The sequence below is a fragment of the Macaca thibetana genome, chromosome 6 (assembly GCF_024542745.1).
Source record: "Macaca thibetana thibetana isolate TM-01 chromosome 6, ASM2454274v1, whole genome shotgun sequence".
NCBI lineage: Eukaryota > Metazoa > Chordata > Mammalia > Primates > Cercopithecidae > Macaca > Macaca thibetana.
The window spans coordinates 122,833,125-122,905,213 of record NC_065583.1 but is presented as its reverse complement, the minus strand read 5'-3'; the positions used below and the strand labels follow the sequence as shown (position 1 = coordinate 122,905,213).

General features: G+C 42.0%; 1 protein-coding gene and 1 pseudogene across 1 annotated transcript; one reads left to right on the top strand and one right to left on the bottom strand.

Moving 5' to 3' along the window:
- Positions 1-18,402: 18,402 nt before the first annotated feature.
- Positions 18,403-19,846, bottom strand: LOC126957155 (MORF4 family-associated protein 1-like). The gene has a single exon (XM_050794679.1). The coding sequence runs from the start codon at positions 19,831-19,833 to the stop codon at positions 19,411-19,413; it is 423 nt and encodes a 140-aa protein (XP_050650636.1). The 5' UTR covers positions 19,834-19,846; the 3' UTR covers positions 18,403-19,410.
- A 39,425-nt stretch (positions 19,847-59,271) lies between these two features.
- The window catches only part of LOC126956174 (uncharacterized protein C12orf29 homolog), a 22,236-nt pseudogene continuing 9,418 nt past the window's right edge, over positions 59,272-72,089 (top strand).

Below are 72,089 nucleotides of genomic sequence, written 5' to 3'. Positions count from 1 at the left end.
GGTTCCAGTGATTCTTCTGCTTCAGCCTCCAAAGTAGCTGGGATTACAGGTGCTTGCCACCATGCCCGGCTAATTTTTGTATTTTTAGTAGAGACAGGGTTTCACCATGTTGGCCAGGCTGGTCTCAAACTCCTGACCTCAAGTGATCCACCCACCTCAGCCTCCTAAAGTGCTGGGATTACAGGCATGAACATCGCACCTGGCCCGAGTCTTCTTCTTATAAAACCAGGAATCATTGGATTTAGGACCCACCTTAAGATGATTTTATCTTGAGACTCTCAACTAATTACATCTGCAAAGACTATTTCCAAATAAGGTTGCGTTCTGAGATTCCAAGGGGACATGAATTTTGGAGGGACAATATTCAACCCACTACAATTGCATACAGGTCTTTTATGATGTGGTACCAACTCACTTCTCCAGCCTCATCTCTTACCACTCTCCACCTCTCATCCCAAGCTAGTTGTATTAAGCCACTTGCAGTTCAGGGACCGTAAGGTGCTCTTTTTCATTTCTAGATCTTTGCATTTTCTGCCCACCTCTGTTTGAAATGTCTTCGCCATCTCCTTTTGCCTGGCTCTTACTATTTTTCGGATTCAGCTGCTCTAGGAAATTTTCCCAAATCCCACCTATCATTGCTGTATTCCTTCCCCCTCCCATCTCTCTCTTGCATCCTAGGTTTAGCTCTATCACAGCATGCATCTCACTATTTAATAATTTTGGTTGATGTCCTGCTTCTTTCCTAAGTCTCTTTCTCCAACTCTTTGCCATCCAAATAATCAATGAGGGACAAATCATTTTTTGTCTTGTTTTGATTTACTTTTGTATTCTTAGTGCTTAACATGGTTCCTAACGGGCAGTCTACAAATGATTACAGAATACACGAATAAATGAATGTCTTTGAAATGTAGTTCACATGTGGTAAGAATTTCCAGGTGTTAAAATTGATAGGCGGCAGCATCTGTGGTGGGTTTTTTATTCATATTTGTCCTTTATAGAAAAGAATAACTTTGAAGAAATTGAGGGAAGTATTCCATGAATATTGAATATTATATTAGACAGTATTAAATTACCTCATTTAGTTTTGGTGTTGCATGTGTTGAAAACTCACTTTGATCTGACCATAGCTCTATTCATTTTTATTATCCTTAGATCAAATAATGTAAGATTCTCAATACAGCCATAAATTTGAATGATGGAATTACCATATGAATGGATTTTAATTTCGTATTAATATTAACTTTAAAGAAAATGATGTGGGATTTTTTTTTGAAGAGAGAAAAGCTTCTATTGAAATCAGAAAATGTATATAGCTACAAGTGAAAGAACTAGAAATAAGAAAAGAGAAAAGTTAAGGTAGATAGTGTTGATTATCTTCAGATAACTTGCCATTCTCACCATCAATAGAATTTAAATTATGCACCTTGAATAAAATGAGGACAGAAAGCTGTTGTTAGAAAGATCACATTTCTTTTAGTGAATCATTTTTGGAATAAAAGGCTTCCAAGATTCCTGAATGTTTTCCTTTTTGTTTGACACAACATCAAGGACTATAGAAGTATGTAGCAAGCTGGCTGGGTTGACTGGAAGAAAAGGACCTGCAAGCTAATGGGTTGAAGCACATCAACAAGAAGGACATCAACTGTGGGCACAGTCATGGAGGTTCTTGGCCTCTGGAGAATCTCTGTGGCCCAGTCAGTAGAATGGATAAATAAATGGTGGTATGTAGCAATCAAGATGGATAAGCTTTCAGCTACATGGAGCAACAGGGATGAATCTTAGGCTGTTGCATGACAGAAACAGGACACAAAAGAACGTGGATAGTATAGTTGCAGCTACATAAAATTCAAAAGCAAGCAAAACTAAGCTATATTATTTAAGGGATGTATACATAGAGAGTATGTATCCATAGCCTGGGTGCGGTGGCTCACGCTTGTAATCCCAGCAACTGGGGAGGCTGAGGCGGGTGGATCGCCTGAGGTTAGGAGCTCAAGACTAGCCTGGTCAACACGGTGAAACCCTATCTCTACTAAAAATACAAAAATTAGCCAGGTGTGGTGGTGCACACCTTTGATCCTAGCTACTCAGGAGGCTGAAGCATGAGAATCCCTTAAACCTGGGAAGCGGAGATTGCAGTGAACGGTGATTGCACTGCTGCGCTCCAGCCTGGAAGACAGTGAGACTCAAACAAACAAACAAAGTATGTATCTATACTTTTTTAGATAGCAAAAGCGAAAAAGAAGTGATTATTTTAAAATCAGGAGAGAAGTTAGCTCTGGGGGAGATGAGAGGGGAATGTCATAGGGAAGGGTTACAAAGGTAGTGAGTGGATTCTTCAGGGGTGTTACCATTGTCTTATTTGTTGCTTTGGAGGATGATTACGCTACTGTTCATGTTTTTTCTTTTCCTAGTTGAATGGTTATACTTGTATTTGCTTTATAATTATGGGGTGTACATTTGTATTTCACATCACACAATATACATTTGCGTTTCTGTTATACTTCGCAGTTGTTTAAATAGCTAAGCAAACTAAATACCATTGCTGTATGCAGGGTGGCCAAGAGGGGAAGGGATCAATTTTGACAATCTTGGAGTCTCTAGCTCCTGGCACAGTATCGAGTCCTAGGCAGGGGATCTATAAATGTTGGCTGAACTAAATTGGCCCAGGCAATGTGACATGATTCAAAGGAAGAAACATCGTGCAGAGCCCACAGTCTGCATCTAAAATTCTCATATTCACTCCACGTCAGACAAGAGGCTGTTGGGGTTCTGTGGTTCTGATGATCTTACTATGTATCATTAATTTCTACCGAGAAAAAATAATTATTATTCCCTTTGGGGACATGAAGTGTTTTTAATTGGTTTGTTTATTTAACTTAGTATTGACTTTTAATTTCTTTTTTATTTTTTCATAAAAATTATATATATTTAAGGTATACAACATGAGGTTTTGATATACATGTATATAGTGAGTGGTTATTACAGTCAGGCAAATTACATATCTGATATGGTTTGGATCTGTGTCCCCACCAAATCTCATGCTGAATTGTAATCCTCAGTGTTGGAGGTGGGGCCTGGTGGGAGGTGGTTGGATCATGAGGGTGGATTCTCATGAATGGATTAGCACCACCCCCTTGGTGCCATTCTCATGATAGTGAACGAGTTCTCAAGAGAGCTGGTCGTTTAAGTGTGCAGCCCTCTCTCTGTCTTGCTCCTGCTCCCACCATGTGTGATGTCTTGCTTCCCACTTGTCTTCTGCCATGATTGGAAGCTTCCTGAGGCCTATCCATAAACAGAAACCGCTGTGCTTCCCATACAGCCTGCAGAGCTGTGAGCCAATTAAACCTCTTTTCTTTATAAATTACCCAGTTTCAGCTATTTCTTTATAGCAGAGCAAGAACAAACTAATACAGTAACCATCTCCTCACGTAGTTACCTTCTGTGTGTGTGTGGTAAGAGCACCTGAAACCTACTTTTAGCAAATTCCCAATATAGTATTACTAACTATACAGAATGATTACGATACAACATTATTAACTGTACTCATCATGCTGTTTATTAGATCTCTAAACTGATTCATCCTAACTGAAACCTTGTACCCTTTGACCAACATCTCCGCATTCCACATTCCACATTCCATTCTACTTTGTTTCCATGTATTCAACCTTTTTAGAGTTCACATATAAGTGAGATCATACAGTATTTTTCTTTCTGTGTTTGGCTTATTTCACTTTGCATAGTGTCCTCTAGGTTCATCCATGTTGTCAAAAATGGCAGGATCTGGCCAGGCGCAATGGCTCACGCCCATAATCCCAGCACTTTGAGAGGCCGAGGTTGGTGGATCACCTGAGGTACGGAGTTCAAGACCAGCTTGGCCAACATGGTGAAACCCCCTCTCTACTAAAAATACAAAAATTACCCAGGCGTGGTGGCACATGCCTGTAGTCCCATCTACTTGGGATGCTAAGACAGGAGAATCGCTTGAACCCAGGAGGTGGAGGCTGTAGTGAGCCGAGATCATGCCACTGCACTCCAGCCTGGGTGACAGAGCAAGACTCCATCTCAAAAAAACAAACAAAAAAAGACAGGATCTCCTCCTCTTTTAAGGCTGAATAATATGCCATTGTGTACATACACCACAATTTCTTTTTCCATTCATCTGTCAATGGACACTTAGGTTGATTCCACATCTTGGCTATCATGATCAATGTTGCCATGAATATGAGAGCACAGATACCTCCTTTAGGTACTAATTTTGTTTCCTTCGAGTACAGACTCGGAAGAAGAATTGTTAAATCACACGGTAGTTCTATTTTTAATTTTTTTGAGGAACTTCTGCACTGTTTTCTATAATGGCCATACCAGTTTAAATGTCCACCAACTGTACAAGGGTTTCCCTTCCTTCCTCCCTCCTCCTCTTCCTTCTTTTCTCTTTCTTTCTTTACTTCTTTCTTTTCTTTTCTTTTCTTTTTCCTTCCTTCCTTCCTTCCTTTCCTTCCTTTCTTTCTTCTTCCTTCCTTCCTTCTTTCTTTCTTTCTTTCTTTCTTTCTTTCTTTCTTTCTTTCTTTCTTTCTTTCTTTCTTTCTTTCTTTCTTTCTTTTCTCTCTCTCTCTCTCTCTCTCTTTCTCTTCTTTCTTTCTTTCTTTCTTTCTTTCTTTTCTTTCTCTTTCTTTCTTTCTCTTTCTTTCTTTCTTTCTTTTTCTTTCTTTTCCTTCTTTCTTTCATCTCTCTTTCTTGACAAGGTCTAGCTCTCTCATCCAGGTTAGAGTACAGTGGTGCAATCACAGCTCACTGCGGCCTCAATCTCCCAGCCCCAACAATCCTCCCACCGCAGCCTCCTGCAGAGCTGGAACTACAGGCACACACCACCACACCCAGCTATTTTTTAATTATTATTTGTTGTAGAGACAAGGTCTCACTATGTTGTCCAGACTGGTCTCAAGCTCAAGTGATCCTCCTGCCTTGACCTCCCAAAGTGCTGAGATTACAGGGTGAACCACCATGCCCAGCCAAGGGTTCCCTGTTCTTCACACCTTCACCAACACTTTTATTTTTTTTTTGTCTCTTTGATAATAGCTATTCTTTTTTTTTTTTTTTTTTTTTTTTTTTTTTTGAGACTGAGTTTCACTGTTGTTGCCCAGGTTGGACACAATGACCTGATCTCAGCTCACTGCAACCTCTGCCTCCCAGGTTCAAGCAATTCTCCTGCCTCAGCCTCCCTAGTAGCTGAGATTACAGTCACCTGCCACCTTGCCTGGCTAATTTTTGTATTTTTAGTAGAGATGGGGTTTCTCCATGTTGGTCAGGCTGATCTTGAACTCCCAACCTCAGGTTATGTGCCCGCCTCAGCCTCCCAAAGTGCTGGGATTGCAGGTGTGAGCCACTGCACCTGGCCTGATAATAGCTATTCCAACAGGTATGAGGTGATAGCTCATTGTGGTTTCGATTTGCATTTTCCTGATGATTGTTGACAGTGAGTACCTCTTCATATACTTGTTGTTCATTTGTATGTCTTCTTTGGAAAAATGTCTATTCATTTCTTTTGCCAAAAAACAAAAACAAAAACAAATCAGGTTTTTTTTTTTTTTTGTGGTTAAGTTGTAGGAGTTTTGTATGTGTTTTGGTCATTAACACCTTATCCAAAATATTTTTAGTTTGCAAATATTTTTTCCCAATCCATAGGTTACCTTTTCATTTTGTTGATTGTTTTCTTTGCTGTGCAGAGACTTTTTAGTTTGATGTAATCCCACTTCTTTATTTTTACTTTTGTTACCAGAGCCCTTGGTGTTAAAGTAGTCCCTCTTTATCTGTGGTTTCTCTTTTCATTCAGTTACCCATGGTTAACCGGGGTCCAAACATATTAAACAGAAAATTCCAGAGATGCACAATTCATAAGTTTTAAATTGTATACCATTCTGAGTAGCATAATGAAATCTTGTGTTGTCCCACCCAGGCCATAAATCATCCCTTTGTCCAGCCGATTCACACTGACTGTGTGACCCACCCAAAAGTCATTTAGTGGCCTTCTCAGTTATCAGATCTACTGTGGTATCATAGGGCTTGTGTTCAAGTCACCCTTATTTTACTTAAAAATGGACCAAAGCACAACAGGAGTGATGCTGCCAATTCAGATACGCCAAAGAGCAAAAACAAAGTATTTCCTTAAGTGAAAAGGTGAAAGTTCTCAACCTAATAAGGAAAGCAAAAAAAATTGTATGCTGAGGTTGCTAAAATCTATAGTTGGAACAAAGAGCAGCTTGGCAGGAATCACATCTCAAACTCTAAAAGTTACATCCAATGTGTGACAAGTACTTAACTAAGATAGAAAAGGCATTAAATTTATCCATGAAATACATAAACAGAAATGTGTTCCTGTTTATGGCAATTGGGTTTGGTACTATCCATGGTTTCAGGAATCCACTGGTGAAAGGAGTTAGCCAGCTTACTTTAGGAAGATAGTGAGGGAAGGGCTCCCAGAGAATCTCCAATCTGCCCCACAAGTGTTTATACCAGATGTTTTAGGCAGATAAGGGAAGCTGTACAAGGGGCTTGCCTAAACATGTCCGCAGTGGAAAATTCAATTCCTCAGCACACATACAGTAAGGAGAAATGCATCAATATGGAGTGGCTCAGATTAAAACCCCCCATGCACACTGGAAGGACAAGGTGAAGTCACCAGGAATTCACACCTCATACAAATAGGGAACCCAGCCCCATGAGCTTGGACACAAAAAGCTCTTGTATTCAACTGTGAAGGGGGACAACTAGAAACCTGCTTTCAGGACCCTGTTCTTTACTGAGAACTTTCCTTTTGGTTAATAAATTCTACTCTACTCACTCTTCAATGTCCACATGCCCAATTTTTCCTGGTCATGAGACAAGAACCTGGATCTAGCTGAGCTAAGTAGAAAAATCCTGCATTACTAGGAGTCTTGGAGCATCTTCCACAGATGAGTGGGGACTACTTTATATCCAAGAAATCATTGCCAATGACAATGTCAAGGAGCTTTCCCTCTGTGTTTTCTTCTAGGAGTTTAACAGTTTCAGTATTGACCTTTAATTTCAATCCTCATAGAAAATTTTCTAGATCAAGATAGAATAATGGACATGAATCTCTAGCAGAGTTAAACACTGAAAGTTGGGGAATAGAGACACATGGTATATGTATGTTATTGATTTTTCCTCTTTCTCCCAAAAGAGATCAACCAAAGAAAATTCTATCTGTAGATTTATTTTCCTCTAACCAAGAATTTACTATTAATGTATTCTGTGGCATGCAACTATATTAAAATGTTTATTTTTCACTTTAAATAATAACTATATCTTTCTCATAGTCAACAACCAATAAGATTTTTACCTGCTTTAATTCTATGTTAATAACCAATCCTCTGAAAATTATAGCCTCAGATGCAATTACAAAAATGTTGAGACATTATACTAGTTTTCAATGCTTTTAAACATGGAACTAATTGAAGAAAACCTTTTAATTTACATATACATTATAATGTAGTTTTTTTAATAGCTCAATTTTATTCATTTATTGTACATGATAGCTAAAACAGCCTTAACATAAATTGAAATAAAAGATAATTTTACCCATAATTTTAATATCACCATAAATCAAACTGTTCTCCATTTTAATTATACTGTAGACGAAATTCAATTTTCTACTTTTTAAATTAATGTTATTTTAGCCTGTGCTCTTTTATAAACTACAAAAAAAAGTTTCATGTTTTTCGTTTTCCTGTTTAGTTCAAGTTACGTGTGTTATAAATAAATTTTTGGTGCCACCAAAGAAATAGCACTCAAACATAAATTTAATTTTCTCAGCAAGGTAATTTTTACTTCTATAGAAGGATGCAACTTGCAGATGGAGCAATGGCGACAGTCCACGTGAACAAGGGAGGGGAAGGGGTTCTTATTCCTGACGCAGGTAGCCCCTGCTGCTGTGTCATTTCCCTATTGGCTAGGGTTGGACTGCACAGACTAGGCTAATTCCGACTGGCTGTTTTAAAGAGAGCAGAGGTATGAGCCAGAGTGGTGGGGTGAGCAGTTTGGCAGGAAAGACGGTTACGGAACAGGTAACTAAAGGTGGCTTAAGTCAGAGCAGGTGACCAGGGGTGACTCATGTCAAAGCAGTTGACCAGGATGAATCAGGACAGAGCACGTGACCAGGGGAACAGATGTGAACTGCTGATTAAAACTGGTGGAATAGAAATACCTTTTGACCCAGCCATCCCACTACTGGGTATATACCCAAAGGATTATAAGTCATGCTGCTGTAAAGACACATGCACATGTATGTTTATTGTGGCACTGTTCACCATAGCAAAGACTTGGAATCAACCCAAATGTCCATCAGTGACAGACTGGATTAAGAAAATGTGGCACATATACACCATGGAATACTATGCAGCCATAAAAAAGGATGAGTTTGTGTCCTTTGTAGGGACATGGATGCAGCTGGAAACCATCATTCTCAGCAAACTATCGCAAGAACAGAAAACCAAACATGGCATGTTCTCACTCATAGGTGGGAATTGAACAATGAGATCACTTGGACACAGGAATGGCAACATCACACACCGGGTCCTATTGTGGGGAGGGGGGAGGGGGGAGGGATAGCATTAGGAGATATACCTAATGTAAATGACAAGTTGATGGGTGAAGCACACCAACGTGGCACATGTATACATATGTAACAAACCTGCATGTTGTGCACGTGTACCCTAGAACTTAAAGTACAATTGAAAAAAAACAATGGTGGAAAAGGTTGTTTACTGAAACTATGAGGAAGTTAAACTTTAAAATGGAGGACGAAGAACTGAACATAGTGACATGCTGATTCTTTGAAGAGAAATTTAGAACTCACAGTACCCAACACCTGAAGGATTCACAACAAACGCTAAAAACTATGTATTCTCTTTTACCTCAGCGTATAAATTGTTCTAAGTGCATTCACCTATATGGAAAAGATATGAAATAAACATATCAAATATGAACTAAAATGAATAAGTGACTACATTTATCTCATGTAAACTCTAGAAACAATATGTATATTCTAAGTTGTAGTGTGCTCTCATAATGTATCCTTCTATCTTCTATTCAATTATTGAATATAAATAACATTAATTTAACATTATAGAAGACTCTCGGATTTGAACCCTGGCAATCTAACTCCAGAGCTTATTTTCTTAATATCTTGGGTAACTGAGTGTCAGTCACCTATTTCTAAGAACTGGATTCTTAGAAGGGGCCTGGAGGATCATAATCTCCTTTAATCAGATAGCTCTGTAGACAAGAAGGAAGGATCAGAACTTTGGGGAGTGTGAGTATGGGTCAAGTCTAAAAAACCAAGGTGACCAAGATGACTAAAAAGCTTCCTTACTGAATCTTGGACAATGCAATCCTTTTCTTTATAAGGTGTCCTAAACTGGTTTTCCTACAGAGTGAGAAGGACAAATGTGAGTGAGAAGCCACCCAATCAGAAAGTCTTTGGGGAGGGCAATGGATTAATGCATCAGAGTAAGGAGTGAAGGGACCATTCTCAAATGCAAGCTCTGATTGATCAGTGAAGACAAAATCAGCCCCTCCACAATAAAAGAGAACAAATGGCGGTATTGAAAAAATGAGAGTTAAAGTCTCAATCAAATGGTGAATCATTTTTTTTCCATTCACTATGTTATATTTTTTCTAAAGACAAGGCCTCACTATGTTGCCCAGGCTAGTCTCAAACTCCTGACCTCAAGTGATCTTCCCACCTCAGCCTCCCAAGGCGCTGAGATTAGAGGTATGAGCTACTGTACCTGACCTAGACAAAGGAGTTTCTAAATCATTTTAACAAAGGATGATAAATTGTAGAGAAGTGACTAGATAAAGGAAAGGAAGTTTTGGCTTCTAGGGGTGGAAAATTGTGGGGAAGTGACTAGAAAATATATGGGGGAAACTAATGAAAGATAAGAGTTATTTGAGTAAGGTTTGTTTCTGCAAACTTAGTGCTAGTTCTCCGTTTGATGATAAGGATTTTGCTCTTCATCTTGGTACAGGAGTGGTGGGGGAGATTTATGCTACCTTCGCAAAAGAAATTGTATGCCCTACTTTTAGGCAGATGGAGGAAGGGCAGAGTCTCTTCCTGCATCTGTTATTTCTCAATTGCTTTCAGCTCAAAATAATACCTATGCCAAAGTAGTATATTTGGGGGTGGTATATTCTGGACCCCTTCATCTACAAAATAGATGTTATCCCAGACTACGTTGTAGGGTTATTTTCAAGGTTAAATGAGTTAGTGCATGTAAAATACTTGGAATAGTGCCTACTAAGTGTTAGCTATTATTATTTCTTCTCAAATATTGTCACTAATTGTTTGGTCATTCTTAACTATTGTCATAATCCCTCCCCAGGGGTTTACCTTGTGATAATGAAGTATCTGCAGCCTCTTGCACATTATCAGAGGTTGCTCTTAACCCCCAGCTTTGGGTCGTGCTGACCAGTGGATCAAGGTCTCAGTCTTCAGCTGGTCAGTCAAATCCAGTTTCATTTTGTCTCCTCCTTTCTCTCTAGCTTTGTTGTTTTCCAAAGTTTTCCCCTTGTTGAGTAGTTTGTTATCTTCATAGATAACCCAACTCCCATCCCCAGACATTTATCTTTATGCTTGATTTCTTTGATACTTAAAACCATACTTTCACCAGTCTTTTTTTTTTTTTTTTTTTTTTTATGGAATCTCAATCTGTCACCCAGGCTGGAGGGCAGTGGTGCAATCTCGGCTCACTGCAACCTCCACCTCCCTGTTTCAAGCAATTCTCCTGCTTCAGCCTCCTGAGTAGCTGGGATTACAGGCGTGTGCCACCACGACTGGCTAATTTTGGCATTTTTAATAGAGATGGGGCTTCACCATGTTGGTCAGGCTGGTCTTGAACTCCTGACCTCATGATCCACCCATGTTGGCCTCCCAAAGTTCTGGGATTTCAGGTGTGAGCCACCACACCTGACCACCACCAGTCTTTTTATATTTGTTATCTGTCTTGTTTTTCCTAACTTCTTTTTGATGCCATCTTAGGCATTATAATAGTGTTTTCTAAAGGCTCCTCAAGTGTAGCCAGGATTGACAGCCTGTGAAAGAAACTGACTCTTACACATGCATAAATTGGAATGCAGATTTAAGTGATTCATGAAAATAATTATCTCTGATGAAAATAGAAGAATCATTAAGAACCATTAAGCTCTGACATTGGTTGTTGATGAAAGTAATCAACTTTCTTTCCTAGAAAATACTTAAAGAAGAATTAGATTTACAACTATTTAGGAATCTAAGTAATAAAGATACAGTTAGTTCTAAAGCTAGGAGGAAGGTCTAAATGGTCAGTGGTCTTTAATGAATCTAACATATTTTTAAACTTTTTGTTGAGGTGTAACACTGATGTAGCTTCATGCATTTGTTTGTTTGCTTTTGAGATGGGTGTTTCACTATGTCGTTCAGGCTGAGGCAAACTCCTGGGCTCAAGCAGTTCTTTCACCTCAGCCTCCCAAGTAACTGGGACTACAGTCATGCACCACCACGTCCAGTCTGATTTTAAAAACTGATGTCAGTCTGGATGAGAAATATCTGCATCCAATGTAATGTTTCTGTATGCATTCCCACCTGCTTATTCCTATCAGGAAATAAAGGAACATTTTCTCTGGACTTTATTTCTCTCGGCCTTGACCTTGCCTGGGATGGAAAGAATGGGAGGAATTTAGGGAATCTTTGTCAAAGTACAGGGAAGATGGAGAGGCAGGAAAGGAGGGGTCACTGAGGCTAGGAATGCCTAGGTCTTCCTCAATAGCAGAAGTGGAGCCATAAGGACACACAAGTTGAGGGGGACACACTGGGTGGGATCATGTAGAATTTTCCTTGAGAGGCTTCCATCAGCACACTCATATCTCAGAAGGAAGGGCTGCCCGCTTTATCTTGCAAAAAACTTAGGTCATGTACGTAAGTAGCTAGAAAATACAAATTCAAGTTATGTATGTTAAAACAATGAATACGTCTCTGAGAAGGAAATATTGGTGTAGGCCAGATGCAGTGGCTCACACCTGTAATCCCAGCACTTTGGGAGGCTGAGGTGGGAAGATCACGAGGTCAGGGGATTGAAACCATCCTGGCTAACACGGTGAAACCCCATCTCTACTAAAAATACAAAAAAAATTAGCCAGGCGTGGTGGCAGGCGCTTGTAGTCCCAGCTACTTGGGAGGCTGAGGCAGGAGAATGGCGTGAACCCGGGAGGTGGAGCTTTCGGTGAGCCGAGATGGCACCACTGCACTCCAGCCTGGGCGACAGAGCGAGACTCCGTCTCAAAAAATAATAAATAAATAAATAGTGTGTGAGAGATGTGGGGAAGAGAGGAGGGAGAGAGAAGGAAGGAGAGAGAGAGAGAGAAAAGAAGGAGGAGGAGGAGGAGGAGGAGGAGGAGGAGGAGGAATCCTTTAGAAACTCTACCAGAAAAAAATACTAATGAAATGAAAGACCAGATTCAGTGTCATCTATACTACAACATATTGGAGCATAAAATACATCATTATCAGTCCCTGGATATTTTTACACAATGATTAACTCACCTAAGGCCATGCATATTAAATAGAAAAGGCTTAAGTTGAAGCACTTAAGTAATTTAGAATGAGCATAAACAGCTTCTGATACTAGGTGCACTGAGTGTGACGTGCTTGGGGAACACAGCACTGTTTGTTTTTGACAAGTACTACATCAGAGATGACATCTGAATAATTAATATGCTTAGCCGGATGATATATTTTCAAAAGTAATGTGCTACTCTGGATACAGATTTTCAAACTGCAATCAGCACTTATTGCCACCTCCCGTTATGTGTCTTTCATCACCTGTTTAGCCAGCTGTGCTGCTATGTGGGCAAAATCAAACATGTAACAGATGTTCCTTGAACTTAAAGTCAGAGGTATTTTCAAACATGGCTAGCTACATTCATTAGGGATGAAATACATCAACTGGAAAGCAGATTAATTTGCCTATTAAGAATAACAGACTGGGCCGGGTGCAGTGGCTCACACCTATAATCCCAGCACTTTGGGAGGCTGAGGCAGGCGGATCACCTGAGGTCAGGAGTTCAAGACCAGCCTGGCCAACATGGTGAAATCTCGTCTTTACTAAAAATACGAAAATTAGCCGTGCATGGTGGCGGGCGCCTGTAATCCCAGCTACTTGGGAGACTGAGGCAGGAGAATCACTTGAACCAGGGAGACTGAGGTTGCAGTGAGTTGAGATCCCAGCATTGCACTCCAGCCTGGTCAAAATGAGTGAAATTCTGTCTCCAATAAATAAATAAATAAATAAATAAATAAATAAAGGCCAGGCACAGTGGTTCACATCTGTAATCCTAGCACTTTGGGAGGCAGAGGCGGGCAGATCACTTGAGTCCAGGAGTTCGAGATGATACTGGCTAACATAGTGAAACTCTGTCTCTACTAAAAATACAAAATGTACAGGTGGTGCGCACCTGTACCCCAGCTACTTGGGAGGCTGAGGCATGAGACTCACCTGAACTCAGGAGGCGGAGGTTGTAGTGAGCCAAGATGGTACCATTGAACTCCAGCCTGCGTGACAGAGCAAGATTTTGTCTCAAAAGAAAAAAAAAAATGAGCTGGGTATGGTAACATACCTGCAGTCTCAGCTACTGAGGAGACCAAGGCAGGAGGCTCACTCAAGCCCAGGAGGTCAAGGCAGCAGACAGTTAAGATAGTGCCACTGCACATCAACCTAGATGATAGAGTGAGACCCTGCCTAAAAGCAAACAAATGAACAAAAAGTATTACTATTTTTAAAATAAATTAAAATAATTGACAGCAAGTAGAGCATCTGATTACAAATGTGTACACTACATGATAAAACTCTTTAAAAGCTAGGGATAATAGAAAACTTACATAATATGATAAATAGCACCTACAAAAGATCTACAGTAACCATATACTTAACAGTGAAATGTTGAGATTTTCCCTGAATAATAAAAGGATATCTGCTTTTCATTCAATATGGTACTAGCCAGTGCAATAAAGCAAAAAATCAAAACTTGATTAAAGATTGGAAACAAAACAATGAAAGTGTCATTAACTTCAGGTAATATGATTTTAAACCTAAAAATCCAAAATAAGCTATGGATAAATCATTAGATTTAATGAGTTATTTAAATTTGATGGATTGCAAAGTCAATTTTAGTTCTTTATACCAGCAACAAATAGAAAATAAGCATTTAAAAAGACACCATTTTTGATAATTTCAAAAACATCAAATACATGTTATAAATCCAATAAATATATATTATTGAAATAAATTAAAGACAACCTAAATAAATAGAGGGATATAACATGTTCTTTGTTTGGAAGACTCAATTGGCTGGGCATTGTTGCCCACGCCTGTAATCCCAGCACTTTAGGAGGTCAAGTAGGGTGGATCACTTGAGGCCAAGAGTTGGAGACCAGCCTGGCCAACATGGCAAAATCTGTCTCTACTGAAAATACAAAAAGCTTGTGTGGCGACCCACACCCATAATCCCAGCTACTCGGGAGGCTGAGGCACGAGAATCACTTGAGCCCAGGACGCAGACGTTATAGTGAGCCAAGATCATGCCATTGCATTCCAGCCTGGACCCTGCCTCAAAAAAGAAAAAAGAAAAGAAAAGAAAAAAAGCTGTACAACTTTTCAATTTTATTGATTTCGTCTTTAATTCTTATTATTTTTTTTTACTGTTATTTACTTTTGGATTTAATTTACTCTATTTTTCTGGTTTCCTAAGGTGAAAACTTAGGTTATTGATTTTAGAGCTCTCTTCTTATCTAATAAGACATTCAATGCTATACATTTCCCTCTAAGCACTGCTTTCTCTGCCTCTTACCAATTTTGATAAGTGGTATTTTCATTTTCATTCAGTTCAAAACATTTTTTCATTTAGTCTTTGACCCATTTATTATTTGGAAGTCTGTCAATTAATCTCCACAGATTTTGGGATTTCTCCAGTTATCTTTGTGTTATTGATTTCTCATTTAATTCTACTGTGATCTAAAATCAGAAACTGTATGATTTGTATTCTTTTAAATATGTTAAGGTGTATTTTATGGCCCAGAATGTGGTCTTAGTGAATGTTCTATGAGAGTGTGATGGTAGTGTTTTTTGGGGGTTGTTTGTTTGATTTCTTTTTGTTGTTGTTGTTGTGTGTGTGTGTGTGTGTGTGTGTTGTTTTGTTTTGGAGACAGCATCTCTCTCTGTCTCCCAGGCTGGAGTGCAGTGGCGCGATCTCGGCTCACTGCAACCTTCACCTCCCGGGTTCTCATGTCTCAGCCTCCCAAGTAGCTAAGATTATAGGTGCACGACACCAGCTAATTTTTGTAATTTTAGAAGGGACAGGGTTTCACCATGTTGGCCAAGCTGGTCACAAGCTCCTGACCTCGAGTGATCCACCCACCTCGGCCTCCCAAAATGCTGGGATTACAGGCATGAGCCACTGTGCCCAGCCTTGGTAGTGTTTTTGAGTTCAACTATGTCCATAATGATTTTCTGCCTACTGGATCTGTCCATTTCTGATAGAGGAGTGTTGAAATCTCCACTGATGGTGGGATTCATTGATTTCTCCTTGCAATTCTGTTTATCTCACATATATTGACACTCTGTTGTTAGATGCTACATGTTAAGAATTGTCTTCTTTGAGAATTGACTGCTTTATGTGATGTCCTTCTTTATTTTTGGTAACTCTTTTTGTTTGAAGTCTGTTCTGTCTGAAATGAATATATAGTGAACGACATAGGGGTTGAACAAATAGAGGTTAAGAACTTTGACCCCCTGCATTGTTGAAAATCCATATAAAACTTATATTTTATTTATTTTACATTTTGTTTTTATTTTATTTTTTAGAGACAGAGTCTCGTTATATTACCCAGGCTGGTCTCCTGGCCTCAAGCGCTTCTCCCACCGCAGGCCCCGAGTTGCTGGGATTATAGGTACACTCCACTGTGCCTGGCAAACTGTGCGTAACGTTTGACTCCCCAAAAACTTAACTACTAATAGTCTGCTATTGGCCAGAAGCCTTACTGATAACATAGTTGATTAACACGTCTTTGGTGTTATATGTATTACATCCTGTTTTATTATAATAAAGTAAGCTAGAGAAAAAAATGTTATTAAGAAAATCATAACTCACCACTAAAGAACTTATTCATGTAACCAAATACCACCTGTTAACCAAAAACCTATTGATATAATAAATAAATAAATAAAAGAGAAAAAAGGAAAATCATAAGTAAGAGAAAATATATTTACTATTCATTAAGTGGAGTGGATCATCATAAAGTTCTTTATCCTCATCATCTTCATGGTAAGTAGGCTGAGGAGAAGGAGGAAGAGGAGGGGTTGGTCTTGCTGTCTTGTGGGTGGCGAAGGCAGAAGAAAATCTATGTCTAAGTGGACCCCACCATTCAAGCCCATGTTTTTTAGGGGTTAGCTGTAGTTATTCCTGCTTTCTTTTAATTACTGGTTAGTATAGTATATTTTTCTACATAAATTTACTTTTTCTGCTTTTTTTTTTTTTAGACAGTCTTGCTCTGTCCCCCAGGCTGAAGTGCAGTGGCGCGATCTCAGCTTACTGTGACCTCCGCCTCCCAGGTTCAAGTGAGTCTCCTGCCTCAGCCTCCCGAGTAGCTGGAGTTACAAGCGCCCGCCACCACATCTGGCTAATTTTTGTATTTTTATTAGAGACAGAGTTTCACCATGTTGGCCAGGCTGGTCTTTAACTCCTGACCTCAGGTGATCCACCTGCCTCGGCCTCCCAAAATGCTGGGATTACAGGCGTGAGCCATCGTGCCCGGCCTACTTTTTGTTTTTAAGAGACAAGGTCTTGCTGTGTAGCCCAGGCTAGACTCAAACTCCTGGGCTCAAGTGACCCTCCTGCCAGCCTCCCAAGTAGCTGGGACTATAGGTGTGAGTCACCAAGTCCAGCTCATCCATTTATTTGTAATCTATATGCGTCTTCCAGCTCATCTATTTATTTGTAATCTATATGCGTCTTTATATTTAAAGTGGATTTATTTTGTTGTTGTTCTGATTTAATTGGAATCAAAGTGGGTTTCTTATAGACTATAATTAGTTGTGTCTTGTTTTTTGATCCACTCTGACAATCTCTGTCTTTTAATGGGTGCATTCTGACCATTGATATTCAAAGTGATTGTTGATATAGTTGGATTAATATCTACCATATATATTACTATTGTTTTATTTGTAGACCTTGTTCTTTGTTCCTATTTTTGTCTTATATCTTTTTCTGTGTTTTGTGGGTTTAATTGAGCATTTCATATGATTCCATGTTCTCTCTTAGAATATCAATTATACTTCTTTTTTTTTTTTTTACGTTTTTTAGTCATTGCCCTAGACTTTGCAAAATACATTTACAACTAATCCAGTCCACTTTCAGATAACACTATACCACTTCACTGATAGTATGAATACTTTATAATAACAAAATAATACTAGGCCGGGCACAGTGGTTCATGTCTGTAATCCCAGCACTTTGGCAGGCCAAGGTGGGCAGATCACAAGGTCAGGAGTTCAAGGCCAGCCTGGCCAACATGATGAAACCCCTGTCTCTACTAAAACATACAAAAATTAGCTGGGCATGGTGGCATGCACCTGTAATCCTGTAATCCCAGCTACTTGGGAGGCTGAGGCAGGAGAATTGCTTGAACCCGGGAGGTGGAGGTTGCAGTGAGCCGAGATTGTGCCACCACACTCCAGCCTGGGGGACAGAGCAAGGCTCTGTCTCAAATAATAATAATAATAAATAAATTTCTCCCTCCTGTTCCTTGTACCATTGCTGTCATTTGTTTCATTTACATATAAGCATACAGAAATTTAGATGCATATATAACTGAATACGTTATTGTTACTAACAAACTGATATCTGTTACATCAAATAAGAAAAAGGTTTTATCTTCACTTACTCCTTCTTAAATGCTCTTCCTTTCTTTATACAGAGCCAAGTATCTGACCTACATTATTTTCCTTCTCTCTAAAGAACTTACTTTAATATTTTTTGCAAGGCCAAGTTTACTGATAACAAATTCCCTCAATTTCTGTTCATCTGAGAAAACCTTTATTTATCCTTCACTTTGGAAAAATAATTTTTCAGGGTACATAATTCTAAGATGGTAGCGCTTTTTTTCACTCAACACTTTACATATTTCACTCCATTCTCTTCTTGCTTGCATGATTTCTGAGGAAAAATGGGATATAATTCTTATCTTTGCTCCTCTGCAGCTAAGGAGCTTTTTCCTGTGGCTTCTTCCAAGACTTTTTCTTTATCTTTGGTTTTCTTTCTTTTTTTTCTTCTTTTTTTCCTTTTTTTTTTTTTTTCTTTTCAAGCAAATGAATACTTTTATTAACATGGTAAGTTTTTTTTTTTTTTTGTTTTTAACATGGTAGGGTTTTGACCTCAAATATTTGTTAGGTCTGCTACTCAAATGAACTTATAGCTGGACAATGTATGAACCTTGAAGATGCCTCTTCCAGTCCAGTTTAGGGTCCAATGCAGACAATTCCATACTCTCATCCCCGAGCCCCTCAAGGGCCTCTGCAAAACTTTCATTTTATGCCAAGTCCCCTAAAACGCATCAGGGTATTACATCAACTTGTACAGAATATCAAGATCTTATCTTCTATTTTAGGTTCCATGTCAAGTAAAGCTGAGTTAGGTTGTCCAAACAAACTCACTGGACAGGTTACATAAGATAGTGTACCACATAAAATTTAAACTTTGAACAAAATATATCTCTCCTCCTTTGGTCTCACACAGAAATTAAGTCTCCAAACACAGACAATACTATCCATTCTCCAGCTCTTCTCCAGATTCACGAGTCCCAGCCAGGTGGGCCCATCCGCACTCCCCGTTGAAGTCAGTAGTTGCTGCATGGAGTCGTCTCCCAGAATTAACGCAGCTCCTTCAGCACCTCCAGAGCTGGAGAACTCCGACTGTGAGTCTCATGTGTCACACACAGACCCAAAGTTCCAGGGAGCTATCAGGTCACACAAGAAAGAGCAAAGCACCTCAAAAATTTAGAAATAACCACCAAAGCCCGGGAACAAATGTGACTGCTGCAAGAGCTTACAATCTAGGCCCTAATTCCTGTATGTGAGAGCATTTTCAAACAAAATCCCTTTCCAAACAAAAACACGTAACAATCGAAACTCATATTGAGGTCATCAACCACAGACCATAGCAGAAAACGTAGTGTTAAGTGAGACAGAGCAATAGACAAGAGGAAAAAAGAGAAAACAAAAGGCTCTCTGGTTTCGGTTTCTCCAGGGTGTCAGCCAATCTCCACCAGTTGACCAGAATCCATTGGCTGTAAACCGCCGACCGCGCTCACGACGACTCGCTCTTCTCTATCCGCCGGACCAGCTCCACCAGCATCTCTGCCATCTTCGCGATCTCCTTGGCCTTCTCCTCGGCCTTCTCGCACCTCTTGGCCGCCCGGCCCTCGGCCGCGTCGCCCGGGTTCTGGAGGTGGTTGAGCGCGCTCTCCTCCGAGGCCTCCACCTGCGTTTTGATCTGGATGAGCATATTGTCCATCTCCCACAGCTTGCTCCGGTTCCGCAGGTACGCCCGCCCGTGCTCGCGCGTCAGCGACGCGATGTCCTCGCGCATCTCGTTGATGACCGGGAGCAGAAACTGCTCGAAATCCTCCTCCGGCTCCAGCACTTCCACTTCCTCCGGTTCCGCCAGCTCGACGATGTCCAGGGGCCGCAATTCTTCCCACTGCCTCGGAACCGCAGTAGCGATGTGCATGGAGTAACGGCGAACAAAAAATCCTTTTTTTCCTTTTTTTTAAGGACGAGTTCTCACTATGCTGCCTTGGCTGGTCTTGAACTCTTTAGCTAAGGCAATCCTCCTGCCTTGGCTTCCCAAAGTGCTAGGATTACAGGTGTGAGCCACCATGCCTGGCTTGATTTTCTGTAATTTAAAAATTTTATGCTTAGGTGTAGTTTTGTGGAATTTGGTTTTGCTTTTGGCATTTATCCTCCTGCATGTTCTCAGAGCTTCCCGGATCTGTGGTTTGGTGTCTGACATCACTTTGGGGAAATCTCAGTCATTATTGTTTCAAATATATCTTCTTATCCCTGCTTTTTTTCTTCTTCTTTTTGTATTCCCATTATGCATATTTACATTTTTTGTAGTTGTCGCCAAGTTCTTGGATATTCCGTTCTTTTTTTCCTTTCTTCAGTCTGTATGCTCTTTACTTTTCAGTTTTGGAGGTTTCTATTGGAATATCCCCAAACTCAGAAATTCTCTACTCTTTCTTAGGATATCCATCTCTGCTTGCGTTGCCCACCCGGCTTTGGGGAATTTTTGTTGTTGTTGTTGTTGTTTGTTTGTTTTTTTGAGATGGAGTCTCACTCTGTCTCCCAGGCTGGAGCGCAGTGGCGCAATCTCAGCTCACCGCAACCTCCGCCTCCCGGGTTCAAGCGATTTTCCTTCCTCAGCCTCCAAGTAGCTGGGATTACAGGTGCGTGCCACCACGCCCAGCTAATTTTTTGTATTTTTAGTAGAAACGGGGTTTCACCATGTTGGCCAGGCTGGTCTCAAACACCTGACCTCAGGTGATCCACCTGCCTCAGCCTCCCAAAGTGCTGGGATTACAGGTGTGAGCCACCGCACCCAGCCAACCACCCAGTCTTGCATGTTGTGTACTTTATCCATTAGAGTCCTTCGCATATTCGTCATAGTTTTTTTTTTTTTTAACTGTCCAAAGTATTTGTTAATTGTTTATTTATCAAAGGAAACCATTTCTTAGCCCACATATTCATGTTTCATAGTTCAGGAACACAGATCAATGACAAACTTCTAGGTAATTCAACACAAAGAAATTCTTTGTATTCTGAAATCACTTGCACTTTCCTCTTCTCCACAAAATCTTTAATGGGATTACAATTTTTTAAGAAATCTATAGATGCTGTCTTTCTTGGTTCAGCCACAGCAAACTCGTAAAGAGCTACAAACCCCAGGGATACAACAAATGTTCCAACAATACAAAATCACAGACACTTGGCCAGAAGGCCAAGCAACTGAGGTTCTGTCAAAGCCCTGGAAGCCCGGGTAGTTACTGTCCTTAATAGGTATGTCAGTCTCAACACCAATGCCCTTCCTGGCTGGTGGGGAAATGGATGGCCCATAGTTGTTTTAAATTCCTGGTCTGATAATTCCAATATCCCTGTTATGTCTGGCTCTGATCCTTTCTCTGTCTCTTCAATTTGTGTTTTTGCCTTTTAGTATGCCTTATAATTTTGCGTTGATAGCCAGAAATTGTGTACTGAGTAAAAGGAACTCCTGTAAATAGGCCTTTAGTGATGTGGTAGGAAGGTGTGGAGAGGAGGGGAAGCATTCTGTAGTCCTATGACCAGGTCTCAGTCTTTTTGTGATCCTGTTCCTCCGGACTGGGAACTTCACAAGTGTTTCTAAGTTTTTTATGTGTGTGTGTGTGTGTGTGTGTATGTGTGTTTCCTCCTCCCTTAGGCAGAAGAGGATGGCTACAGTGGGCTGGAATTAGGTATTTCCCTTTTCCTCAGCCAGTTAGGCTCTGATAATGCTCCAGCAGGTTAGGATCTGGTTAACTAGTTTCTACTTATTAAGAAGAACAGGCTGCTCTGGCATATTTCAAAATGCCTCCTTTCCCCCTCCTTCTACCAGAAGCATGAGAAGATTTTTCTCTGATACTTACTGTGAGAAGCTGGTCAAGCTCCTGGAAGTAAAACTCACAAAAGTTGGGGGAATGGGTTATGAGTCGGTACCCTGGGTTTTTTAAACTCTCAGACTTGTCTGCGCTGAGCCTTTAGCAATCTGTCAATTTCAGTTCAAGTTTTCTTTCCCTGGCTGGTGGTGATTTCCATTCATGAGTCTCTGCTCTGGTAAATCATGATTCCCTGGGATACCCTGTCTGTCTCTACAATCTGGGGGGAAGCAGTTTTCCCTGTGTCCCCAACTCTCTTGTAGATCCAAGAAGTGTTGCTGATTTTTCAGTCTATTCAGCTTTCTACTTGTTAGGGTGGAGTGGCAACTTCTAGGCTCATTACATATGAAACTGAAACCTGGAAGGCCTCATTAAAAAAAAATCTCAGCTGGGCGCGGTGGTTCACGCCTGTAATCCCAACACTCTGGGAGGCCAAGGCGAGCAGACCACAAGGTCAGGAGATTGAGATCATCCTGGCTAACATGGTGAAACCCTGTCTGTACTAAAAATACAAAAAATTAGCCAGGTACGGTGGCATGCGCCTGTAGTCCCAGCTACTCGGGAGGCTGAGGCAGGAAAATCACTTGAACCCAGGAGGTGGGAGGCAGAAGTCGTGGTGAGTGGAGATCGTGCCACTGCACTCCAGCCTGGGTGACAGAGCAAGACTCAGTCTCAAAAAAAAAAAAAAAAAAAAGCAAAAACAACAACAACAACAACAAAAACTCTATATATTTGAATGAAAAAATATGGATTATTTCTTCCATTATTCAATAGACACATCTTTTTAAAAAAAGAAAAAATGGGCAGGAGGCTTAAAGGGTCCCTTTATTTCGCAAAAAAAGAATATTCAAATGGCTAATAACACAAAAATACACTCAAACTCATTAATAAACAGAGAAATCCAAATTAAAGCCTTAATGAGACAGTACTACACATTTCAGTATAGCTTAAATGGAAATAATTAACAATACCAAGTGTTGATGAGGATGTGGAGCAAGGAAAGCTTACACCCACTGCTGCAGGGAGTGTAAATTGGTATGTTTGGAAGCTGGCTGGGCATAGGTGGCTCACCCCAGTAATTTCAGCACTTTGGGAGGCTGAGGCAGGAGGATTGCTTGAGCTCAGGTATTCCAGAGCAGCCTGGGCAATATAGTGAGACTCTGTCTCTACAAAAAAAAAAAAAAACACAAAAAAGTGTTTTAGTTAACCAGGCACAGTGGTGGGTGCCTGTGGTCCCAGCTACTTGGGAGGCTGGGGTAGAAGGATCACTTGAGCCCAGGAGTTTGAGGCTGCAGTGAACCATGATTGAGCCACTGCACTACTGCCTGAGAGACAGAGTGAAACTATGTCTCTAAAAAAAAAAAAAAAAAAATGGGAAACTATTTGATATTCCCTACTAAAGCTAAATATGTGAATATGCACATATCCTATGATACAGCAATTCCACTCCTAGATATATATCTAACAGACCAACAGACATGTGCCAAAGTGTTTATTGCAATATATTTGTTATATCCAAAACCGGAGAATAACAAAAATGCCCATTGACAATGGAATACATAAGTAAGTTATAGTATATACATATAGTGGAATACTATACAGAAAGAAATAGCTACATGGAGCAACATGTATGAATCTGACAAGCACAACGATGAACAAGAGAAGCCACATGCTAACTATATACTACATGATTCCACTTACATAAAGTTTGAACAGGCATAGCTAAATTCTGGTGTTAAAGTCAAGAGGTTGCCTTTGGGGATAAAGGAGGATGTAATGATTGGGAGTGGGCATGAGAGGGGTTTCTGGGGTGTTAGCAATATTTACTTTGTTCTTTGTTGCCTTGAAAGGTGATCAAGGAATGTATTTTGTGATAATCCAGTAAACCTTACTTGTATGGTTTGTATATTTTTCTGTTCCTTGTTTATATTTTAATTTTTAAGGTTGAAAATAAAAAATGAAATAGCTTGGTTGTGAAAAGCATTAGAGAGCTAGGAGTGCTGGACAGACTTAATATGTTTTATGTGGCCAGAGGCACCTGCCTTGAGCAGTGGAAAGCACCTCAGTCTCAGGCTGATGATACAGGAGAGAAAGAACAATGGGTGGACAAAACTCATCACTTATTTTCAGGAACACATTGTTCTCATATTCTCCCTTCCAGGTCCTGTATGAAAAACTGCCTCCAGTAAATGAAATGATCAATTCATTTACATTAACATGTGATGTGGTTTGGCTCTGTGTGCCCACCCAAATCTCATGTCCGATTGTAATCCTCACATGTCAGGGGAGGAGGGAGGTGGGAGGTGGGAGGTGATTGCCTCATGGGGGCGGATTTCCCCCATGCCATTCGCGTGATAGTGAGTGAGTTCTCATGAGAGCTGATGGTTTAGAAGTGTGGCACTCCCCCTCGCTCTCTCTCTCTTGTGCCACCATGTGAAGAAGGTTTTTGCTTCTCCTTCACCTTCCTCCATGATTGTAAGTTTCCTGAGGCCTCCCAGCCATGCTTCTTGTTAAGCCTGTGGAACTAAGTCAATTAAGCCTCTTTTCTTCATAAATTACCCAGTCTCAGGTAGTTCTTTATAGCAGTATGAGAACGAGCTAATACATGTAAATCCCATAATTCTAGGGTTGTATGTGCTATTAAAGATCATATATTCCAATTACTCATCCAGATGCATAAAAAGACAGACAATAGCTTAACTAGTAACATCCCCAGGCCCTTTGATTGGACTATAGACTAAATCTTCTACTACAGAAGTTAGGTGTCAGATTGCTAGGCTGGGGAGGAAATTTCAGTCCCCTGAAATCCTATGTCTAGGTTTGGGCTGTGCTTGAATTGTTTCACTTTGAAGGAGATATTTTGCTTGGATCTTTGGATCATGTAAAGGTGGAGGAACTTAAATCCTCAGAAGCTGTTCCAATTTTCTTTTGCTGAACCATCCTAAGTTCAGTGGCATCAAACAGCAACCAGTATATTATGCTCACAGATCCTGTTGGTCAGCAATCTTGAAAGGGCACAGCTTGAGCAATTGTCTCTGTTCCATGAGGTCTGGGGCCTCAGTTAGGAAGACTCCAAAGCTAGTGTGGCAGGCGCAGAGGACATAATGTGACTCAGCACCTAGGGTAGGATAATTGACTGTCTTGGTTTGCCCAGGACAGGAGGGCGTCAGGATAGTCCATCTAGACTGGGGACTGCAGTCATCTGAAGACTCACTTCTCAGATGTCTGGTAATTCATGTTGACTGTTGGCTGAGCACCTCATTGGAGTTATTGATGGGAATACCTTTCCATGAACTCTCCATGTGGCTGCTTGGGCATCCTCAGAGCATGTTGGCCAGGTTCCAAAAGTAAGTGCCTCAAGGGAACCAGGCAGAGTTCGGCATTTTCTACGGTCTGTTCTCAGAAGTCACATAGTGTCACCCAGTCACATTCAAGGGAAGGGATCATAGATACCACCTCTCTATAAGAGAAGAGTCAAAGGCACAGCAAGTTGTAAGAAGAGCATGGGGCTTGGAGATATTGTTGTGGCCATCTTTTGAAAATACAGTCTGCCACAGTGGTATACAGAACCCACTGAGACACTTCGGGGACTTGAGCATACACAGGTGGTGGGCATGGGGGAGAGGGAGCAAAAGAAATTCATTCTCTCAAACTCTTCTCCCTATATTCCACATTTGATAAGTCAGTTTCTATCCTGTGGGTTTAATTTTTTTTTTTTTTTTTTTTTTTGAGACGGAGTCTTGCTCTGTCACCCAGGCTGGAGTGCAGTGGCACAATCTTGGCTCACTACAGCCTCTGCCTTCTGGGTTCAAGTGATTCTCCTGCCTCAACCTCCTGAGTAGCTGGAGTTATAGGCACCTGCAACCATGCCCAGCTACCTTTTAGGCATTTTTAGTAGAGATGGGGTTTCACCATGTTGACCAGGCTGATCTCGAACTCCTGACCTCAAGTGATCCACCTGCCTCAACCTCCCAAAGTGGTGGGATTACAGACATGAACCACCATGCTTGGCCCTGTGGGTTTAAATTTTTAACTATGGGCTAGAATTCAACAAAACAATGGGCAAAAAGTGGGAGCAACGTGGCTAGCAAGGTCATATATTCAAATTTCAGGTGTGCTTTATACCTTTGGGTGACATTATATGAGCATCAAGTGGCATCTGCTGTTGCAAGACTATCAGCTTAGGAGTCCGAGATTCTGTCTCTGCGTCCTCAGCTAGCACCTCCATTGGTTCATCTTGTGACATTGGTCAAGTCACTTTGCATCTCAGGTGCCTCATTTTTTGACATGAGAATGATAGCAGAACTTGAACTATCCACTTCACAGTCATAGGAACAAAATTAGTTTGAAAAACTGCTGCAGAAACCTAAGGCATCACAGTATTACAGGCGTACCTCGTTTTATTGCACCTTGTGGATTTTTTTGGCAATGCTTTGTTTCCATTATAGATACTGTATTTTTCACAAATTGAAGGTATGTGCAACCCTGGATTGACCAAGTCCACTGGCACCATTTTTAACAGCATGTGCTCACTTGGTGTCACTGCATCCACATTTTGGTAACTTTCACAAGATTTCAAACCTTTTTATTATTATTGTACCTGTTATGGTCATCTGTGATCAGTGATCTTTGATGTTACCATTGTAACTGTTTTGGGCTGCTATGAACCATGCTCATATAAGACAGTGAACTTGATAAATGTGTATCCTCTGACTGCTCCTCTGACTCGGCTGTTCCCCTTGTCTCTTTCCCTCTCCTCAGCCTCCCTATTCTCTGAGACATAATATTAAAATTAGGCCACTTAGTAACCCCACCATGGTCTCCATGTGTTCAAGTGAAAGGAGGAATAACACATCTCTCACATTAAAACAAAAACTAGAAATGATTAAGCTCGTGAAGAAGGCACATCTAAACCCAAAGCAGGGCTGGTTGTGGTGGCTCACACCTGTAATACCAGCACCTTGGGAGGCCGAGGCAGGTGGATCACTTGAGGTCAGGAGTTTGAGACCAGCCTGGCTAACATGGCAAAACCCAGTCTCTACTAATAATACAAAAATTAGCCGGGTGTGGTGGCACATGCTACTCAGGAGACTGAGGCACAAGAATCCTTGAACCCAGGAAGTGGAGGTTTCAGTGAGCCAAGATCACACCACTGCGCTCCAACCTGGGTGACAGAGTGAAACTGTGTTTTTTTGTTTTTGTTTTTGTTTTAAAAAGAAAAGAAAAAACAAAAAACCTAAGGTAAGCCAAAAGCTAGGCCTCTCCAACAAACATATGAAAAAAAGCTCATCATCACTGGTCATTAGAGAAATGCAAATCAAATAAACAATGAGATAACATCTCACGCCAGTTAGAATGGCAATCATTAAAAAGTCAGTAAACAACAGATGCTGGAGAGGATGTGGAGAAATAGGAATGCTTTTACACTGTTTGTGGGAGTGTAAACTAGTTCAACCATTGTGGAAGACAGTGTGGTGATTCCTCAAGGATCTAGAACCAGAAATACTATTTGACCCAGCAATCTCATTACTGGGCATATACCCAAAGGATTATAAATCTTTCTACTATAAAGACACATGCACATGTATGTTTATTGAAGCACTATTCACAATAGTAAAGACTTGCAGCCAACCCAAATACCCATCAATGATAGACTGGGTAAAGAAAATGTGGCACATATACACCATGGAATACTATGCAGCCATAAAAAAGGATGAGTTCATGTCCTTTGCAGGGACATGGATGAAGCTGGAAACCATCATTCTCAGCAAACTTACACAGGAATAGAAAACCAAACACCACATCTTCTCACTCATAAGTGGGAATTGAACAATGAGAACACATGGACACGGGGAGGGGAACATCACACACTGGGGCCTGTCAGGGGGTGAGCGGGCTAGGGGAGGAATAACATTAGGAGAAACACCTAATGTAGATGACGGGTTGATGTGTGCAGCAAATGACCATGGCACGTGTATTCCTATGTAACAAACCTGCACACTCTGCACATGTATCCCAGAACTTAAAGGATAATTTTTTTAAAAAATTTGTTAAATAATAAAATATACAAACTTGGGAAAAAAAAAAAAAAGCTAGGCCTGTTGTGCCAAACAGCCAAGTTGTGAATGCAAAAGGAAAAGTCCTTTTTATTTTTATTTTTGAAAAGTTTTTGAAAAAAATTAAAAGCGCTACTCCGGTGAACAAATGAGTGATAAGAAAGCAAAACAAATATATTGGTGATTTGGAGAAAGTTTTAGCAGATTAAACATCAAACCAGCCAGAACATTCCTGTAAACCAAACCTAATCCAGAGCAAGGCCCTAACTCTTCAATTCTGTGAAGGCTGAGAGAAGTGAGGAAGCTGCAGAAGAAAATTTGATGCTAGCAAAAGTTTAAGGAAAGAAGCCATCTTTATAACATCAAAGGCAAAGTGAAGCAACGAGTGCTGATGTAGAAGGTGCAAGTTATTCTGAATATCTAGCTAAGACCATTGATGAAGTTGGCTATTATAAACAACACATTTTCAATGTAGATGAAACAGCCTTCTATCGGAAGAAGATGCCATCTAGGACTTTCACAGCTAGAGAGGCGAAGTCAACGCCTGACTTCAAAGTTTCAAAGGACACGCTGACTTTCTTGTTACAGACTTATGCAGCTGATGAGCTGAAGTTGAAGCTGGTGCACATTTACGATTCCAAAAATCCTGGGGTCCTTAAGAATTATGATAAATCTGCTCTGCCTATGCTCTATAAATGGAACAAAAGAACCTGGATAATAGCACACCTGTTTACAGCATGGTTCATTGAATATTTTAAGCCCACTGTTGAAACCTATTGCTTAGAAAAAATGATTCATTTCAAAATAATACTGCTCATTGACAATGTACCTGGTCACCCAAGAGCTCTGATGGAGATTGCGAGAAACAAACTTACCTATCCAAACCCAAAGAATGGACTCAGAGACACAGGGAATAGTGGAAGCAAGACTTTTAACGACAGTCTTGCAAGATCTGGTGTCTGATGGGCAGACACACCCAGCATGGTTGCAACAAGCCATTTATCCCCTAGTACGCAGACCCCTCACCCGGTTCCTCATAGGCTGAGTACTATGGGGTCACAGTTTTCCCAGACGTCGCCTATTGGTTGTTCGGTAGGGGCTTTCAGGTGTCTTATTTAGGGTTGTCTCGTTGCATTTTGTTGCAGCCTACAATGCATTGCAATCATAGTCAGCTCAGCGGCTTTTCAAGTATTTGATTTATGACCTAGGTAGTCAGGCGAGCTGATAGGAATAGAAAAAGTGTGCTATTTTGCAATCTAGTAAACTTTCGTTCTAGATTAAACTTCTTTGGTTCTGATGAGGGCAACTAAGTGGGGCCCCAACAAGTAGGTACTGGCTATCAAAGCAGGGCCCTAGTATATTCTGTCTTTCTGTAGTTTGTGGACCCAAGCCTATTCAAAGCACTTTGTCTTGGAAATGGACCCTCATATACATTATTTTCTTCACGACGTACAGGAGATTAATGTTTTAATGCCTGCCAACACAACATTCATTCTGTAACCCCTGGATCAGGAGTAATTTTGACTTTCAAGTCTTATTTCTTAAGAAGTACATTTCCAGGCCGGGCATGGTGGCTCATACCTGTAATTCTAGCACTCTAGGAGGCTGAGGCGGGTGGATCACAAGGTCAGGAGTTCGAGACAAGCCTGGCCAATATGGCGAAACCCCGTCTCTACTAAAAATACAAAAAGTAGCCATACATGGTGGCACGTGCCTGTAGTCCCAGCTACTCGGGAGGCTGAGGCAGAAGAATCGCTTGAACCTGGGAAGCGAAGGTTGCAGTGAGCCAAGATTGTACCACTGCAATCCAGTCTGGGTGACAGAGCGAGACTCCTTCTCAAAACAAAACAAAACAAAAAGTACATTTCCCAGCCTAAGCAACATGGTAAAACCCCATCTCAACCAAAAATACAAAAAATTATCTCAGTGTGGTGGCATGTGCCTGTGGTCCCAGACACTCGGGAGGCTGAGGTAGGAGGACCGCTTGAGCATGGGAGGTGAAGACTGCAGTGAGCTGAGATTGCACCACTGCACTCCAACCTGGGTGACAGAGTGAGACTCCATCTCAAAAAAAACAAATAAATGAAGTACATTTCATAACGCTATAGTTGCCACAGAGTGATGCTTCTGATGGATCTGGTCAAAGTAAATTGGAAATCTTCTGGAAAGGATTCACCACTCTAGATGCCATTAGGAACATTTCAGTCCTTCAATGTAAATAAGGTTAAAAAAATTTAAAAATAAAAATAAAAAAAGATTCTTCATTATTCATGGGAAAAGGTCAAAATATCAACATTAACGGGCATTCGGAAGGAGTTGATTCCAGTCCTCATAGATGATTTTGAAAGGTTCAAAACTGCAGCAGAGGAAGTAACTGCAGATGTGCTGGAGATAGCAAGAAAATTAGAATTAGAAATGGATCCTGAAGATGTGACCGAATTACTGTAATCTCATGATAGAACTTGAACAGATGAGGAGTTGCTTCTTATGAATGAGCAAAAAAAAAAAAAAAAAAAAAAAAAAAAAGTGGTTTCTTGAGATGAAATCCACTCCTGGTGATGATGCCATGAACGTTATTGAAATGACAACAAAAGATTTAGAATATTACATAAATGTAGTTGATAAAGCAGCAGCAGAGTTTGAAAGGACAAACTCCAATTTTGAAAGATTTACTGTGGGTAAAATGCTATCAAACAGCATTGTATGCTACAGAGAAATCTTTCACGAGAGTCAATCAATGTGGCAAACTTCATTGTCTTATTTTAAGAAATTGCAGCTGGGTACAGTGGCTCACACTTGTAATCCCAGCACTTTTGAAGGCCAAGGAGGGAGGATCATTTGAGGCCAGGAGTTTGAGATTGTAATAAACTATGACTGCACCACTGTATTCCAGCTTGGGCAACAGAGTGAGACTCTGTCTCAAAACAAAAAAAAAATTACCACAGCTATTCTGACGTTTAGCAACCACCAACCTTATCAGTCAACAACCATCAACACTGAGATAAGACCCTCCACAAGCAAAAAGATTATGACTTGTTGGAGGCTCAGACGATCATTAGTATTCTTTAGCAATAAAGTATTTTTAAATTAAAGCGTATTTTTTAACATAATGATTTGCACATTTAATAGACTACAGTATAGTGCAAACATAACTTTTATGTGCACTGGAAAACCAGAAAATTTGTGTTACTCGCTTTATTGCAATATTGGCTTTATTGCAATGGTCTGAAATCAAAGTCGCAATATCTCTGAGGTATGCCTGTATGTGGATGTGTCAAGTTTAGCATCTGCTGTCATCAGGAAAGCTAAGTATAGAAGCAAAAGCAGGAATAGCCCTGGATGGGAGTGCAGTAAAAGTGACCTTTGGGTCCCTGTAAGACCTGTAATTAAGACCTTGAGCCAAACTAATTACTTATGCTTGACTTACTAACTTAAAACATTTTTGACAAAACAAGGACCAATAATTAGATGAAAAAACTGTGTGTAACATATTAATACAATGAAGCTATACATCAACTGAAGTCTAAGTATATTCCTTATTTTGAGACAACAATATAGAAAAAGCACAGTTCCTGCAATTTTTACAAGATCCATAGCCGAACAAACTTTTAAATTTATTCCTATTTTATTTATCCAAAGATCCATTCTGCTGAAACTCATAATGCAGAAAATGGAGCACATTGCAGGAAAGATTATACTGGGAAATAATTCAGAATTGAAAGGTAATAATCACAAGAAGCTGTGGAAAGTGTTTGTAAAGAATTAAATGAAAAAAAAAAATGAGACCAGGCACAGTGCCTCATGCCCGTAATCCCAGCATTTTGGGAGGCTGAGGTGGGTGTATCACCTGAGGTCAGGAGTTTGAGACCACCCTGGCCAACATGGTGAAACACCGTCTCTATTAAAAATAAAAAAATTAGCCAGGCATGGTGATAGGCACCTGTAATCCCAGCTACTCGGGAGGCTGAGGCAGGAGAATCACTTGAACCTGGGAGGCGGAGATTGCAATGAGCTGAGATCACGCCACTGCACTCCAGCCTGGGTGACAGAGCGGGACTCTGTCTCAGAAAAAAGAAAAAAAAATGAGTAACACTAAAAAAGAAATTAAATCTCTCAAATTAATAATGAGTCTAGTAAAGAAATCACAGATTGAAGGAATGATAACAATCACCTAGATGGATAAGGAATTTTATTTCATTTCTGTTCCTAAGACAGTAAGTTTATGAACAGCTCACAGTGGTATAAAGAATAATTTAAGGCAGGGGATGGTGGCTCACTCCTGTAATCCCAGCAATTTGGGAGGCCGAGGTGGGTGGATCACCTGAGGTCAGGAGTTCGAGACCGGCCTGGCCAACATGGTGAAACCCCATCTCTACTAAAAATACAAAAATTACCCGGATGTGGTGGCATGCGCCTGTAATCCCAGCTACTTGAGAGGCTGAGGCAGGAGAATCCCTGGAACCCGGGAGGCAGAGGTTGTAGTGAGCTGAGATTGCACCATTGCACACCAGCCTGGGCAACAAAAGCAAAACTCCATCTCAATAATAATAATAATAATAATAATTGTTCTCGGCCAGGCACAGTGGCTCACGCCTGTAATCCCAGCAATTTGGGAGGCCGAGGTGGGTGGATCACCTGAGGTCAGGAGTTCGGGACCAGCCTGGCCAATATGGTGAAACCTCATCTCTACTAAAAACATAAAAATTAGCTGAGCATTTTGGCACATGCCTGTAATCCCAGCTACTCGGGAGGCTGAGGTAGGAGAATCGCTTGAACCCGGGAGGTGGATGGAGGTTGCAGTGAGCCGAGATCATGTCATTGCATTCCAGCATGGGTGACAAGAGCAAGACTCCATCTCAAAAAAAAAGAAAAAAAAAGACAGAAAAGAAAAAAACATGGTTCTTATTTTTTCACACATGAACTATTGCAAAGGCCTCCTGTTATAAAATGAAATGATATTTAAAATATTCACACCCTAGCATATGTCTCATTACTTGTATTTATGCTGTCTTTCTTTCTTTCTTTCTTTCTTTCTTTCTTTCTTTCTTTCTTTCTTTCTTTCTTTCTTTCTTTCTTTCTTTCTTTCTTTCTTAATTGAGACAGAGTCTCACTCTATTGCCCAGGCTGGAGTGCAGTGGCACCATCTCGGCTCACTGTAACCTCTGCCTCCTGGGCTCAAGTGATTCTCCCTCCTCAGCCTCCTGAGTAGCTGGGACTACAGGCACGTGCCACCATGGCCAGCTAAATTTTTGTATTTTTTAGTAGAAATGGGGTTTTGCCACGTTGGCCAGGCTGGTCTCAAACTCCTGACCTCAAGTGATCCGCCCACCTTGGCCTCCCAATGTGCTGGGATTCGGGATGAGCCACCACACCTGGCCTTGTGTTTACTGATTAATAAAAATTAATATGTCTTAGTTTCAGTGAAAGACTGAGTAAGTGTTCTAGAGTAAAGGAGACTAAAGGGAGAAAATAGAATCTTGGTTCTGGTGGGATAATGTTGCTACAAAGAATAACGTTGAGATAATCAGTGAAAACTGAGTATGGACTGTGTATCGGCTGATAGTATTTTTTTCTCTTTTTTTAAAGTAGAGGCAGCATATGAAAGCTGAGATCGTGAATTTTTGCCCCAGAACAATTGCAGGAATAAATCAGGTTCTCTCAGGAGAGGACCCACAGACCTCCTGAAGGAAGCAGATTGCTCCTGTAGGACCTGAGAGACACCCCAAAACCTCTGAGTGCCAAAACTGTAGAAGTGGGAAAGGGAGATCGTCTGCCCCAAACACACACACCCACTGGGGAAACTGAAGGCCTAGATTATGGGAGAAGATTTCGAACCTATCTGGAGCTGAGTCAATTTAGAGAGCTGAGTGAAACACAGGGGGAAAGGAAGCAGCAGGAAAACCCCTGGGAGCTCACTGGGTCCCCTAGCAACCTGTTTCTGCCTGCTCTCACGGGGGTCCTCCAGAAGAGCAGCCAGAGGTGCTGGGCCAAGGCCACAGGGAGAAGGAAATCTCCAGTTGAACTCTGTAACAATTTGAACTGATAGAGAAGCCTCCTGGCCAGAACTCAGGGGAGGGTGTGAATCCAGGGTGCAGACTCCACAGGAGGGGGTAGAAGGAAAGGCATATTTGCTTTCACAGCTGGGAGGCAGGTAGCCTGGGGCAAGTTCTCAGCTCTGCTCTCCCACTGCCTGAAAAAAGACTAGGTGCTGTTGTGGGGGTGCACAGTGGGAGTGAGATCAGCCCTTTGGATAGCATGGGAGCTGGGTGAGGCCTGTGACTGCCAGCTTTCCCCAACTTCTCTGACAACCTGCATGACACAAAAGAGGCAGCCATAATCCTCCTAGGTACACAACTCCTTTGACCTGGGAACCTCAGCCCCATCCCCTACAGCAGCCACAGCAAGACCCACCCAAGGAGAGTCTGCGCTCAGACACGCCTAGCCCTGCCCCATCTGATGGTCCTTCCCTACCCACCCTGGTAACTGAAGACAAAGGGCATATATTCTTGGGAGTTCTAGGGCCCCACCCACTACCACAGCTCTCTGGAAAGCGCCACCTCCTGGCAGGAGGCCAATCAGCATAAAAGTAGAGCATTAAACCATCAAAGCTAAGAACCCTCATAGAGTCCATTTCACTCCTCTGCTACCTCCACTAGAACAGGTGCTGGTATCCACAGCTGAGAGACCCACAGACAGTTCACATCACAGGATTCTGTGTAGACAGCCTCCAATACTGGCCCAGAGCCTGGTAGACTTGCTTGGTGGCTAGATCCAGAAGAGAGATAATAATCACTACAGCTCAGCTCTCATGAAGCCACATACATAGGAAAAGGGGGAGAGTACTACATCAAGGGAACACCCCATGGGACAAAAGAAGCTGAACAACATCCTTTATCCCTAGACCTTCCCTCTGACAGAGCCTACCCAAATGAGAGGGAACCAGAAAACCAACTCTGGTAATACGACAAAACAAGGTTGTTTAACAGCCCCCAACAAATCATATTAGCTCACCAGCAATGGACCCAAACCAAGAAGAAATCCAGATTTACCTGAAAAAGAATTCAAGAGATTAGTTATTAAGCTAATCAGGGAGGCAGCAGAGAAAGGTGAAGCCCAATGTAAGCAAATCCAAAATATGATATAAGAAGTGAAGGGAGAAATATTCAAGGAAATAGATAACATAAATAAAAAACAATCAAAACTTTTGGAAACAATGGACACACTTATAGAAATGCGAAATGCCCTGGAAAGTCTCAGCAATAGAATTGAACAAGTAGAAGAAAGAAATTCAGAGCTTGAAGACAAGGTATTTGAATTAACCCAATCCAAGAAAGACAAAGGAAAAAGAATAAGAAAATATAAACAAAGTCTCCAAGAAGTCTGGGATTATGTTAAATGACCAAATACAAGAATAATTTGCTGTTCTTGAGGAAGGAGAGAAATCTAAAAGTTTGGAAAACATATTTGGGGGAATAATTGAGAAAAACTTCCTCAACCTTGCTAGAGACCTAGACATCCAAATACGCGAAGCACAAAAACACCTGGAAAATTCATCACAAAAAGATCATCGTCTAGACACATGAAACCAAGATGAAAATTTAAAAATTCTTCGAACTGAACAACAATAGTGATACAACCTATCAAAACCTCTGGGACACAGCAAAGGCAGTGCTAAGAGGAAAGTTCATAGCCCTAAATGCCTCCATCAAAAAGTCTGAAAGAGCACAAACAGACAATCTAAGGTCACACCTCAAAGACCTAGAGAAACAAGAACAAACCAAACCCAAATCCAGCAGAAGAAAGGAAATAACCAAGATCAGAGCAGAACTAAATGAAATTGAAACAACAACAACAACAAATACAAAAGATAAATAAAGGAAAAAGCTGGTTCTTTGAAAAGATAAATAAAATTGATAGACCATTAGCAAGATCAACCAAGAAAAAAAGAAAATCCATATAAGCTCAATAAGAAAAGAAATGGGAGATATTAAAATTGACACCACAGAAATACAAAAGATAATTCAAAGCTACTGTGAACATCTTCATGCACATAAACTAGAAAACCTAGAAGAGATGGATGAATTATTGGAAAGATACAACCCTCCTAGCTTAAATCAGGAAGAATTAGATACCCTGAACAGACTAATAACAAGCAGCAAGACTGAAATGGTAATTTAAAAATTACTGGCCCAGCACGGTGGTTCATGCCTGTAATCCCAGCACTTTGGGAGGCCAAGGTGGGCAGATCACCTGAGGTCAGGAGTTTGAGACCAGCCTGACCAATGTGGAGAAAACACATCTCTACTAAAAATACAAAATTAGCCAGGCTGGTGGTGCATGCCTGTAATCCCAGCTACTCTGGAGGCTGAGGCAGAAGAATCACTTGAACCCAGGAGGCAGAGGTTGTGGTGAGCTGAGATCTCACCATTGCACTCCAGCCTGGACAACAAGAGCAAAACTCTCACTCAAAAAAAAAAAAAAAAAAGAATTACCAACAGGCCAGGCACGGTGGCTCATGTCTATAATCCCAGCATTTTGGGAGGCTCAGGCAGGTGGATCAGTAAAGGTCAGGAGTTCAAGACCATCCTGGCTAACATGGAGAATCTCTGTCTCTACTAAAAATACAAAAATTAGCCAGGCATGGAGGCATGTGCTGAGGTGGGAGAATTGCTTGAACCCGAGGCAGAGATTTCAGTGAGCTGAGGTAATGTTACTGCACTCCAGCCAGGGTGACAGAGAGAGATTTCCTCTCAAAAAAAAAAAAAAAAAAAATTACCAGCACAAAAAAGTCCGGGATCAGACGGATTTACAGCAGAATTATATGAGACATTCAAAGAAGAATTGGTACCAATCCTATTGACACTATTCCACAAGATTTAAAAAAAGGAACCTTCCCTGAATCATTCTATGAAGCCAGTATTGTCCTAATACCAAAACCAGGAAAGGGCATAACCAAAAAAGAAAACTACAGACTGATATCCCCGATGAACACAGACGGTAAAATCCTTAACAAATACTAGCTAACTGAATCCAACAACATATCAAAAAGATAATTCACCATGATCAAGTGAGTTTTACACCAGGGATGCAGGGATGGTTTAACATACGCAAGTCAACAAATGTGATACACCAAATAAACAGAATTAAAAGCCAAACTCATATGATCATCTCAATGGATGCAGAAAAAGCATTTGACAAAATCCAGCATCGCTTTATGATTAAAACTTTCAGCAAAATCAGCATACAAGGGACATACCTCAATATAATAAAAGCCATCTATGGCAAACTCACAGTCAACATAATACTGAATAGGGAAAAGTTGAAACCATTCCCTCTGAGAACTGTAACAAGATAAGAATGCCCATTCTCACTATTCCTCTTCAACATAATACTGTAAGTCCTAATCAGAGCAATCAGACAAGAGAAAGAAATAAAGGGCATCCAAATTGGTAAAGAGGAAGTCAAACAATTACTGTTTGCTGATGATATGATTATTTACCTAGAAAACCCTGAAGACTCCTCCAGAAAGCTTCTAGAACTTATAAAAGAATTCAGCAGGCTGGGCACGGTGGCTCACTCCTGTAATCCCAGCACTTTGGGAGGCTGTGGTGGGCAGATCATGAGATCAAGAGATCGAGACCATCCTGGCCAACATGGCGAAACCCCATCTGTACTAAAAATACAAAAATTAGCTGGGCATGGTGGCATGCGCCTGTAATCCCAGCTACGCGGGAGGCCGAGGCAGGAGAATCATTTGAACTTAGGAGGCAGAGGTTGCAGTCAGCCGATATCATGCCACTGCACTCTAGCCTAGTGACAAAGTGAGATTCTGTCTCAAAAAAAACAAAACAAAACAGAGGGCGGAGCAAGATGGCCCAATAGGAACAGCTCCAGTCTCCAGCTCCCAGCGTGAGCAACACAGAAGACAGGTGATTTCTGCATTATCAACTGAGATACTGGGTTCATCTCACTGGGGAGTGCCGGACGATCGGTGCTGGTCAGCTGTTGCAGCCCGACCAGTGAGAGCTGAAGCAGGGCGAGGCATTGCCTCACCTGGGAAGCGCAAGGGGGAAGGGAATCCCTTTTCCTAGACAGGGGAACAGAGACACACAACACCTGGAAAATCGGGTAACTCCCACCCCAATACTGCGCTTTAAGCAAACGGGCACACCAGGAGATTATATCCCACACCTGGCCGGGAGGGTCCCACACCCATGGAGCCTTCCCCATTGCTAGCACAGCAGTCTGTGATCTAACTGCAAGGCAGCAGCGAGGCTGAGGGAGGGGCACCCGCCATTGCTGAGGCTTAAGTAGGTAAACAAAGCCCTGGGAAGATCGAACTGGGTGGAGCTCACAGCAGCTCAAGGAGGCCTGCCAGTCTCTGTAGACTCCACCTCTGGGGACAGGGCACAGCTAAACAACAACAACAACAACAAAAAGCAGCAGAAACCTCTGCAGACGCAAGCAACTCTGTCTGACAGCTTTGAAGAGAGCAGTGGATCTCCCAACACGGAAGGTGAGATCTGAGAACGGACAGACTGCCTGCTCAAGTGGGTCCCTGACCCCTGAGTAGCCTAACTGGGAGACATCCTCCACTAGGGGCAGACCGACACCCCACACCTCACACGGTGGAATACACCCCTGAGAGGAAGCTTCCAAAGCAAGAATCAGATAGGTACACTCGCTGTTCAGCAGTATTCTATCTTCTGCAGCCTCTGCTGCTGACACCCAGGCAAACAGGGTCAGGAGTGGACCTCAAGCAATCTCCAACAGACCTACAGCTGAGGGTCCTGACTGTTAGAAGGAAAACTATCAAACAGGAAGGACACCCACACCAAAACCCCATCAGTACGTCACCATCATCAAAGACCAGAGGCAGATAAAACCACAAAGATGGGGAAAAAGCAGGGCAGAAAAGCTGGAAATTCAAAAAATAAGAGCGCATCTCCCCCTCCAAAGGAACGCAGCTCATCGCCAGCAACGGATCAAAGCTGGACGGAGAATGACTTTGACGAGATGAGAGAAGAAGGCTGCAGTCCATCAAACTTCTCAGAGCTAAAGGAGGAATTACATACCCAGCACAAAGAAACTAAAAAGCTTGAAAAAAGAGTGGAAGAATTGATAGCAAGAATAGTTAATGCAGAGAAGGCCATAAATGAATGGACAGAGATAAAAACCATGACACGAGAAATAAGTGACAAATGCACAAGCTTCAGTAACTGACTCGATCAACTGGAAGAAAGAGTATCAGCGATTGAGGATCAAATGAATGAAATGAAGTGAGAAGAGAAATCTAAAGAAAAAAGAAGAAAAAGAAATGAACAAAGCCTGCAAGAAGTATGGGATTATGTAAAAAGACCAAATCTACATCTGATTGGGGTGCCTGAAAGTGAGGGGGAAAATGGAACCAAGTTGGAAAACACTCTTCAGGATATCATCCAGGAGAATTTCCACAACCTAGTAGGGCAGGCCAACATTCAAATTCAGGAAATACAGAGAACACCACAAAGATATTCCTCGAGAAGAGCAACTCCAAGACACATAATTGCCAGATTCACCAAAGTTGAAATGAAGGAAAAAATCTTAAGGGCAGCCAGAGAGAAAGGTCGGGTTACCCACAAAGGGAAGCCCATCAGACTGACAGCAGATCTCTCGGCAGAAACTCTACAAGCCAGAAGAGAGTGGGGGCCAATATCCAACATTCTTAAAGAAAAGAATTTTAAACCCAGAATTTCATATCCAGCCAAACTAAGTTTCATAAGTGAAGGAGAAATAAAATCCTTTACAGATAAGCAAATGCTTAGAGATTTTGTCACCACCAGGCCTGCCTTACAAGAGACCCTGAAGGAAGCACTAAACATGGAAAGGAACAACCGGTACCAGCCATTGCAAAAACAACCAACCATTGCAAAAACATGCCAAAATGTAAAGACCATCGAGGCTAGGAAGAAACTGCATCAACTAATGAGCAAAATAACCAGTTAATATCATAATGGCAGGATCAAGTTCACACATAACAATATTAACCTTAAATGTAAATGGACTAAATGCTCCAATTAAAAGACACAGACTGGCAAACTGGATAAAGAGTCAAGACCCATCAGTCTGCTGCTGTATTCAGGAGACCCATCTCACACGCAGAGACATACATAGGCTCAAAATAAAGGGATGGAGGAAGATCTACCAAGCAAATGGAGAACAAAAAAAAGCAGGGGTTGCAATACTAGTCTCTGATAAAACAGACTTTAAACCATCAAAGATCAAAAGAGACAAAGAAGGCCATTATATAATGGTAAAGGGAACAATTCAACAGGAAGAGCTAACTATCTTAAATATATATGCACCCAATACAGGAGCACCCAGATTCATAAAGCAAGTCTTTAGAGACTTACAAAGAGACTTAGACTCCCATACAATAATAATGGGAGACGTCAACACCCCATTGTCAACATTAGACAGATCAACGAGACAGAAAGTTAACAAGGATATCCAGGAATTGAACTCATCTCTGCAGCAAGCAGACCTAGTAGACATCTATAGAACTCTCCACCCCAAATCAACAGAATATACATTCTTCTCAGCACCACATCACACTTACTCCAAAATTGACCACATAATTGGAAGTAAAGCACTCCTCAGCAAATGTACAAGAACAGAAATTATAACAAACAGTCTCTCAGACCACAGTGTAATCAAACTAGAACTCAGGACTAAGAAACTCACTCAAAACTGCTCAACTACATGGAAACTGAATAACCTGCTCCTGAATGACTACTGGGTACACAATGAAATGAAGGCAGAAATAAAGATGTTCTTTGAAACCAATGAGAACAAAGATAAAACATACCAGAATCTCTGGGACACATTTAAAGCAGTGTGTAGAGGGAAATTTATAGCACTAAATGCCCACAAGAGAAAGCTGGAAAGATCTAAAATTGACACCCTAACATCACAATTAAAAGAACTAGAGAAGCAAGAGCAAACACATTCAAAAGCTAGCAGAAGGCAAGAAATAACTAAGATCAGAGCAGAACTGAAGGAGATAGAGACACAAAAAACCCTCCAAAAAATCGATGAATCCAGGAGTTGGTTTTTTGAAAAGATCAACAAAATTGATAGACCGCTAGCAAGATTAATAAAGAAGAAGAGGGAGAAGAATCAAATAGATGCAATAAAAAATGATAAAGGGGATATCACCACTGACCCCACAGAAATACAAACTACCATCAGAGAATACTATAAACACCTCTACGCAAATAAACTAGAAAATCTAGAAGAAATGGATAATTTCCTGGACACTTACACTCTCCCAAGACTAAACCAGGAAGAAGCTGAATCCCTGAAGAGACCAATAGCAGGCTCTGAAATTGAGGCAATAATTAATAGCCTACCAACCAAAAAAAGTCCAGGACCAGATGGATTCACAGCTGAATTCTACCAGAGGTACAAGGAGGAGCTGGTACCATTCCTTCTGAAACTATTCCAATCAATAGAAAAAGAGGGAATACTCCCTAACTCATTATATGAGGCCAATATCATCCTGATACCAAAGCCTGGCAGAGACACAACAAAAAAAGAGAATTTTAGACCAATATCCCTGATGAACATCGATGCAAAAATCCTCAATAAAATACTGGCAAACCAGATCCAGCAGCACATCAAAAAGCTTATCCACCATGATCAAGTGGGCTTCATCCCTGGGATGCAAGGTTGGTTCAACATATGCAAATCAATAAACGTAATCCAGCATATAAACAGAACCAAAGACAAAAACCACATGATTATCTCAATAGATGCAGAAAAGGCCTTTGACAAAATTCAACAGCCCTTCATGCTAAAAACTCTCAATAAATTCGTTATTGATGGAACGTATCTCAAAATCATAAGAGCTATTTATGACAAGCCCACAGCCAATATCATACTGAATGGGCAAAAACTGGAAAAATTCCCTTTGAAAACTGGCACAAGACAGGGATGCCCTCTCTCACCACTCCTATTCAACATAGTGTTGGAAGTTCTGGCTAGGGCAATCAGGCAAGAGAAAGAAATAAAGGGTATTCAGTTAGGAAAAGAAGAAGTCAAATTGTCCCTGTTTGCAGATGACATGATTGTATATTTAGAAAACCCCATTGTCTCAGCCCAAAATCTCCTTAAGCTGATAAGCAACTTCAGCAAAGTCTCAGGATACAAAATTAATGTGCAAAAATCACAAGCATTCTTATACACCAATAACAGACAAACAGAGAGCCAAATCATGAATGAACTTCCATTCACAATTGCTTCAAAGAGAATAAAATACCTAGGAATCCAACTTACAAGGGATGTAAAGGACCTCTTCAAGAACTACAAACCACTGCTCAGTGAAATAAAGGAGGACATAAACAAATGGAAGAACATACCATGCTCATGGATAGGAAGAATCAATATTGTGAAAATGGCCATACTGCCCAAGGTAATTTATAGATTCAATGCCATCCCCATCAAGCTACCAATGAGTTTCTTCACAGAATTGGAAAAAACTGCTTTAAAGTTCATATGGAACCAAAAAAGAGCCCGCATCTCCAAGACAATCCTAAGTCAAAAGAACAAAGCTGGAGGCATCATGCTACCTGACTTCAAACTATACTACAAGACTACAGTAACCAAAACAGCATGGTACTGGTACCAAAACAGAGATATAGACCAATGGAACAGAACAGAGTCCTCAGAAATAATACCACACATCTACAGCCATCTGATCTTTGATAAACCTGAGAAAAACAAGAAATGGGGAAAGGATTCCCTATTTAATAAATGGTGCTGGGATAATTGGCTAGCCATAAGTAGAAAGCTAAAACTGGATCCTTTCCTTACTCCTTATACAAAAATTAATTCAAGATGGATTAGAGACTTAAATGTTAGACCTAATACCATAAAAACCCTAGAAGAAAACCTAGGTAATACCATTCAGGACATAGGCATGGGCAAGGACTTCATGTCTAAAACACCAAAAGCAATGGCAACAAAAGCCAAAATTGACAAATGGGATCTAATTAAACTAAAGAGCTTCTGCACAGCAAAAGAAACTACCATCAGAGTGAACAGGCAACCTACAGAATGGGAGAAAATTTTTGCAATCTACTCATCTGACAAAGGGCTAATATCCAGAACCTACAAAGAACTCAAACAAATTTACAAGAAAAAAACAAACAACCCCATCAAAAAGTGGGCAAAGGATATGAATAGACATTTCTCAAAAGAGGACATTCATACAGCCAACAGACACATGAAAAAATGCTCATCATCACTGGCCATCAGAGAAATGCAAATCAAAACCACAATGAGATACCATCTCACACCAGTTAGAATGGCAATCATTAAAAAGTCAGGAGACAACAGGTGCTGGAGAGGATGTGGAGAAATAGGAACACTTTTATACTGTTGGTGGGATTGTAAACTAATTCAACCATTATGGAAAACAGTATGGCGATTCCTCAAGGATCTAGAACTAGAAGTACCATATGACCCAGCCATCCCATTACTGGGTATATACCCAAAGGATTATAAATCATGCTGCTATAAAGACACATGCACTCGTATGTTTATTGCGGCACTATTCACAATAGCAAAGACTTGGAATCAACCCAAATGTCCATCAGTGACAGACTGGATTAAGAAAATGTGGCATATATACACCATGGAATACTATGCAGCCATAAAAAAGGATGAGTTTGTGTCCTTTGTAGGGACATGGATGCAGCTGGAAACCATCATTCTCAGCAAACTATCGCAAGAACAGAAAACCAAACACCACATGTTCTCACTCATAGGTGGGAACTGAACAATGAGATCACTTGGACTCAGGAAGGGGAGCATCACACACTGGGGCCTATCACGGGGAGGGGGGAGGGGGGAGGGATTGCATTGGGAGTTATACCTGATGTAAATGATGAGTTGATGGGTGCTGATGAGTTGATGGGTGCAGCACACCAACATGGCACAAGCATACATATGTAACAAACCTGCACGTTATGCACATGTACCCTAGAACTTAAAGTATAATAATAAAAAAAAAAGAAAATAAATAAATAAGTAAAAATAAAAAAAGAATTCAGCAAAGTTTCTGGATACAAAATTAATGTACACAGATCAGTAGCTCTTCTATACACCAACAGCGACCAAGCTGAGAATCAAATCAAAAACTCAACACCTTTTACAACAGTTGCAAAATAAAATAAAATACTTAGAAATATACCTAATCAAGAAGGCGAAAGACCTCTACAAGGAAAACTATGAAACACTGCTGAAAGAAATCATAGACGACACAAGCAAATGGAAACACATCCCATGCTCATGGATGGGTAGAATCAATATTGTGAAAATGACCATACTGCCAAAAGCAATCTACAAATTCAATGCAATTTCCATCAAAATACCATCATCATTCTTCACAGAATTAGTAAAAATAATTCTAAAAATCACATGGAACCGAAAAAGAGCCCACATAGCCAAAGCAAGACTAAGCAAAAAGAACAAATCTGGAGGCATCACATTGCCTAATTTCAAACTACAGTATAAGGCCATAGTCACCAAAACAGCATGTTACTGGTATAAAAATAGGCACATAGACCAATGGAACAGAATAGAGAACCCAGACATAAACCCAAATACTTACAGCCAGCTGATCTTTGACAAAGCCAAAAAACATAAAGTGGAGAAGGACACCCTTTTCAACAAATGGTGCTGGAATAATCGGCTAGCTACATGTAGGAGAATGAAACTGGATCTTCATCTCTCACTTTACACAAAAATCAACTCAAGATGGATTAAGGACTTAATCTAAGACCTGAAACTATAAAAATTATAGAACATAACGTTGGAAAAACCCTTCTAGACATTGACTTAGGCAAGGATTTCATGACCCAAAAGCAAATGCAATAAAAGCAAAGATAAATCACTGGGACTTAATTAAACTAAAGAGCTTTTGCATGGCAAAAGGAATAGTCAGCAGAGTAAACAGACAACCTACAGAGTAGGAAAATATCTTCACAGTCTATACATCTGACAAAGGACTAATATCTAGAATCTACAATGAACTCAAACAAATCAACAAGAAAAAAACGAACAATCTTGGCTGGGTGTGGTAGCTCACACCTATAATCCCAGCACTTTGGGAGGCCAAGGCGGACGGATCACCTGAGGTCGGGAGTTCAAGACCAGCCTGACCAACATGGAGAAAATCCATCTCTACCAAAAATACAAAATTAGCCAGGCATGGTGGCGGGTGCCTGTAATCCCAGCTACTCGGGAGGCTGAGGCAGGAGAATCCCTTGAACCTGGGAGGTGGAGGTTGTGGTGAGCCAAGATTGCACCATTGTACTCCAGCCTGGGAAACAAGAGCAAAACTCCATCTCAAAAACAACAACAACAACAACAACAACATCAAAAAGTGGTCTAAGGACATGAATAGACAATTCTCAAAAGATACAAGTGTCCAAAAAACATATGAAAAAATGTATGATCAGGGAAATGCAAATCAAAACCACAATGCGATACCACCTTACTCCGGCAAGAATGGCCATAATCAAATGAATGAGACTTCGTCTCAAAAAAAAAAAAAAGAAAAGAAAAGAAACTGTGATATATATATATGATGGAATACTAGTTGGCCACAAAAAGGAATGAATTACTGGCATTCGCAGTGACCTGGATGAGACTGGAGACTAATTCTAAACGAAGTAACTCAGGAACTGAAAACCAAACATCGTATGTTTTCATAAGTAGGAGCTAAGTTATGAGGATGCAAAGACATAAGAATGACACAATGGACTTTGGGGACTCAGTGGGAAAGGGTGGGAAAGGGATGAAGGATAAAAGACTACAAATAGGGTGCAGTGTATACTGCTCAGGTGATGGGTGCACCAAAATCTCACACATCACTGAAGATCTTGCTCATGTAACCAAACACCACCTGTTCCCCCAATAAACTGTGGAAATAAAAAAATTTAAAAATAAAATAAAATAAAAAGATAGTCTTGCTATGTTACCCAGGCTGGTCTCAAACTCTTAGGCTCAAGCAATCCTCCCACCTTAGCCTCTCAAAGTGTTGGAATTATAGGCATGAGCCACCACACCTGGCCCAGGCAATAGTATTTTATCAGCATTAAATTTATTGAGTTAGATTATCACTCTGTAGTTACTATCCTAATGTCCTTGTTCTTAAGATTTATATGCTATAGAGATGATGGGCCATAATCTCAGCCACTTACTTTCGTGTTTTCAGGAAGAAAAATTGTTTTAAAAATAAGAATAAGAAAGAAGTAAAATTAGGTGTGTGTAAGTACTTGGCAATGTTGGTGAAACATTAATCACTGACTACTCAGTGCCCAAATGTCTGTTTCAGGCAGTATGTTCAAAGTCCCGTTCAAGGCAAATGCAATGAAGATCTGAGGTCCAGTGTCAGGTCAACATGAGTTGTAAAGTCAAAAACATTCCAGAAGCCCCTTTCTCCACTAAATGTGGAGTTTAAGGGATTATATGAGCCAAAGTTTTGTGGAAGAACAAAGGGATTTGGGCCGGGCGCGGTGGCTCAAGCCTGTAATCCCAGCACTTTGGGAGGCCGAGACGGGCCGATCACGAGGTCAGGAGATCGAGACCATCCTGGCTAACACGGTGAAACCCCGTCTCTACTAAACAATACAAAAAAAAAAAAAAAAAAAAAAAAAAAACAACAAACTAGCCGGGCGTGGTGGCAGGCGCCTGTAGTCCCAGCTACTCGGGAGGCTGAGGCGGGAGAATGGCGTAAACCTGGGAGGCGGAGCTTGCAGTGAGCTGAGATCCGGCCACTGCACTCCAGCCCGGGCGACAGAGCCAGACTCCGTCTCAAAAAAAAAAAAAAAAAAGAACAAAGGGATTTGCAAAGCAAGTGCTTATCAAAGTAAGCTTAGAGGGACTCTAATAAAGACAGAAGCACTGGATGGTCTGTCCCAACTCTGCTTTCCACTTTTTATTGCCACCCAGCCCTCCAATTTCTAAATTTTTTGTATCTTTGACATTAAGAAATGAAGTCTTGTAAAGGTAAATCTATAATGCAAGGTCAACTGGCTTTATGTCTTTTTTTTTTTTTTTTAATTGAGATACCGTCTGGCTCTGTTACCTAGGCTGGTATACAGTGGCACGATCGCAGCTCACTGTAACCTTGATCTTCTGGGCCCAAGCAATCCTTCCACCTCAGCCTCCAGAGTAGCTGGGACTACAGGCACATGCCACCACTCTAGGCCAAGTTTTGTATTTTTTGTAGAAACAGAGTTTCACTATATTTCCCAGGTTAATCTCAGACTCCTGGGCTCAAGCAATCCGCCCACTTCAGTTTGCCAAAGTGCTGACATTACAGGTATGAGTCACCATGCCTGGCTACTGGCTTTACATCTTAAAGACACCATATCAGAGCTGACCTCGCTGGCTCTGAGTCTTTGAACTGGTGATTAGAGACCAAGTAATAGGCAGGTATATGAGGTTGGTCTAGGGAAAAAACACCTGTTTTGTGAATTTCAGATCTCCAACAGGCTTCCTCTACAAAGAGTCACCTCCTGAGATGTGGGAAAGGAATGACAATGTGTTTTACTGACACTGCATCTGAGTTTCAAAGCCAGGGTGGTATTTCTCCAAAGCCCAAGTTCCTAACCTAAATGTCCTGCTGCCACATCAATGCCCCATACAACCTGGCCCTGTACTTTTGTCCCTTATCCAACCTACATGCATACTATTCCTTCAAATGTAGCTTAATTTGTAGCTATGCTTTAGCCAGCAATTTTAATCCAAAACACAGTTATATCTAAACTACCTACCCCCTAATGCTTCTTTATGCCTCCATATATTTGCTTATGTTCTGCTTCTACTCAGATCACCCTTACCCCTCAGGCATGAAGGAAACATCATCTTGCATCAAGTTTATCTCAAATGTCTTTTTATCTTTCAAACCTTTAATAAACTATTTTTTTTCTAACTCCTCCAAGTAGAGGTTGTTCTGCCACATTAAGACTTTATACAGACTTTTATTATAATTTGTATTATTTTCCTTGTTATTTTTGGTTAGCTTTCATGTCTGTCCTTTCAATTAGATGTAAACTCCTTCAAAGCCAAAACTGAGTCATAGCAATTGTTTTTCTTTTCTGTGGTCCACTATTTCAATTCCTTTCCTGTCAGCACAGGTTTCTCCTTATACAATACCAGCCCTGCAAAGTGTCTTCTCCTGTTCAATTTCAACACCCACGTCCAGGTTTTTCATGGAATTTTTTCCCTTCCTATTCAGGTGTGTACTCGTCTAATTACTGATCCCTAAACACTTGGAGCAACGGGAGGGCTAACTCCATCACCTTGCAGTAGAATGCTGACAGGTAGCCAGGGCGTCAGTGGAGGTGCACTTCCTTTCTGGATCACTCAGCCTGATGTTTCTTTCCATTCACTGGCTATTGTATGACATATCTGTGGTGCTTACAGCCCAGGTTGGTCTGGAACACATCCATTTCCTACTTATGACGGTACAATGGATAGTTTGGGTATGGAAGGAAGCCCCTCAGTTGGATGAGGCCGTGAAGAGACAAGGGCAGGGGTGCAAATAGAAGTGGAAACTGGAGCGGAAGGCCATTGTGTTAATTAGCTTGATTGCTGAGAATGTACAAAACGATGAGTGGGAAGAGGCAAGAGACACACCTGGCCCCAACTGTTGCATGCTACTTATTGGTTTAGCCTTGTTTCTCTCTCTCTCTTTCTCTCTGTCTCTCTCTCTCTATCACACACACACACACACACACACACACACACACACACACACAGAGTCAGTGGTCCATGAGGTGTATTGTCCAGCCTGAGTTTTCCCTAGGAATAGGTAACAGAATGGAGCCCTATAGAATGGAAAATATGGATATATGCCCTAGTTACAATTGAAGGAGTGTTTGGGTGGGGGTGTAAATTATAAAGCAATCCTGTCATGGGAAGATGGATAACCAGTTTTCCTGGTAATAGGTAGAGTAAAAGAGTAATCTCAGTTGGTTATTGAATTTTTATAATATGCCAGATCTTTTGCATTCATTATCTACTCAAATCCTCAAAACAGTCCAATGAACTATGTATTATTCCAACTTCACAAATGTGGAAAGTAACTCTTAGGCCAAAATTGTTAACCGGTCTAACAACAAATTAGTGACAGAGCCAACACTGAGTCAATATTGAAATTCAAATTTGTCTAATTCCAAAATCATCATGACATAACACCTACAAGAAATCCAAAACACAGTTAATTCATTTAGCTAACAGATGTTTATTGTGCACCCACTGGGAATATAATAATAAGGTAAAACAAAAACATGCCTCTCCTCGTGGAGCTTACAGCCTCATGGAAGAGATAAGCGTCAATCAAATCATCAAGCAAATAAGTGTAATATTGCAGCTGTGACTTGTACCATGAAGGAAAAGAACATAGTGCTATAAGAGTGTATTAGTACGGGGCCAGTTACAGTGGCTCACACCTATAATCCCAGCACTTTAGGAGGCCAAGGTGGGAGGATCCTTTGGAGTCAGGAGTTTGAAAACAGCCTGGGCAATACAGTGAGACCCTGTCTCCAGTAGTTCTAGCTACTCAGGATGCTGAGGTGGGAGGATCACTTGAGCCCAGGAGTGCAAGGCCCAGTGAGATATGATTGCAACATTGCACTCCAGCCTGGGGGAAAGAATAAGGACCTGTCTCTTAACAAAAAAAAAAAAAGAAAGAAAGAAAGAAAGAAAGAAAGAAGGAGGAGGAGGAGAAAAATTATATATCTATCCAATATTTCCTCTTCTAAAAACTTCACTTCTGGCCAGGTATAGTGGCTCACACCTATAATTCCAACACTTTGGGAGGCCAAAGTGGGAGGATTGGTTGAGCCCAGGAGTTCAATACCAGCCTGAGCAACATAGTGAGACCCCCACCTCTAAAAAAAAAAAAATTAAAAATTAGCCAGGTATGGTAGCATGCACCTGTGGTCCTAGCTACTTGGGAGGCTGAGGTGGAAGCATTGCTTGAGCCCAAGAGTTCAAGGTCACAGGGAGCCAAGATTGCACCACTGCACTCCAGCCTGGGCAACAAAGCAAGACTGTCTCAAAAACAAAACTTCAGTTTTCCTTTGGGAACCACCCCTTCCCCATTCTCTGACAATGCAGTTCAGGTAGAGCTAACATTGCCCCACTCACTAATCACAGCCTCTCCCTGCTGACTTCATTGAAGGTCACATGACTTAGCCCTGGCTAATGAAAGTACTACTTCCCTATGACCACAGTGATTGGTTCAAGAAAGTTTTATGTGACTCAAGCCAGGCCAATGAGAAAGATGCAGAGATTTTCCTGGAACCATTAAGAATGAAATGTTCTTCTTCAACTGAGCAGCTAAACTAATAGAATGCGCTTGGAGCTGCTGGTGGCCATGACACAAGGAAAGTATACCTGAGAATGAAGCTAACAGAGAAGAAGCAAGAAATACAGATCCCTGCAGATATTAATTAAATACATGCACCCAGGTTCACAACAGCAACCAATAAACATTTTGGTTATATGAGCCAGTTAATTCCCCTCTTTCTGCTTAAGCCAGTTTGACTGATGGATTGGTTGGTTGATTGATTTTTTTTTTTTTTTGTCACTTGCAATTGAAAGAGAAAAGCATCCTGAGAGATTTATTTTTTTATTTATCTTTTATTATTATTTTTCTGAGGTGGAGTTTTGCTCTTGTTGCCCAGGCGGGAGTGCACTGGCACGATCTCGGCTCACTGCAACCTCTGCCTCCCCGATTCAAGTGATTATTGTTCCTTAGCCTCCTGAGTAGCTGGAACTACAGGCACGCGCCACCACGCCTGGCTAATTTTGTATTTTTAGTAGAAATGGGGTTTTACCGTGTTGGCCAGGCTGGTCTCGAACTCCTGACCTCAGGTGATCCACCCGCCTCGGTTTCCTAAAGTGCTGGGATTACAGGCATGAGCCACCATGCCCGACCTGACTGAGAGATTTATCTGCACAGTCAGGGAAGGCTTCCCCGAAGAACTAAGGTGATCTGAATTCTGAAAGATAAGTAGCAGTTAATTTGGCAAAGAGAGGAAGAAGTGTTCCAAAGAAACTAGCAAGCGCTAGAGCTTTGTGTGAGGAAGGAGCATAACGATTGAGAGGGATGGAGAGAAGGCCAGTGTGAGTGGACAGGGCTGATGTAGTACAAGATGAAAATGGAAAGACAGCTTCCTGTCTTTAGCACAGTAAACTGTGCTAAGGATTTTGATCTTTGGATTTAGAGCCACAGTACACATTTAAGGGTTTTTAAATATACTGGATAAGGTAGTGGTGGTACTACCAGACAGGTTGTTTTTTCCTTTAATGAGACAGGGTCTCACAATGTTACTCAGGCTAGAGTGCAGTGGCTATCCAGAGGCACAATCACAGTGCACCCTAGCATTGAACTCTTGACCTCAAAGATCCTCTGGTCTTAGCGTCCCTAGTAGCTGGAACTACAGGTGCGCTCCACTGTGCCCAGCATCTATATACAGGGTTTTTTGGTTTTTTTTTTTTTTTTAATTAGCAGGCTGTTATATGAATAGATTGAAGGTTATCAAGAGTGGATAAAAGAGAGGAAGTATGCAGCCCCATCTATGCCAAAAGATGCATCTTGAATCTAATCAAGATAATAAATCTAACTACCAGTTTATAGGAAATATGGGAGCCAGAGGTACATGTTAATGCTACAAGGATACAATCAGCCAAATCCAGAATACGAGATATTAAACGGGATGAATGAACTGGTTTCTGCAAAAACTAACTGAGATTAGAAAGAATTTTAGGCCAGGTGTGGTGGCTCATGCCTGTAATCCCAGCACTTTGGGGGGCTGAGGCGGGTGGATCACGAAGTCAAGAGTTCGAGACCAGCCTGGTCAACATAGTGAAATCCCATCTCCACTAAAAACACAAAAATTAGCCGGGTGTGGTGGCGGGCACCTGTAATCCCAGCTACTCAGGAGGCTGAGGCAGAAGAATTGCTTGAACCCAGGAGGTGGAGGATGCAGGGAGCCAAGATCGTGTCACTGCACTTCAGCTGGGGTGATAGAGCAAGACTCCCTCTCAAAAAAAAAAAAGAAGAAGAAGAAGAAGAAGAAGAATTTTAGAGCAGGACACTCTGGCATGCACTTGTAGTCCCTTCTACTTGGGAAGCTGAGGCAGGAGGTTTGAGCCCGGAAGTTCAAGACCATCCTGCACAACATAGTAAGATCTATCCAGTTTGGTATGTGGAGAATAAAAATAATTTTTTTGTAAGGGATGGGGTCTTGCTATGTCATCTAGGCTGGTCTCAAATTCTTGGCTTCAAGTGATCCTCTAGCTTTGGCTTCACAAAGTGCTGGGATTACAAGAATATGCCACTGTACCTAGCAAGAAAAAGAATGTTTAAAAAGGAAGGGATTGGATATTATTTGGATCCTGATGTAAACAAACTGCAAAAGACATTTTGACACAATCAGGCTAATTTGAACATCTGTTGGGTATAAGGTGATATTAAGAAATAATTGGGGGCCAGGCGTGGTGGCTCACACCTGTAATTCCAGCACTTTGGGAGGCCAAGGCAGGTGGATCACCTGAGATCAGGAGTTCGAGACCAGCCTGATCAACATGGAGAAACCCTGTCTCTACTAAAAATACAAAATCAGCCAGGCGTGATGGTGCATGCCTGTAATCCCAGCTACTCGAGAGGCTGAGACAGGAGAATCACTTGAACCTGGGAGGCGGAGGTTGTGATGAGCCGAGATTGCGCCATTGCACTCCAGCCTGGGCAACAGAGCAACACTCTGTCAAAAAAAAAAAAAAAAAAAAAGAAAGGCAGAAAGGCAAGAAGGCAGGAAAGAAAGAAAGGAAAGAAGGAAGGAAGGAAGGAAGGAAGGAAGGAAGGAAGGAAGGAAGGAAGGAAGGAAGGAAGGAAGGAAGGGAGGGAGGGAGGGAGGGAGGGAGGGAGGGAGGGAGGGAGGGAGGGAGGGAGGGAGGGAGGGAAAGAAGAGAGAAAGAGAGAGAAGAGAGAAAGAGAGAAAGAGAGAAAGAGAGAAAGAGAGAGAGAAAGAAAGAAAGAAAGAAAGAAAGAAAGAAAGAAAGAAAGAAAGAAAGAAAGAAAGAAAGAAAGAAAGAAAGAAAGAAAGAAAGAAAGAAAGAAAGAAAGAGAAAGAATTGGGACCGGGAGTGGTGGCTCATGCCTGGCGACAGAGGGAGACTCCATCTCAAAAAACAAAGAAAAGAAAAAGAAATAACTGGGGCAGGTGCAGTGGCTCATGCCTGTAATCCCAGCACTTTGGGAGGCTAAGACAGGTGGATCAGCTGAGGTCAGGAGTTTGAGACCAGCCTGGCCAACATAGTGAAACCCTGTCTCTACTAAAAGTACAAAAATTGGCTGGGTGCAGTGGTGGGCACCTGTAATCCCAGCTACTCAGGAGGCTGAGGCAGGAGAATCGCTTGAACCCAGGAGGCAGAGGTTGCAGTGAGCCGAGATTGTGCCACTGCACTCCAGCCTTGGTGAGTGACAGAACGAGACTCTGTCTCAAAAATAATAGCAACAACAATTGAGATGAGGCAGACTAAAATGCTTAGCACAAAGACTCAGCATTAATTCACCGGACAAATATTTATTGACTAGCCACTATGTTTCAGGTACTGTGCCAGATAGTAGGAAAAAACTGGTTTCTAGTGTCCCTGGAAAGAAAAAATTGGCTGGGCATGGTGGTGGGTGCCTGTAATCCCAGCTACTCGGGAGGCTGAAGCAGCAGAATCACTTGAACCCAGGAGGTGAAGGTTGCAGTGAGCCACGATCGCACCACTGCGCTCCAGCCTGGCAACAGCGGAGACTGTGTCTCAAAGATAAAAAAGGAAAGAAAGAAAGAAAAAGAAAAAGGAAAGAAAAGAAAAGAAATAATTGGGCCAGGGGTGGTGACTCACGCCTGTAATTCCAGCACTTCAGGGGCCGAGGCAGACGGATCACCTGAGGTTAGGAGTTTGACACCAGCCTGACCAACGTGGTGAAACCCTGTCTCTACTAAAAGTACAAAAATTAGCTGGGTGCGGTGTTGGGAAACTGTAATCCCAGCGACTCAGGAGGCTGAGGCAGGCTGAGTGTATTTGTGAACCTCGGAGGCAAAGGTTGCAGTGAACCGAGATTGCCCCACTGCGCTCCAGCCGGGTGACAGAACGAGACTCTGTCTCAAAAATCACAATAATAATAATAATAATAATAATAACTGTTCTCTTAGGTGTGGTAATGGTGCTGGAATTTTTTTTTAAACACTGACTTTATGTGTTATATACACACTGAAGAATTTACAGATAAAATGACATGACATTTGAGATTTGGTTTAAAATAATTTAGAGAAAAGGAAAAAGAAAGGTAGAATAGCTGGCAAAATGTCAACAATTGGCTGGGTGCAGTGGTTCATGCCTGTAAACCTAGTACTTTAGGAAGCCAAGGTGGGAAGATTGCTTGAGCCCAGCAGCTCAAGGCTGCAGTGAGCCATGATCGTGCCACTGCATTCCTGCCTTGGCAACAGAGCAAGACTCTGTCCGAAAAAAAAAAAAAAAAGTTAGCAATTGGCCAGGTGTGGTGGCTCACGCCTGTAATACCAGCACTTTGGGAGGCCAAGGTGGGTGGATCACCTGAGGTCAGGAGTTCAAGACCAGCCTGACCAATATAGTAAACGCCCATCTCTACTAAAAATACAAAATTAGCCGGGCATGGTGGTATGTGCCTGTAGTCCCAGCTACTGCAGAGGCTGAGACAGGAGAATTGCTTGAACCTGGGAGGCAGAGGTTGCAGTGAGCCAAGATCATGCCACTGCACTCCAGCCTGGGAAACAGAGGAGACTCCATCTCAAAAAAAAAAAAAAAAAAAAAACTTTAGCAATTATCAAAGCAGGGTAATTAGGTATAGGGAGAAAGGTATTATATTATTGTGTTTCTACTTTGGTATGTGTATATGTGAATTTTTTCATTATAAAAAATTTTTAATGAATTCTTTAAACAGATAAATAAAATTTGGGATTAATGCTAACTGAATTTTAACAACTGAAGGTAGATCTGTGAAATCTACCCAAGATATTGAGGGGAAAAAAGCAAGTTTCACCACCACCGCCATCACCCCCAACCGACAACAAAGCAATAATTAGAGAAGAATAAAACCATTTTAGTGTTATGTCCTTCCTTCCACCCTGTTCCCCCTCAAAAAAAGCAGATGCAGAAAAACAAATTGGAGTGTTATCCAGTCATCTAGTCCAAGGACAGTTTGGGCAGGGGAAATGGCAGTGGAAATGGATTAAAAAGTGTATGTGTTTAGGGGCCAGGTGCAGTGGCTCATGCCTGAAATCCCAGCACTTTGGGAGGCTGAGGCAGGTCAATTACTTGAGTCCAGGAGGCAATATAGGGAGACCCTCATCTTTAAAATAATAATAATAAAATAAATAAATCAAAAGAAAAAGTGCACAGGTTTTTTCACAAAGGTGCTATTTAATGTTGTAGATGTAGGGATCCCACAGGGATGCTGCAGTGATCCACTGCTAGTAGCAACCTGTATTTTAGCTCCCCCAAGTGTAAAGATTTGAAGTGGGGGAGAATTAACTAAAACCCAGCGGGAAGAGTCATGTGGACTTGGCCTCCTGTAGAAGGAAAGTGGCTTTCAGTCAGGACACAGCCAGCTCCAGGCAACCTGACAGATAGGGAGCCAGGGGAATCAATACCCTGACCTCACGTTCCTCCCTCTGACCTCTGCAGAGATAATCAGTAGGTGAACCTCAGTGGAAGGCAGGGCACAGCAGACTTTGATACAGTCCTTACAGCCCGGCCTCCTGGGGCCTTGATCAGGGCAGAGCAGGTGGAAACACTGAAAAACTGGGAGGTGCAAACACAGGCTATCCAGGACAGGCTTCACAGTTTTTGCACGACCTGTGCTATGAGGTTCCTTGTGATCTTAACGCTGTCTACCTGTCTCAGTTCCTGTCTGCCCACTCCCCCTGCAAAGTGGAGGCATGGAGGATAATAGTGTCTAATCCATCACCGCTAGTACGAGGATGAAATGAGTTAATCTGTATGAAGCATTCAACTTGACATAGTGTTTTACAACAGCCAGCACTCAAAAATATTATGAAGAAGACTTTCTGGACATAGTTTCCTCTTTTTGTTTTTTCCTACTTTATTTTCTTTTTTAATTGATGCATAATACAAATACATAGTTTCAAAGTACATGTGATAATTGAATACATTCATATACTTTGTAAATATCAAAGCAGTGTGCTTGGAATATCCATTACCTTAAATATTTGTCTTTATGCTAGAACCATTTTATTTAGTTATTTATTTAGAGACAGGATCTTGCTCTGTCGCTCAGGCTAGAGTTCAGTAGTGCAATCATAGCTCACTGTAACCTGGGCTCAAACAATCCTCCTGCCTCAGCCTCCTAAGCAGCTAGAACTACAGTCGTGCCACCACACCCTGCCTAGGCTAGAATCATTTTACTTCTTCTCTCCTAGCTATTTTGAAATGTACAATAAATTATTGTAAAGTTGTCACCCTACTGACCCACCTTACTAGATCTTATATAGTTCCATCTTTCCGAACACTTTTTCTTTCCAGGGACACTAAAGCAAAGTTTTTCCTACCACCTGGCACAGTATCTGAAACATAGTGGCTAGTCAATAAATATTTGTCCAGTGAATTAATGCTGAGTCTTTGCGCTAAGCATTTTAGTCTGCCTCATCTTAATTGGTGCAGCAACCTTATAAGGTAAGTATCATTCTGTTTTAGAGATGAGGGTAGTAGAGGCTCGGCAGGACTCAATGACTTGCTAGTGGAGGCTCATTAGGACTCAGTGATTTGCCCAGAGCAGACCAGGATTCAAAGGCCGATCTTCCTCTAAAACTTGCGCTCTTTGCCCCGTGCCAGAGGCTGCAGGCAGGGAGGGCTTTCTGCAAAGGTGACCACTGGCCAGTGAAGTGTCACCCTGACACTTCACTGTGACTCCCAAAGGCTAGGTCTCCATTCAACAGGAGCCAGATGACCATGCACTCTGTATCTGACAATAGGCTCTTGGGGCGTAGATCTCTGAATCATCTTTGTGTCCCCGTAAGATACCTTCTTACTGGGTGATAACTAATGTCCATTGACTTAAATAATGTAATGAAAGATAGACTATCTTCTTTTGCACTTGCTAATGCTGCTTCCAATGCACCGTGGCCATTCCTGGCATTGAGGGTAGGGGTGGTTTGTGGGCACAAAGACCAACCTTCAATTCCTAGTCTAGAGGAACAGGCCTAACATTTATTAAGAGATTGTATTGTCAGGCATTGTTCCAGATGCTTAACATGTAATATCACCATGACAAATCTATAGGGTAAGAATTATCATTAATCCTATTTTATGCTTGAGGAAACTGAAGTTCAGGATAGTTAAGTGAACTTTCTCAAGGACATACAGCTAGAAAGCAAGCAAGGATTTTGAATCTAAGCATCTGATCTAGGGTCTGTGCTCTTGACTTTTCAAGGAACCATACTTACCTTTCTTGTCCCCTCCCCTCCTCCTCTGCAGCCTCCCATCCTGACTTGCAGCACTTCCCTGCTAGCCAGCAGCCTAAGGGGCCACCCTCCAGTTCTCTTGAATGTTACTGCTCACAGTCAAAAGCAAACAAAATGAAAGTGTCAGCCAGTATCTTGGTTGTCCACCTGCTTGACACGGATGTGCCTCACTCCCTTATTTTTATCAAGCGCATTTAGGGGTTTGCTTCAGCTTTTTGTTTCTCCCTCATGGAAGATGTTTGGTCTGGATGCTTCTAGTAACAAACAGAAACCCAAGCCTTCATGGCAAGGAGCTGTTGAAGAAAACTGAGGTGAGGGCCAGGCACAGTGGCTCATGCCTGCAGTCCCAGCACTTTCAGGAGGCCAAGGTGGGCAGATCACAAGGTCAGGAGTTCAAGACCAGCTTGGCCAACGTGGTGAAACCCCATCTCTACTAAAGATACAACAAATTAGCCGGGCGTGGTGGTGCACATTTGTAATCCCAGCTACTCGGGAGGCTGAAGCAGGAGAATCTCTTGAATCCGGGAGGCGGAGGTTGCAGTGAGCCACGATCGTGCCATTGCACTCCAGCCTGGGTGACAGGGTGAGACTCTGTCTCAAAAAAAAAAAAAAAAAAAGAAGAAGAAGAAAGAAAGAAAATTGAGGTGAGAGCAAACAGCACAAAAGCGAGACCAGTCTTCAAATCTTTGCTCACACAAAGTTAATTTATTGAAATAATGGCTAGCACACCAAATTATGTATTTATTTATTTATTTACTCACTTACTTACTTACTGAGACAGGGTCTTGCTATGTTGCCCATACTGGCCTCAACCTTCTGGGCTTAAGTGATCCTCACACCTCAGCCTCCCAAGTAGCTGGGACTATAGGCGTGCACCACCACAGCTGGCTCACCAGGTTATTTAATGTAGCTGAAATAGTAATAAACTTCATTTTAAATTAATAACGTTAATTTATGCTCTTTTACAATTCAGTAATTACTACCTATTTTCCCACCCTATGCAAACATTTTTTATTCCCTTTTATTCCTTCATGGAATTTATATTACAAAATAAACATAATTAACATGGATTTGACACATACCTTCTGTTGTCTGTATGAACAGCCATAAATTTACAAGAAAATACTAATTAATTGATATGAAGCCCTTTCTGGGTTGGGTTTCCCAGAAATGGACTCTGACAGAAGTTGACATGCAAGGTCTTTATTAAGCAGTGCTCTTAGGATCAACACATGAGGAAGGAGGGGAGGAAGCAGGACTAGGAAGAAGTCTAGCTCCAATGCTGGCTCAGCAAAGACCTCAGGACCCCAAAGGATTGTCCTTCAGGTTGATGGCTCTTCAGAATTGCTCAGAGTTGGGGATAGGAAGCCAAGCCTTTATACTCCCACAGGCCCAGCCCTGAAAGGACAGGTGATCTTAGATCAATCAGACAATTTTCTTCAAGTCCAGGGGATCACCAAAGACAGCTGAGTGCTGTCCTCCTGCAGCATTCCTGGGAGCTGGGGGAATAGGTCTTTCATTCCTACTATGGGATCTAGGTGGTGCATGACACGGTCCACCACAGAAATAAGTTAATTGTAACTCATTTTGTTTCCAAACTCTAAGAAAAGTTATACCATTGCATCTCCCAAGCCACAGCACATTTCATCATTTCAGTCAAGGTATCAGTCATTTTCTCAGCCAATCTTGAATTATCCTGAGGCTATGGCAGAAGCAAAGGTCATAGATGAGGCTCATCCCTAAGCTGAAAAGAAGCATGCAGTGGGTGCTCCTGTCCACACATCAGAACCCAAGGATACCAAGGGCCAGCTGACGGTTTGGGTATCAATGGGGGTTTGGGGAACCAATCACCCACAGATCCAAAGGGATGACTGTGTTTACAACTAAGGGTCGTGCAAGGCCGCTGCACAAAGAGCAACAGAACAGTCAAGGTAAAGTGTGTCTGAAGAACAGGTCCTATTTGCTAGGGTCCCTACAACAAAGTACCATAGACTGGGCCATTTAAACAACAGGTTTCTTCTGAGCCCTCTCTCCTGGACTGTAGATGGCCATCTTCTCCCTGGGTCTTTCCATGGTCTTCTTTCTATATCTGTCTGTGTCCAGATCTCCTCTTCTTCTAAAGACACCAGTCATATCAGATTAGGGCCCACCCTCATGACCTCATTTTAACATAATTAACACTTTCAATTTCCTATCTATCTCCACATAGAGTCATATTCTGAGGTACCGGGGTTTAGAACTTCAACACATGAATTGTGTTGAAGGGAATACAATTCAGCCAACAGAAGGGGCTTTGAACTTGGCTTCTTCAAAAGGTGATTCAATTTCGACAGGCAGAAATGAGAGTGCAGAAGGGCATTCCCAAGGAGGGAAGAGGAAGCAAGCCCTGAGAGGGAATGCAAGGGTACAGAAGGGAATAGATTACATTCTGCCCCCTGGGGACTCTGTCATGAAAAAACGCAGAGTGACTAAGTCCAGTTGGGCTGTGGGTGGACTGTAGTGGAGAAGAGGGTGTAAGGTAAGACACAGGCCTGATAATGGAGGTGTTACATGCCTTTGTGTAACAGTCCATAAAGTTGCGCCTAAAAGATATGTCACGATCTACTATTTCTTATAAAGAAATTTAATTTCTTCTTCAAGTCCTATCCTCCTGCGTTGACAGAAAATAAACCTCAGGCTGGGCGCAGTGGCTTATGCCTTGTAACCCCAGCACTTTGGGAAGCCAAGGCAGGTAGATAACCTGAGGCCAGGAGTTGGAGACCAGCCTGGCTAACCTGGCAAACCCCCATCTCTACTAAAAACACAAAACTTAGTAGCCAGGCTTTGGTGGTGCATGCATGTAGGTAGTCCCAGCTACTTGGGAGGCTGAGGCAGAAGAAATGCTTGAACCCAGGAGGCAGAGGTTGCAGTGAGCCGAGATCATGCCACTGCACTCCAGTCTGTGCAACAAAAAAAAAAAAAAAAAGTCTCCAAAAAAAAAAAAGAACCTCAGTCATTCTTTAGGCCCCACCTAGGGGTGTGTCATCAAATGAAACTCACAGAGTCAGAGCAGCAGGAATGGAGTAGGGTCCTCTGGTCATTGGCCATCTCTGCACACAGGCTACAGTGGAGTTGGCCCATGTTGCCTTCTGTATAGCTCCTTCCAGTCTCGTGGCACTGTTTTTTTTTTTTTGTATTTGTTTTTGTTTTTTGAGATGAGGTCTCACTCTACCATTCAACCTGGAGTGCAGTGACGCAAAATTGGCTCACTGCAACCTTTGCCTCCTGGGCTCAAGGGAACCTCCTGCCTCAGCCTCCTGACCACAGGTGCATGCCGCCATGTCCGGATAATTATTGCATTTTTTTGTAGAGATGGAGTTTCGCCATGTTACTCAGGCTGGTCTTGAACTCTTGGACTCAAGCAATCTACCCATTTTGGCCCCACAAAGTTCTTTGATTACAGACGTGAGCCACTGCGCCCGGCCTGAATTCAGTTTTAAATGATCCCAATTTTGTTGGCAGTATCGAGTCCCTGTACTCAGGGGCCAGTCCAATGTATGCCTTGTTGTCTCCATTAGGCTTTATCAGGGTATGCACCATGTCAGTATCATACAGTTTTTCTCAAACACTGCCTGGTCGCATGTTGTTTTCTCTACCTTCTTTGAGGTCAAGGGGAACTTAATGATGGCACCGTGGTTTCAGTTGTTCCTCCTGAAAACTCGTTTTCTAGGGCCCTTTGGAGTCTCAGTGTGCTACACTCCTGGAGGGTAGGTGACTCATGGGCCTTCTTCAGGAGACTCTGGCTGCCTTGTAGTGTGGCTTTCTTGGCCTTCAAAGCCTTTGTTCTTGCCCTGATATTGTGATGGGCAGGAGGCTCCTCTTGCCTTTGATATCATCTTTGTTTAAAGGTCTTAACTCATTTAACTCACATTTATGATGCATGAAAGATCCTTGCCATGTTTATAAGAAATAGTCAGTGGGACTGGGTGCAGTCTGACACTGCAATCCTAACACTTTGGGAGCCTGAGGAGGGAGGATTGCATGAGCCCAGGAGTTTGAGACTGACATAGTGAGACCCTGTCTCTAAAAAAAAAATTTTTTTTTTTTTAATTAGCTGAGCGTTGATGTGTGCCTGTAATCCCAGCTACTCAGGAGGCCGAGGTGGGAGGATCCCTTGAGCCCAGGCATTAGAGGCTGCAGTGAGCTATGATCATGCCACTGCACTCGTGCCCAGGCAACAGAGCAAGACCCTGTCTCAAAAAACAAAACAAAAAGAAATGTGCAGTGAGACAGAGAGATGCTACCTGAGGAAAGGACACACAAAATTGCAGAACTTTGCTGTATTCACCACAATCTAGAGTTGAGTCTTCAGGTCCAAAAACTCCACCTTTCTTCATTGTCCATGAAATGTACAAAAGTGTCCATGAAATGTACACTAGCCACAGAAAGGATCTGTACAGTGCAGATAGGCATGCCTGTCTTTCATAGACGAGTATATCTTTCTTTCATAGCTAGGTGTACTGTGTACTGTCTTTTTATAACTTGATGACAACAGATATTAAAACCAATATCCAAGGTGCTAATTTACAATGAGAAATATAACTGCCAAATAGGCCAAGCACAGTGGATCACACCTGCAATCCCAGCACTTTGGGAGGCCAAGGCAGGCAGATCACCTGAGGTCAGGAGTTCGAGACCAGCCTGATCAACATGGAGAAACCCTGTCTCTACTGAAAATACAAAAATTATCTGGGTGTGGTGTTGGGTACCTGTAGTCCCAGCTACTCAGGAGGCTGAGGCAGGAGAATCGCTTGAACCCAGGAGAGGGAGGTTGCAGTGAGCCAAGACTGCACCACTGCATCCAGCCTGGGCGACAGAACGAGACTCCATCTCAAAAAATTTAAAAAATTTAAAAAAGAAAGAAGCGGCCGGGCGCGGTGGCTCAAGCCTGTAATCCCAGCACTTTGGGAGGCCGAGACGGGCGGATCACGAGGTCAGGAGATCGAGACCATCCTGGCGAACACGGTGAAACCCCGTCTCTACTAAAAAATACAAAAAACTAGCAGGGCAAGGCGGCGGGCGCCTGTAGTCCCAGCTACTCGGGAGGCTGAGGCAGGAGAATGGCATAAACCCGGGGGGCGGAGCTTGCAGTGAGCTGAGATCCGGCCACTGCACTCCAGCCCGGGCGACAGAGCCAGACTCCGTCTCAAAAAAAAAAAAAAAAAGAAAGAAAGAAGCATAACTGCCAAATGGAGAAGTCATTAATATTGTGTAGTCAGAGTATTCTGTATCTTGAAAAAACATATACATGGGTAAAATCAGAAGTTAACTAAATGTGGAATTAGAACAAACAAAATTAGATGGTATGATTACTTTTTAATTTGTTTTTTATCAAATTAGGCAGTCCTCAGAACCAGGACAGGTTCAGAGAGCTCCCTCAATGGTTTTAATATCTATTGTCATCAAGTTATAAAAAGACAGTACACCTAGCTATGAAAGAAAGATACACTTGTCTGTGAAAGACAGGCATGCCTATCTGCACTGTACAGATCCTTTCTGTGGCTAGTGTACTGCTCAGATGTGGAGTCATCACAGTATCAACTTGGTTTGTTTTCTTTCTCTTTTCTTTTTTTTTTTTTTTTTTTTTTGGAGACTGGGTCTCTGACGCCCAGACTGGAGTGCAGCATTATGATCATGGCTCATTTGCAACCTTGAACTCCCGGAGTCAAGCCGTCCTCCCACCTCAGCCTCCCAAGTAGCTAGGACTACAGGTAGACATCACTACGCCTGGCTAATTTTTTTAAATTAAAAATTAAAATATTTCAAAAAAAATTTTAAAGAGCAATTAAGGTGGGAGCAATCAAGCCTCCCAAGGTGCTGGGATTACAGGTGTGAGCCACTGTGCCTGGCCCCTACTTTAGTATCTAGGGAAGCAAAGATGTCCACATCCTAATCCCTAAAACCTATCAATATGTTAGGTTCTGTGTCTGGGGTGTTTTTGTACACCAAGCAATTCTCCAACATCAGCTGGATGTCAAACATTTCAATTAATTCAGACACAAACTACCTGGAGTTAGCTTGCTTCAGACTTAAGGGTTCAGTCCCACAAGACTGTCCCCACTTCAGACTGCACTTGCAAGTTATGCCTTATCCATAGTTCTGGCTGATATAACTCAGGGGTTCCCACGACCCCTTCTTTAAGTTTGATATTAATAATTTGCTAGAATGGCTCACAGAACTCAGAAAAACTTTTCCTACATTTACTGGTTTATTATAAAGTACACAACCCAGGAAGAGTCAGATGGAAGAGGTGCATAGGGCACGGTATTGGGTGGGAGTACCCTCTCCAGGAGTATGACCCTCCCAGCAAGTTAATGTGTTCACCAACTTCGAAGCTTTTTGAATCTTGTTGTTCAAGACTTAAAACTCAATCCTCCATCCCCCTTTCCCTCCCAGAAGGTTGGTGAATAGGGCTGAAACTTCCAACCCTCTAACCACTTGTTTTTTCTGGTGACCAGCCCCCATCTAGGCCCCACTTCAACTCACCTCATTAGTGTAAACTCAGGTGTGATTAAAAGGAGCTCATACCAAAATTGCGCCACTGAACTCCAACCTAGGCGACAGAGTGAGATCAAAACACACACACACACACACACACACACACACACACACACACACACACAGAGGAAGGGGATGGAGGCTCATAGTTACTGCTGCAGGGCTTTCACCCCGCCTGGACCTGGTACCATTTAAAAGCACACCCTTGGCTGGGCGCAATGGCTTACGCCTGTAATCCAAATACTTTGGGAGGCGAAGGCAGGCAGATCACCTGAGGTCAGGAGTTTGAGACCAGCCTGGCCAACGTGGCAAAACCCCATTTCTACTAAAAACACAAAAATTAGCCGGGCATAGTGTCTTGCACCTGTAATCCCAGCTACTTGGGAGGCTGAGACAGGAGAATCGCTTGAGCCTAGGAGGCGGAGGTTGCAGTAAGCTGAGATCGCACCACTGCACTCTAGCCTGGGCGACAGAGCAAGACTCTGTCTCAAAAAAAATACAAAAAAAAAAAAAAATGCACCCTACACTCACCCTGCTTGTTGGGCTCACCAAGAGGTGCCTGGGCTCCATGCAGCAAAAAATATCATGTGTGTTTGTGAAAGAGGAGCCTTCTGCCAAAAGGAGCAGCAGATTAGCCACACCTGTGGGCTCAACTAGATAGAAAACCTAACAAACAAGCCAAAAAAAGATTTTACATTTTTCTACATTCAAAAGAAAACACCAAAGAATTTTTTGGGAACCTTGAGGAGGACTTCAAACAGGCTCCAGAGTGCTGCATACCAGCAAAGGAAATAGAACAACGAAATGGGAATCCAGCACCCGATGAAAATGGACATATTCTTGGTTGAGTACCAGTAGAAAAAAACAATAAACAGTACTGCTGGCATTCCTCTGTAGTTCATTATGAATTTGAAATTGCCCTGATATTAAAGCATCATCCTGATGAACCTGGGCTTTTGGAAATAAGTGTAGTGCCACTAATTTTAGAACAAACACTGGAGCTTATAGGAACAAATATCAATGGAAACCCATGTGGGTTAGGAAGCAAGACGCATCCATTACATCTTCTTATACCACATGGAGCATTCCAAATAAGAAATCTACCCATCTGGGGCTGGGCGTGGCAGCTCACGCCTGTAATCCCAGCACTTTGGGAGGCCGAGGTGGGTGGATCACGAGGTCAGGAGTTCGAGACCAGACTGGCCAACATGGTGAAACCCCTTCTCTACTAAAAATACAAATATCAGCTGGGCGTAGTGGTGGGCACCTGTAGTCCCAGCTACTCAGGAGGCTTAGGCAGGAGAATCACTTGAACCTGGGAGGCAGAGGCTGCAGTGAGCCGAGATCATGCCACTGCACTCCAACCTGGGTAACAGAGTGAAACTCTGTCTCAAAAAAAAAAAAAAAAGAAAAGAAATCTACCTGTTTGGAAGTACAATGGTCTCTTGTCCTGCTTTGAAGTTTGCAAAGAGGGTAAAATTGAAGGAATAGTATGGCATTGCAGTAATGGTAGTTTAATTAAGGTCCATCACCATCGTCTTGGTTTATGCTGGCCAATCCCAAATATTTACATTAACTCAAAACCAGTTATAGGTCAGGCATGGTGGCTCGTGCCTGTAATCGCAGCACGTTGGGAGGCCGAGATGGGCAGATGACATCAGGTCAGGAGTTCGAGACCAGCCTGGCCAACATGGTGAAACTCTATCTCTACTAAACCAAAAATTAGCCAGGCATAGTGGCGGGAGCCTATAATACCAGCCACTTGGGAGGCTGAGGCACAAGAATCCCTTTAATCCCTGCAGAGGTTGCAGTGAACCGAGATTGTGCTACTGCACTCCAGCCTGGGTGACAGAGAGAGACTCTGTCTCAAAAACAACAACAACAACAACAGCAAAAATCAAAGAAGCTCCAGTTATTATCAACATGAACCTGAACAAATGTGATTCTGCCTTTGATATTAAGTGTTTGTTTAATCATTTTCAAAAACAGAAAACTGGTAGACTCAAAGATATAATATTTGATGTATTAAATGCAAATAAATTTAAGATTAGTTTTATTGTTGTTACATTCTAAAAAACAAAAAAACAAATGGGGCTCATAAAGAATTACAAAAGAAACTCCTATCACTCAGGAAATGCCAGGTGTTTCAGGAGCTCCATGACAGAAACTATGGACAAATATATTTCTTATTATATATATCACATTGTGAAAGGGGGGACTTAAATACAGCAGATAGAGTTAAGGTTGCTAATCAGCTGACTTTAAAAGAGAGATTTTCCTGGATTATCTGGGGGGTATCCAAAGTAATCACAGGATTCTTAAATGTGGAAGAAAGACGTAGGAGTTTCACTGTCAGTGTCATAGTGATATGGTGTTGCAAGAAAATCTTATAAGATAAAGAATGGGGCCACAAGCCAAGGAATGCAGGCAACCTGTAGAAGCTGGAAAAAGCAAGAAAATGGATTCTCCCTGGATCCTCCAGAAGGAATGCCACCCTACTGAACACCTTGATTTTAGCTGAGTGAGTGTCACTTTGGACTTCTGACCTCCAGAAGTGTAGCATGATAAATCCTTGTTGTTTCTTTTTCTTTCTTTTCTTTTTTTTTTTTTTTTTGAGACAGAGTTTCCCTCTGTCGCCCAGGTTAGAGTGCAGTGGCACGATCTTGGCTCACTGCAAGCTCTGCCTCAGCCTCCCAAGTAGCTGGGACTACAGGTGCCCACCACTGTGCCTGGCTAATTTTTTGTATTTTTAGTAGAGACGGGGTTTCACCGTGTTAGCCAGGATGGTCTCATTCTCCTGACCTCGTGATCCACCGACCTCAGCCTTCCAAAGTGCTGGGATTACAGGCGTGAGCCACTGTGGCTGGCAAATCATTATTGTTTCAAGCCACTAAATGTACAGTAATTTGTTAGAGAAGCCACAAAAGCTCTTTGTGAATTTAACTTTTATACAGGTGATACAAACTATTTTGTATATGTATTTTGTTTGTTTGTTTGTTTTAATTTTTGTAGCGATGGGGTCTCACTATGTTGGCCAGGCTGGTCTTGAACTCCTAGCTTCAAGTGATCCTCCTGCTTTGGCCTCTCAAAGTGCTGGGATTACAGGCATGAGCCACCATGCCTGGCCATTACGTGTTCCTTTGTTTGTTTGTTTGTTTGTTTGTTTTTGAGACAGGGTCTTGCTCTGTCACCTAGGCTAGAGTCCAATAGTATGATCATGGCTCACTGCAGCCTCCACCTCCCTGGGCTTCAGTGATCCTCCCACCTCAGCCTCCCAAGCAGCTGAGACTACAGGCACACACCACCATGCTCAGCTAAGTTTTTTTTTTCTTGTTGTTGTTGTTGTTGAGGAAGGATATCACTATGAACTCCTAGGCTCAAGCAATTCTTCCACCTAGGCCTCACAAAGTGCTGGGATTATGGGAATGAGTCGCTGTGACTGGCCTATTCTGTATATGTGTATTAGTCTGTTTTCACACTGCTAATAAAGACATACCTGAGACTGGGCAATTTGCAAAAGAAAGAGGTTTAATTGGACTTACAGTTCCACATGGCTGTGGAAGTCTCACAATCATGGCGGAAGGCAAAGAGGAACAAGTCACGTCTTACATGGATGGCAGCAGGCAAAGAGAGCTGCAGGAAAACTACCCCTTATAATAACCATCAGATCTGGTGAGATGTACTCACTATCACAAGAACAGTATGGGACTCACTGTAACCTCCACCTCCCGGGTTCAAGCAATTCTCCTGCCTCAGCCTCACGAGTAGCTGGGACTACAGGTGCATGCCATCACGCCCAGTTAATTTTTGTATTTTTAGTAGAGACAAGGTTTCACCATGTTGGCCAGGATGGTCTCAATCTCTTGACCTCGTGGTCCACCTGCCTTGGCCTCCGAAAGTGCTGGGATTACAGGTGTAAGTGTATTCTTAGCACTTAGCAAGTAAGACAGAAATTATAATTTAATTTGGCCAGCATGGGTTGGATTTAAGAAAAACACTTTTTATTATGACAATTTCAAACATACAAGAAAAGGATGGAGAGTATAAAATGAACCATCATGTGCCCATCACCCAACTTCTATGATTATCAACATTTTACTGATTTTTGCACAGGACTTTTTTTGTTTTTTGTTTTTGAGATGGAGTTTCACTCTTGTTGCCCAGGCTGGAGTGCAATGGTGTGATCTTGGCTCACTGCAACCTCTGCCTCCCAGGTTCAAACGATTCTCCTGCCTCAGCTTCCCAAGTAGCAGCTGGGATTACAGGCAACCCGGCTAATTGTTTGTTTGTTTGTTTTGTGAGATGGAGTCTCACTCTGTCATCAGGCTGGAGTGCAGTGGCGTGATCTCAGCTCACTGCAACCTCCACCTCCTGGTTCAAGCGATTCTCCTGCCTCAGCCTCCCAAGTAGTTGGGACTACAGGTGTGTGCCACCACGCCCAGCTAATTTTTATATTTTCAGTAGAGACGGGGTTTCACCATGTTGGCCAGGATGATCTCGATTTCTTGACCTCATGATCCGCCTGCCTCAGCCTCCCAAAGTGTTGGGATTACAGGTGTGAGCCACTGCGCCTGGTCTAACTTTGTATTTTTAGTAGAGATGGGGTTTCTCCATGTTAGTCAGGCTGGTCTCGAACTCCCAACCTCAGGTGATCCGCCTGCCTTGGCCTCCCAAAGTGCTGGGATCACAGGTGTGAGCCACTGTGCCTGCTGTACAGAATATTTTAAATAATCAATAATTAAGTGTAAGGAATTTTAAAGAAATTTCATATAAAAAAAAATCAGAGCATTGGACAGCACTGGACCCACATTTCCACACAGCAACAATTAGCTATACCTAAGAACCTTCTGACACTAGCTAGATGGGCTAACGCATATATCTGATTACCATATTACTCACCTCTCCCTATTGTCTCTCCTGTACCAAAGTCTAGTGATTGAAACTATTGTTAAATAAACTTTTTTTTAAGCCACCACTCCTGGCTATTTTTATTTATTTATTTATTTATTATTATTTGTAGAGAAGAGGTCTCACCATGTTTCCCAGGCTGGTCTCAAACTCCTGAGCTCAAGCCATCTTCCTGCCTCCACCCTTCCTAAAGTGCTAGGATTACAGGTGTGAGCCACTGCCCCAGCAGGTATTATTGTTATTGTTTGTCTGTTTGTTTGAGATCGAGTCTCACTCTGTTGCCCAGGCTGGAGTTCAGTGGCACAATCTGAACTCACTGCAACTTCTGCCTCTAGGGCTCAAGCAATCTTCCCACCTCACCTTCCCGAGTAGCTGGGACTACAGGCTCACACCACCACGCCTGGCTGATTTTGCGATTTTTTTGCAGAGACGAGATTTCACAGGTTGCCTGGGCTGGTCTCAAACTATGTCACTCAAGCAATCCACCTGCCTCAGTCACCCAAAGTGCTGGAATTACAAGTGTGAGCCAGCCTGTTGTTGTTATTGTTATTGTTTTGAAGTAGAATCTCACTCTGTTGCCCAGGCTAGAGTGCAACGGTGTGATCTTGGCTCAGTGCAAACTCCACCTCCCAGGTTCAAGTGATTCTCCTGCCTTAGCCTCTCGAGTAGCTGGGATCACAGGCACCTACCACCATACTTAGCTAATTTTTGTATTTTTAGTAGAGATAGGGTTTCAACATGTTGGCCAGGCTGGTCTCGAACTCCTGACCTCAGGCGACCCACCCGCCTCAGCCTCCCAAAATGCCGAGATTACAGGTGTGAGCCACTGCACCTGGCCTCATTCATTACATTTTGAATGTAACTAATTTCATTTCTCCTTTGCTTTAATTTGGGGAATACCTTGCTGTGATCCTCAAGCACATGAGATTTTTTCCTTCACTAATCTTATTTTATCAGTTCTTTTAATTTTAGTATAGTTTTTATATATGCTTTCACTTTGATTTTGCTATCCTTAAAGAAAGAGAGAAAATTTTCAAAGCCGTACTCAAGTTTTACAATTTCAGTGACACCTACTTGGCTAAACTTAGTACTGCTCTATATTTTAAAATTATACACAGTTGCTTCTTCTGGATGCAAAGTTAAGTGCCGCAATGGGAAACAGAGGCCATGAGCTAATGGGAAACAGAGGCCATGTGCTTTTGTGGTTTTTGTTTGTTTGTTTGTTTTTCGAGATGGAGTCTTGCTCTGTCACCAGGCTGGAGTATAGTGGCGCGATCTCAGCTCACTGCAACCTCCACCTCCCAGGTTCAAGGAATTCCCCTGCCTTAGCCTCCCAAGTAGCTGAGACTACAGGTGCATGCCAGCATGCCCAGCTAATTTTTTTTTATATTTTAGTACAGATGGGGTTTCACTATGTTGGCCAGGATGGTCTCGATCTCCTGACCTTGTGATCTGCCTGCCTCAGCCTCCCAAAGTGCTGGGATTACAGGTGTGAGCCACCACGTGTGATATGCTTTTGATTGTCATTTCTCTTTTTTGTTTTTTGTTTTTGTTTTTTTGTTTTTATTTTTTGAGACGGAGTCTCGCTCTGTCGCCCAGGCCGGAGTGCAGTGGCCAGATCTCAGCTCACTGCAAGCTCCGCCTCGCGGGTTCACGCCATTGTCCTGCCTCAGCCTCCCAAGTAGCTGGGACTACAGGCGCCCACCACCATGCCCGGCTAGTTTTTTGTACTTTTCAGTAGAGACGGGGTTTCACCGTATTAACCAGGATGGTCTCGATCTCCTGACCTCGTGATTCGCCCGTCTCGGCCTCCCAAAGTGCTGGGATTACAGGCTTGAGCCACCGCGCCCGGCCGTGTCATTTCTCTTTTGAAAAAAAAATTTCTGTGGTATGTATTCTATGAAAGGCACAGATAAATACAACCCATATAGCACCTAGCCAAAGAGATAACAATTTTAAGCACAACAAGAGCCTAAGAACAATAGCATAAAGCAACAAAATCAAAAGGGTATTGCTTTTGGATCTCATGAGAGACCACAGAGTTGTTACTTTTAATTGTTATAAGGAAGGCATACAAATTTCTTCAGTTGCCAAAATCGGTCTTCAGAACTAAATTCCATTTCTGGGAGGACCTCAAGTAGTCCTATTTTCCCTTGGAAAAAGCCCTAGGAAATGCTCAATATATCATCACATCACTTGCATTCAAGGTTGGATTCAAATGAAGGTCTTGGAGGCACCAAGAATCTTACCTAGGTCAATTCTCCCTCAGGAAATTCCTCCTCAGGTCAATCCATAAAGTCATTATTAGTGTCCTGACTTAAAGCAGAAACCAATTCCTTGAACAAGATGGGCACAGAAGGAAGAAAACTTCTGGGAGAGAGTGCCTTTAATTTCAACCAACCAAAGGGACAAAGATGCTTTGGAATGTTTTAGACAGGCTAGTGATACTCCCCAGTAGAAAATAAACCAGCTAGATATAGTGGCTCGTGCCTGTAGTTCCAATGCTTTGAGAGGCAGAAGCAGGATGCCCTTTTAAGGCCAGGAGTTCCAGCCTGAGAAACGTAGTGAGACCTTGTCTCTATTAAAAAAAAAAGAAGAAGAAAACACAGAAAATAAACAAAAGCCTTGCCCATCATTCTACAAGGGACATATTTCTACACTGGCAGTGCCTGAGTTGTCCTTTCCAGCTGAGGAACTGCATATATTGAAAAAGTAGAACTATATCTGAGATTGAAATACTTCTTCAACCCCCATATACCTCCTTTTTTAGATTCTGTTGACCATTATTAAATCTCCAGATGTCTATATGTTCCTGAAGTTTCATTTGGGAACTTGACCCTCCTAGCAGTATGGAATTGAGAGGCCTGGAATTCTTCTCTACAAACTAGTAAGTTCTGAGTGGGAAGCAGAATGACTCTGCCGTGTGAGTTGAGTTCCCTTTTCAGAGACAGAATGGCATGAGATTGACGGCAGGCATTCTGGAGTCAGACACACCTGGTTTCAAATCCCACTTCAGTTACTGACTGGTCATATGACCTTGGGCATGTTACTTAACCAGTCTGAACCTTCGTTCCTTCTCTACAAACTTGGAACAAAAATGATTCCTAACTCACAGGATAATAAGTAGAATTTTCATTATCTATGGCTGTGTAACAAATTATTCCAAAACTTAGTCATTCAAACCAATCATTTCTTTCTTTCTTTTTTTTTTTTTTTTTTTTTTTTTTTTTTTAGAGAGCA

Bases quoted from the DNA above. Each gene is read 5' to 3' on its own strand.
- LOC126957155 (XM_050794679.1), bottom strand. From the start codon at position 19,833: ATGCACATCGCTACTGCGGTTCCGAGGCAGTGGGAAGAATTGCGGCCC.